The sequence below is a fragment of the Carassius gibelio genome, chromosome B24 (genome assembly GCF_023724105.1).
Source record: "Carassius gibelio isolate Cgi1373 ecotype wild population from Czech Republic chromosome B24, carGib1.2-hapl.c, whole genome shotgun sequence".
In the NCBI taxonomy this organism is placed as follows: domain Eukaryota; kingdom Metazoa; phylum Chordata; class Actinopteri; order Cypriniformes; family Cyprinidae; genus Carassius; species Carassius gibelio.
This window is the reverse complement of record NC_068419.1, coordinates 13,247,884-13,301,737: the sequence shown is the minus strand read 5'-3', so window position 1 is coordinate 13,301,737 and position 53,854 is coordinate 13,247,884. Positions and strand designations below refer to the sequence as shown.

Below are 53,854 nucleotides of genomic sequence, written 5' to 3'. Positions count from 1 at the left end.
ATTTCCATAGAATGACCCATCACTTTATGTTTTCTGCATGGGTGTGTGCAATTTGCATTATAGAGCAAAATTTCAAGCATCATCAAGGTGTTTACATTATTTTACTTATTAATTGAAAAACCCCATTATAAAATATAGGAAAATCTTGAGGGAAGCAGTGGAGAATTAGGGCCTTATCATACACCCGGCACAATGCGGCGATCTCATTTTCCCGTCCTGCACCAAGTTGTTTAAATAGCAAATGCATTTGCGCCCATGGGTGTGCTGGTCTGAAAACAAGTTGTTTTCAGGTGCATTGTTGGTGCGTTGCTATTTTGAGGAATTGGAAATAGACTGCGCCATAAATCAACTCAAACCTGATCTAAAGTCTGGCACACTGTTTTTTCTTTGTTATTTAAAGAGAATGTTAGTATAGGCAGGTCCATATCATGCAACCCATTTAGACAATGCACCTGGGCGCGCAGAACGTTTTCTCATCATTAAACTAGCAACAGTGGATTCGACACGGCCTGCATGCACCTGCACTGTGCACTTTAGACCATATGCTTAGATCGTTAAAATAGGGCCCTTAGTCTTTATTAGTTAAATTAAATTCAATTTAAGTTTATTTGCATAGCACTTTTCACAAAAAAAATTGTTGCAAAGATTTTACAGAAAATTAGGTTCCTACAATATATTTAGCAGTAGCGTATCAGTGGTGAATATGTCAAATTGATGTACATATGGCAAAAATGTATGGTTCAGTTAATGATGTAATCAAACAGATGATAAATGCTATTAACAGCTATGATTATGTGTTGCAATCAAACGTGTATCAAAATTTGGTAGTTCTGTATGTTGTTTCAGGTTTGACATCGTCTGAGGTGTTCTGAGGGGTTGACATCATCTCTTCTCAGGTGTTCATTCATCTCAGGTATTTCTAAGGGCTGGATCCAGACTGAAGCTTTTGTAATTCATAGTTACCACAGGATATTAGTCAGAAACAGAGAAACAAATAGAGACATAATTAGCATAGCTGCTGTTCCAACCAAGTAAATATAATTTGTTCAACCCAAGCTAAGAAATATTTGTGCATTTGATCAGATATAACGACACACACTCACACCCCAAACATTCCTATGTAGTAACATATATTGAAAAATAAACAGTTGTTTCAAAATGAGCGTTTTCTGTATGGGTTTGTTTAATTTGCATTGTAGAGCAAAATGTCAAGCACCGTCAAGGTGTTTATATTATTTTACTCATTAATTGAAAACCCCCATTATAAAATACAGGAAAATCTTGAGGGAAGCAGTGGAGAATTGTTTTTGCTAGTTTCAGCAAACTACTACAGTTCTCATTTTCCCATAGGTAGTCAGTGCAGAGACTGTAAAATTGGGGTAATATTATAAAAAATTTTTTTACCTGATAAGGACTCTAGCCACTGCATTTTGGACATCCTGTAGCTTGTTTATTGAACATGCAGGACAACCACCAAGCAGTGCATTACAATAGTCCAGTTTAGAGATCATGAATGCATGAACTAGCCTTTTCTTTTTTGTCTTTTTCAAAAGACAAGTTGCTGTCTGGGTGTAATATAACACCCAGATTCTTGACTGTAGAGGAAGTAACAGTACATTCATCTAGTTGCAAATTGTAATCCAAGAGATTCTGTGAACTATGTTTTGGTTCAATAGAAATAGGAGAAAATTATTGGTCATCCAGTCTCCAATCTAGAGCTCCCTCAATGAGGAAACTGTATGCCTTGAGGTGGAAACTTGTCAAATCTTGGTGCGGAAACCGCCAACTTTACCCAGTTAACTGACCAGTTGGTACAGTGCTGGAGCTCCTGCAGGCCTGCTTCTCCAGAGGGTTGAACCACTCCACCCTGAAGGTCTACGTGGCAGCTATTGTGGCCTACCACACTCCTATCTGTGGCCAGTCAGTGAGCAGACACCCCCTAGTAAAATTTTTCCCTAAGAGAGGTCTTCCAGCAACTAAACAGACCCTTAGCCGATGGATAGTGGAAGCCATATCTATTGCTTACGAGTCCTCCGATATCCCCTTGCATTTGGGGTCAAGGTTCACTTGACCTGAAGTATGGCGGTCTCAAAGGCCTTTCTAACAGGTGTGTCTATGCAGGACATCTGCAATGCTGCAGGTTGGTCCACGCCCAGTACCCAGGTTTTTCTGCTCTCTTGCCCAAGATACACACATGGGCAGGGATTTGAAAGTCTGGCGGTGTGGGCATTCTCATTCCCAAAGCTCTTAGATGTAGCTCGGGTTCCTGAAGAGGAATGTTTCTGGGTTAAGTATGTAACCAAAGTTCCTCGAAGGAACGAGATGCTGTGTCTCAGTTCCATACTTTTGGCATCCCTGCCAGTGCATGCTTAATTCCAAGAAGCTGACGCCAGCTCCACCACACGTGCTTTTAAACTTCCTGGTCAATTACGTCACCTGCCTGTGACATCTCGCCCTTCCATTGGAATGATTACACTTATGATTCAGAGTGTGGTAATGCAGAGGGCGTTCCCAAAGCACTTCGATTCAGCATCTTGTTCGTTTGAAGAATGTCTTGGTTATGTATGTAACCCTTGTTCCCTGAAGGAAGGAACAGAGACGTCACATTGGTGAGGACCAAGGAATTGGGATCTCACCAGAGAGACCAATCCACTTCAAGTGTAAAATAAATGAGCCAATGCACATTGGCATACAATTATTGCATTCAGCTGCCGCTGATCACAGCGTGAGTATAAGAGGCAGCAGGTGCACAGCATTCATTCATGTTTTTGCTGAGGAGCCGATCCAGTGACCGGCAGCTCAGTGGTGGTACAGCAACTGTGGAGAGGGGCGTTAAGTGACATTTACTCACATGGAGTAACCCTGATCGGCCTTACTGTACATGGAAGTATCTGAGATGGCTCATGGCTGCATCATTTATAGACGGCAGGATGTGGAAAATCAGGGGAAACACGGCCTTAGTCACTGTACCGTGGAAATACACATATGGAATCCCAACCGTGTCACTCATATGGGCACTAGCCTTACACCAGATAAGATGGACTGGGGAACACTAACCAAGCTCCGAGAGACCGTGCCAGAGAAACCAACGGAGCCACCAACGTTCCCATGGTAGGGTGGCATGGTGGAACACAGGTACTCGCCCCGAGGGCTGTGATGGCCTGACCTGTGACGGCAGAGGGCAGAGTAAGGGTGTGAAGTGTAACACTCACCTGATTCCCCTGTATCCAGGAGGAAACACAGGGTCCCGGCTTGAGGCTTGTGACAGCCCGCCAAGTGATGACATGAAGTGGGGACTTGATACTACAGCCCTTACCTGGTTCCATGAATGGACAGGAGGGGTGCTTTTGGTCAACGGTCTATACACAGTAGCCAGAGCAAGAGATAGGAGAGATCTATTTAGCATATCTGACAGTTTTGAATGAGTTAAACTTGTATCATGTTTTCTGAGTAACATTGAGTATATCACTATATTGTTGCAACACTGCCATTACCAGTCTAATACAAAAGCATAATATACTTGTAATACTTGTAATATACTTAAGTAAAAAGTACTGATCAATTCATTATTTTGTATTTTTAACTTCATTCTATATTATATAATCCTACTGTTCAGGGAGGGAGCAATGTCATACACTATCAAAACACTAAATATACTAAAATATAAATTTAGGTTACTGAAGAGGTGGGCAATGTACACAACTATATCACTTGAGTGAAAGTACAGATACTGCTGGTTAAATATGAATCAATATTCAATAATCAATAATCAATATTAATCAACTTATCAATGATAAGTTCTAAAAGTACCAAAATTAAATTTCAGTTTTTATGTCAATGTACTGTTTTATTATTGTTGTATGTATACTTGCAATACCTCTGAAGGAATTTGCAATGCATTATGCCTTACTGAATGCACTGACTAGCTTGTAATATCTTTTGAATAAAGGGCTTTTAGAATGTTAAAAACCTATAGAAATGAAACTAGTGAAGTAAAAAAAAATATATTCAAGTATAGTACAGATATGCAAAAAGTAGTACTTGTACTTCATTATTGTCCACCTCTGGGTTACTGCTACTTTCTGTGCAAACAAGTGGAATAAAATAAAATACGAAATATAATGTGCAATATTATAGTATAGTATAGTATAAAAAAGACAAAAAACTAAATGTGTGTTGACAAACAATATACTATAAAAAAGACATCAAATAAGGCTAAATGTATACAATTTCAAGGAGAATGCTAGATTGAAACTTGTTTGAAACAGCTTTAGCAGCGGGGAATATGGACATGCATTAATTGGTTATTAGTAGTGAAGTAAAAGTTTCTAAAATTAAAAAATTTGATGCAGTCAGGAAGTTTCAAATTGTTGAAATAAATTAGTTTAAACTGTTGTTGAAATGAAAAGCTCTGTATCTGAATGTTTAAATAGAACTTTAATGGACTTGGTATTTCTTCGTTTATGTATGTTTAAGGTAGATTTTCTGGCATAAAAAGTTGGCTCTAAAACTATTATTTAGTTTAATTTTATTTTTATACTTAATTTTTTTTTACAGCTTTTGTTTTTCTATATTCCACAGACCCCTGGATCCCCGGCTTGAAAACCACTAACCTATCGAAACATTAATGGCATCAATTACAAACTAAATCAGCTGAAATACTTTACATAACTAGTTTACTTATCAAGTTGTGAATGAGTCGAAAGATATACATCCAAGCAGGTGTGCTGCCATTGATGCATGTTGTATAGAACCACGGTCACCATGAGGTGGCAGTATTGCTATGTAGGTAAGTATTTAGACTGTGAAATTACAGTGACCTTTTGAGTGGAATGAGATAAAGTAAAAGAAATACTGCTTTTACCCATGCCTATACCTCATCTTATTGGACCTGACATCTTGGTACATTTGTTTAAATCTTAGCAGGTGCGTTTCGGTAATTTGGTGAAGTTCTCATCATCTTCTAAAATTTAAAACATTACGACTTTCCATTGAAGCTCTTCAGATATCCAAATCATTTGGTGTCGGGTGTGGTTCTTATAAATATCACAGATGTTGTCATATTAATGTGCCAAATGTAAGATATATCTGGATGATTCACACTTAACAGAGTTCACATTTACATAAAACAAATTAATCCGGAAAATCAGTCTCTTCTATAAATACACAAAGTGTCTTAGCAAGTATTTTATAAGCTCCAGGCTTTGTGCATGCCACTTTTGCTGACATGGTGCGCTTGTTTGAACCATTTCCCATTCTGAGTGTAAATTCCAAGACTAGTTTCATCAACAAAAAGACAACATTGAAATCCAACACCACTTCTTTAGTGTCACAACACAATGACTTGTTTGACCATAATTTGTATGAACTATTGTGTTGCTCACACAACAGTTGCTTTCAAGTAACCATAATACTTGAGGACTATTGAATTAATGTGGGTAAACCAGGTTATATTCTAATCTCTTGAAAATGGCATCATTTTTATGGAACTGGCCTTGTGTGTGATTTATATTCACTGCAGACTGATAAACTTGTAATCGAGGGACTAATGACTTTATAAATAAATCTGAATATGGTTCATATTTGGCCACTTCGACTCATCCAGGACCAATTAGTGCATTTTAAATTTGAGAGGACATCTGTCCTGCTTATCTTTAAGGAGGAGCAAAGCCTCGCCCTTCCCTCAAAGAGAGGAAAACTCTGATCAGACCGACTGTAATAAAACGAAAAAGAACCAAGGAGGAGAAAGGGAGGATTTTGGCCTGGGGTATAAGGTAAATATCATCCCACACAGCTCAATGTGGAGTGGCAGCAATCCCAGTCTTCGAATGGGTGGGGTGGATGGAAACTTTCAATGTGCTTTTTCTCGCCAGTCCATCTTTTGCGGCCCAAGTGTCGTGCAAGAGAAAGACAGACGCTGGAGGAGGGCAGAAAATCCAGTTTCCATGGACACGCGTGATATACACTCCTGAGTGCTTCGCAAGAACCCTAGAAATATTGCCTCATGTGGCTCTGTCTGTTGTCTGTCATTGGCATATGAATATATGCTTGATGCTCTTACCACAGACTCACCATTCAGCAGCCTTCTCTACTGCTATTCTCAGAATATGATGTCAGGGCCCATATTTATCAAGCTTCTCAGAGTGGCATTTTAGTCTTAAGTGTTGAGAATTCATTAAATTTACTCCTACATTCAAACTCAAGTATAAAAGCAAGTTGTCAAATTTCTTAAAGCTAAGAATGAGTCTTACTCTCCCAGTTATTTAAGACAGTTGGAGAGGTCTCTCAAGTGGGTAGGAGTTGCCAGTAGGGGCTTGTGATGGCGCTGAGGAAACAGAGACGTGTGCAAATCTTTCAGGAGAGGAAGAATGTTCTTGAAATGTTTGACGATGAGCAGTTAATCAAACAGTTACATAGCAAAGAATATTTACATTACCAAAGAACATCATAACTGACTTCAGTCTAGCGTGAGTATTATGCTCTTTTAAAACACTCCCGTTATAATCAGTGAAGCTCCCCACACTGTATCATGAATAAGGCTCTTACCCCTTGTTTAACCCTGCACACGTCTGCAGTGCGTTATGGCTCCAAACGGCCACCGGAGCTGATGACGGCTAGTCGCTAGCTGCGTCGCGGCAAGTTGCAGGCAATATCTCTGACTATCATTGATACATGATACTATGGCTACTAGCACTATACCCTAAATTAAAATTTGTGATGATGATTCGTTTCTTTACCATAATTTTCTCTTGTAAACTCTTTATTGTCAAATGTGTTCTGTATGTAACTCCTTTTAGGAATTTAACCATTCAATGTGAATTTATACAATTATATTTTTGTTGTTTTATATTTGAATATGCAATTATATAATTATATATTTAAATTTTATTTAAAATGTTAAATATGTGATTATATATTTTTTTAATTGTAATGTATTTTTACATTTTTAATCTGTGATAAATTATATATTTGTAAATGTTTTGTATTTTACGTGTTAAATATGTGATTCTCTAATTTTTTATTTGTATTGTATTTTTAATTTTTTGTGTGATTATATAATTATATTTTAATTGTTTTTTGTTTTTTTGTTTAATGTGATTATTATGTTTAATTGTTTTAGTTTTTTTACATTTTTAATGCGATTATATAATTATGTTTGATTGTATTGTATTTTTACATTTTAAATATGTGCTTCTTTAATTGTTTAATTGCCATTTATTTTTACATTTTTTATGTGATTATATAATTATATTTTTTATTGTATTTTACTGTGGAATATGTGATTTCTATGAATACGGTCTGTGGCATGGGCCAGTTTTATGGTATTGACTGATTGGGCTGTTTGGACCCCTGGCTTTTGACACGAGTGTTAGAATGCCCCCCCTGCAAGTTTGAACATTGTAACTTCCTGATGAAACCTGCTGCAATCATCCATCTGTTCATGTGCTCCTCAAATGTTTAAACAAGCACTGCATGAATACAAGCACAGTCACCACTGCTGGGTCTCTGCACTGTAAAGCCTACTTTAGCCAAGTTTTAGACTGTTTTAGCCAAGCAAAGCATACCAACTCATTTTACACCCTTAATTAATTTTCTGAATGTGGAGAAATGAACTTGTTGCCTCTACAGCAAAAAGGCACTGCTTCAGTTTGGATAGTATGATCCCGCCTCATTGTTTTAAAATACCAGCTCTCTTCAGTTAAAATTACATGTTATATAAAGCCAATATTTGGGACCACACATCATCGTTGGTAGACATTCAGGCTTTTGTCCTTTGAGTCAAAATTCTTAACATAATTACAGCTTGGAATTAGACATCTTTGGTCCAAACTGTCACAAGCAATGAAATACTACGCATTTTAAATGCCTAGAAATTAAAAATATGAGATCATTACCATAAAACATCTCAAAAAGTGAGAGAGAGTATAACCACATATACTTTACTTGAAATCTTATTTATAGATGTTCAGTTTTGAATTGCTTTTGAACCAATCACCATAAATGCCATAAATGTCATGTGACTAAACACATTTAGCGGCAGGAACATGACCCCCGATGGTGAAGGAACTGCAAGGGTTTGGTTTGTGTAAAAAGGTGTAAAAATATTAGTATAATTCAATTCAATTGAAGTTTATGTATTTGTATAGGGCTTTTTATGATACAAATCATTACAAAGCAACTTTTTACAGAAAATTACGTTTCTACAATATTTAGTAATAGCTTATAAGTGGTGACTGTCAGTTTGTGTGCATATGACAGGATTTTTCAGAAAAATGTATACAAGACGTAGTCAACCAGACAATAAATATTTTAAATAGCAATTATTATATGATGCAATCACACTTGTAGCAATATTTGTTAGTTCTGTTTGTTGATTCAGGGGTAGCATCATCTGAGGTCCTCTGAGGCATCATCTCTTCTCAGATGTTCTGGATCCCGACTAGAGCTTGTATATATCCTAGTTACCAAAGGATGTAAATCCCGTGGCAAAACAGAGAAACAAATAGAGACATAATTAGCATAGAGGCTGTTCCAACAAAGTAAAATTAATTAGTTTAATCCAAGCTAAAGAATAAGAATACACATTTGGCCTACTTGAGCATTGTTTCTGACCATGTCCATCCCTTAATGACCACCATGTTCCCATCCTTTGATGGCTACTTCCGGCAGGATAATGCACCATGTCACAAAGCTTAAATCATTTCATATTGGTTTCTTGAACATGACAATGAGTTCACTGTAGTAAATGGGCCCAACAGTCAACAGATCTCAACCCAATAGAGCATATTTGGGATGTGGTGGAACGGGAGCTTCGTGCCCTGGATGTGCATCCCCCAAATCTCCATCAACTGCAAGATGCTATCCAATCAATATCGGCCAACATTTCTATAGAATACTTTCATGACCTTGTTGAATCAATGCCACGTAGAATTAAGGCGGTTCTGAAGGTGAAAGGGGGTCAAACACAGTATTAGTATGGTGTTCCTAATAATCCTTTGGATGAGTGTATGTAAATAATGATAATTGGTAACTGATACAGAACTTAATAGGTAGCCAGTGCAGAGACTGTAAAATTGGGGTAATAAGATCATATTTTCTTGACCTGGTAAGGACTCTAGCCGCTGCATTTTGGACTAATCTACAAGATTCTGTGTACTGTTTCTTGGTCCAATAATTAATATCTCTGTCTAATCCGAATTTAATAGGAGAACATTTTTGGTCATCCAATCTTTTGGAATCTTTTAACACACTCTGTTAGCTTCGATAATTTAGAAGTTTCATCTGGTCTCGTTGAAATATATAGCTGAGTATCATCAACATAAAAGTGGAAACTAAACCCGTATTTTCTAATAATATTACCAAGGAGCAACATGTATATTGAAAATAGAAGGGGACCTAGGACGGATCCTTGAGTCACTCCATATTTTACTGGTGATGAATGAGATGAATTCTCATTTACATAAACAAAATGGTAGCGATCGGACAGGTAGGATCTAAACCATCTTAGAGCATGCCCTTGAATACCGGTATAGTTGTGTAATCTATCTATGAGTATGTAATGATCTATGGTGTCGAACGCAGATTTAAGATCAAGTAAAACTAGCAATGAGATGCAGCCTTGAGCTGACGCAAGAAGCAGATCATTTGTAATTTTTAACAAGTGCCGTTTGGGTGCGATGGATGAAACTGAGGTATTAGACACTGCAGAATCTACATTCGCTAGTGCCCATGTTGCCAGTCATTTTGTCTAGTTCATGTGCATTTTTGGGTACAAATAGCAGTTGAGATAAATCAGGCAGGTTATTTGCAAATCTGTCTTTGTGTGGCTGGAACAATAGTTCTGCCCAGACAGTAACGCTGAGCCATATAGTTAATATCAGTGATACGCAGCATGTACGATACAATAAAATGGTCTGTAACATCATCACTTTGAGGTACGATATCTATATCAGTAAGATCGATTCCATGCTATATAATTAAATCTAGTGTATGATTAAAATGATGAGTGGGCCCGCTGACATTTTACTTGACTCCAAAATAGTTTATTAGGTCAGTAAACGTGTGTCCTAATGCATCATTTGTATTATCAACGTGAATATTAAAATCTCCCATGATTAGCGCTTTATCAACTGTAACCAGAAGGTCTGAGAGGAAATCTGCAAATTCTTTTAGGAATTCTGTATAAGGCCCTGGTGGTCTATACACAGTAGCCAGAGCACGAGATACATTAGATTTCTTTTGCATATCTGACAGTGTAACATTAAGCAGAAGTATTTTGAATGAGTTAAACCTGTATCCTGTTTTCTGGGTAACATTGATAATATCACTGTATATTGGTGTGACACCTCCGACACGACCAGTCTGACGGGGCTCATGCTTATAACAATTTGGTGGAGTAGACTCATTTAGATCAAAATAATCATTTGGTTTTAGCCAGGTTTCAGTCAAGCAGAGTACATCAAAACTATTATCTGTGATCATTTCATTTACAATAACTGCTTTGGGTGTGATTGATCTAATATTTATGAGCCCAAACTTAAAAATTGTTTTTGTTCATTTACTTTACATTTTTCTGGTTTAATCACGATAAGATTTTCTCTAGATCCTACATTAAATTTATGTTTTGACCTCACTATTCAGGGAACAGACACAGTCTTAATAGATTGGACAGCACAAGTACTTCTATTATTTGAGCGTGTAGAACAAAATTCATCATAATAGTTATTTGAGAATTGGCTTTCTAGTCATATGGAGCGAAGTGTCCTGGAGATGATGTCAGAGAGCAAATCTGCTCCGACTCTGCTGGGGTGCAGGCCATCAGCGCGAAAAAGCCTAGGACGCTCCCAGAAAAAATTCAGATTATTAACAAATAGCAGTTTATGTTCTTTACACCATGACAACAAGCATTAATTTAAAGCAAGTCTACTGAACCTTCGTGTCCTCGTCGATACGTGGGCAAATGGTCCTGACACGATGATCGTCGCCGTGGGCATCGTGCTGCAAACCGTCTCGATCAGGCTCCTGAAGTCCCTCTTCAGCGTCTCCGTCTGCCGCAGCATGGTGTCGTTAACCCCAGCGTGAAGCACGACCGCTCTGGGTCTCTCGTCGGCCTTCAGGATCGCGGATATCTGCGCAGAAACATTGAGAACGAGGGAAACAGTGAGTGTGCACTTTACCTTCGGGAAACGTAGCATGGACGTGTTGGACGATGGAGTCTCCGATTATCACAGTGTCGTGTCCCGTATCACGGAGGGGAGCGAAGTGGTTCCGGGTGGAGATAATTAATATTATATTATATTCTCATATATAAACATTCATATTCCTACAAACTTCATTGTATTTCAAAAGGTTCGCATTACTTAAAACAATGCATGTCAAATTTGTCACATTTAGATGACAGAAAGTTTGATATTTACTGGATTAAAGGATTTGCAAGTTATAGTCTTATTTGAAAGGCCAGTATTTGTCTGGTATGATGGACATTCTTCTCTCAAATGCTCTCCAATCTGTGTATTGTGTGGCTGCTTTGAGCCAAGCCAGCGCTTCTGGTCGGGTCTCTGTGTCTCCTCTCACCAGCCTGCGAATACTCATGTGTTTGCTACACAAATATGCCAAGACCATCAGTGTCCAACAGCTTTGATCTATAGCGGCTCAGGCCATCACAGGCCCTGGGTAGATACTTAAACATGCAAATGTGAACACAGCATCTAAATGAATGCAAAGGCTTTTCATAATGACTCCAATTAATACACAAGAGTTGGCTTTAAAGTACAATCATATACTCATATACAAATTTTGCCCTGAAATGTCAATATCAAATGTTTAATGTAAATAGAAACTGGGTTTTCATTTTCTGTGACATCCTGTGCCATGACCTTACAGAATGAACCTTTGATTCCATCCCAAATGCTGCCAAGGTCATCACATTCGAGTCCACACTTTGGGAATTTAATGTTGTGTAGAGCTACTATCAGTGTGACCTTGGCAAAATGACAGATAGCAAGTGCACATGAGCACCTTTCAAAATCATAAAATGATAAATGAAACACGCTTTTGGACTTCACAGACATGTGTAAGCAAGGGTCATTGCAACTCTGGAAGATAGAGAGTTCACATAATGTCAACCATTTGGGACAGGACCTTTGAAAAGGAGGTTACATGATTGTTAAATACACTTTAGGTTTACAGTGTGACAGTGTTATGTTAGTATTATTTCTATACTATTATAGAACTATAAATGTATAATATTATATAATATCTGAATTAAGGCATGGTCACATAGAGGAAGATAATTACAATGGAAAAGATACATATATATATTTAAATCATTCTAGTTTTGTGAAAACAGTGATTCACACCAAAATGGTAACAATAAAGACACAAAGAAACAGTATTGGTGGAATCACTTTCAGAACGATTTTTCTTTCCAGCTGATGAATGATAAAAACATTGACGATAAACAATAAAGCCAATCAAACAATAAATCCAATCAAAATCCACCCGACTTAGAAAAAAGCAGCAATGACAAAAAAGTGCATGCACTTATAATAAACAAAATATTATTGTGTGGATGCAGGATGCTAATATAGTAAATGTTATAGCTATCTTTAATCAATCTTTGTGTGAATGAGTCTTTAGATTTATTTTACATTTTCAGTTTTAATTCAAATTTAATTTAGTTATGTGCTTTTGTAGCCCCACATAAGACATGTAAAAGAGCATGTGCTCTTGTATTATTAGATTGTGCACACAACTTTCTAACTCGTTAAATTGTGTGCATGATATAATTGTTCGCTTTATTTGATTCAAATAAAACGTGGCCACAGTTTAGCAATGTTGTGCATACAATTTACTTAAAATGATGGAACAAATTATGTAGTGCGCACAATTGAGTAAAAATGAGGGAATGAATTATGTAGTGTGCACGGTTTAGTAAAACAAGGGGAAAATTATTATACTGTGCACACAACTAACATTTTTTTCACCTGCATGTCATAAGCAGGGCTCCATACTTTTGTAATTTTTGTTAGTTTATTTATTTATTATTACCTTTCATTTATTTATATTTCAGTAATTTTCTATTTTTATTTCAATTAGTTCCACTGCAGCTTTTCAAATTTGTAGTAAATGTTTTATAGTAAAAACAATTCATTTAATAATTGTATTGTATTTTGATTTAAATTAAAACTTTTGATTTTAATTTAAATGAACGCTAACAAGTTTAATAGATTTAGTTAGTAAACAAAAACAATTATTGTAATTTCTAGGTCACTACTGGCACCAGAATTGCAAAAATAATGATTATAATAATTCAAAAAAACTTTTATGAAAGTTGGTCGTACAAACAGATAGCACCAGCTTTAACTCATGCCATTGGTTCAGCCAATGTTTCCGTGTCAGACTGAAAGCGTTGATTTTCTGACCCAAGTCATCCATAAAGGGAAAAATATTTGAGGTAAAAGCTATGAACCGTGAAACCTATTTTGGCTCAGAAAATCTGCTAATACTGTCTGTGAGTGTAATATTCCGTTTTAAAATTGCTATTCATCACAGGTATAAATGTAATGTCCTGAATGTAAAGGTAATCCAGAGGGCTCACGGTTTGCATTGATACAGCAGCGACAAAGCTAGACTGAATTATAAATCAATACATTTGCCATTATTCTCTCAAGGATTTACTTTTTTTGCAAAGCCAAGTGTTAGTAGACTGCACATGAGATAATATAAAAGTATCCTGCTACAAATATCTGGGGGTCAAGGGTCATTTCAAATAGGAAAGTAGAGTTTATAAGATGTGTTCCCATGATCCCCATTATCATATACAGATACACATATGAACAGAGACTTGTGTTCAGCCTCAAAAAGATGGGGAAGTATACACTGCTGTCACAACACAGTAAATCACAGCATTAAAAACATGCATTTCTCATGGGACTCAAAGAGTTGAACCGCAGTGCTAGGTAGAATTCAGCCAGACCCAGTGCTGTTTGCATTCTGACAGCCGAGCTCAAACACAGGCAAGTGTTAAAACAAGCCACCCAGGTGTCTGTGGTGTGGTAAACATGGTAACATTCTGCTGTTTTTTAAACATAAGCATTTTGGATTCCAGAAAACCCTAAAAGATTATAGAGTAAATGGTCCAAACTGACGAAAAAAAAAGAAAGAAGAAAAAAAAAAAAACAGTGGTACAGTATGGTAACAGTGCATTTACAGTTGAATACATTCTGGAGGGTTTTAGAGAAGAAATTTGCAAGGAATTAACAGGAATTAATTTTGAAATTTAAAACATTTTAAAAGTCATTTCGAAAAAAATAAAAATAAAAATAAAAAATAAAAACTAAAGAAAAATGATAAAATAAAATATGATATCCAATAAAGGATACAAAGATATATGGAGTATAAAGTATGTATTAATATATTAAGATATATAAAGTATATATTTATAAAATATACATTTTACACATATTAATAATATTTTATGTGCTGTTTGGTGCTCAATTATTACAGATTATTTTCATTATTATCATTGTTAATAACACAAAGTTAAAAGTTCAAAAGAAAATTATATCTACTGTAACTGTATAAATGTCTTGACTGTCACTTTTGACAAATTTAATTCATGATTTCCAGACTTTAAGTCTGAACAAGTTTTGTTCTTTAAATATTTTCAGACATAAAAAAATAATAATAAAATTGTGTGTTTAGGTGAATGCAGTCCGCTGGATGTATTCCTGGAAAAGTGACCCTCCTGTCAGAGCTTTTCAAGAAACACATTTTAATTAGTAAACAATACCTGGTAATAAGGCCAGCTGACTTTTTTGGATAATTGCAGATTTTGTCCTGTTTGAGGTCCTCTTTGGTCTGAAAAGACAAATACAGTTTGATCGGGCCACGGCCAAAGATAACAGCATGGTTTCTTGGCCAACCTGTGCTTGTGTGCTTGGCTCACTGCTGCATTTGGCAGGAGACCACTGGCTTTCATGGGTCTATTACTATGATCTCTATCAGCCACTAATAATGCTAATGACCATGAGGGGGCCTGCTTCACATCAAACACACACAGTCATGTAAATAGGCCAAGAGGGAAGCTTGTAAACATGCTGAACCAGAATCAGTGTTAGTGATCCATCAATATACATATACATACTGTATACAGAGACATCATTAATAATAAAAAAAAAATATCTATCTATCTATCTATCTATCTATCTATCTATCTATCTATCTATCTATCTATCTATCTATATATATATATATATATATATATATTTTTTTTTTTTTTTAATTACAATGACTTCAACTATTCATGAGGGCTGCATCTTGATATTTGCAAAAATATATAAATAAATAAAGCATCAAAAATCATATTTAATATTCTGATACTAATATCATGTAATACTATATATCACATCACATCACATCACATCAATATCATTGTTCAGTTATAATATTTTTCAGCAAAATAATTTCTCTCCCTCTCTCTCTCTCTCTCTCTCTCTCATACACACACACACATCGCCTATTGGTGTAACCTTGAACCAGTGGTATCAGTTTGGGGTGGGACCATACGTGTGTCCAACCACTTTACCTTTAAACTATTTGGTATATTCCTTTGGGGAACAAGAAATAACAATAATTCATTGTAATACACATCTATTAAATGAGATGGCAGTAAAGTTTATTGACATAAAGAATTCACTGAGGATCTCTGTTTTCTCAGCAAGGGCCAAAACCGTTGCTTTGGCAATCTCAAAACCAAGCTATTTCCCACTGTTTAATTTCCAGTGTTTAATTCTTAAACTAAACTCTAACAAGCAGCACTCATCAGCTCCAAGTCTTCTCGATATTAACTCAACTGTTTCAGCAGCTTTCACTGTCCCTCACATGTCAACAGTGCCTGTGTCATTTACCTTTACATGTACAGTATTTTCTTGGCAAGTGCTTTCTTACCAAAAACAAGAATATTTGGTTTGTGAATACTTTTGTTACTACCTATGAATAAAAATCAGGCACAATCTACATAGTTCACATTATAATACAGCAGCAATCATGGTGATGCTTTAGTTTTTTTCAGAAGAATCAAACTTTTGAGGTTCTACTGTATACTTCTATTATATTTTTTACTTTGTGTTTTGAAGATGAACAAAGGTCTTACTGGTTTGGAATGATATGAGGGTGAATAAATAACGAGAGAATTAACATTTTTGGGTGAACTATTTCTTTAAAATCACATACACTTATAAACATATACACTCACACACACACACACACACACACACACATATATATAAGTTAAAATAAAGTTCAAGGAAGTTCACCAAACAATGGAAAACTGCTTAAAATTTAATCAACCTTGGGACACCCAAGATGTAGATGACTTTCTTTCCTTCATCAGAATTGATTTAATTTAGCATAGCATCACTTGCTCACCAGTACCACTGCTAACCTCTGCAGTGAATGGGTGCCATCAGAAAGAGAGACTCCAGTCCATCTGTTACCATCTTAGAAGTGGCAAGTGAAAAGCTGCGTGATTGTAAAAAACAAATACATTTTAAATGATAATTCATAATAATTCTTCCTCCTGTCACGGATCATGGTGCCTTTTTGCTCCCCTCTGCTGTCTGTGTTGTCATGTCTTTTTTGGCGGCTCATGACTGGTGGGGCTGCGAAGATCACAAGCTTCTTCCATTCCACCTGTCGCTCATTACCCATTCCTTTATATTCTCTTCTGACTAGTCCTTGTTGTGAGTAGATTTTTTTCATGTTTGGTGTGTTTGTTGTTCAGTGTTCTGCTTTGCACTTACCTCTGTATTTACCTGTCTTGGGAAGTGATCAGTCTGTTTTGTCTGCATCATTTTGCCGACCAAAGCTGCATTACCCCATAGACTTGTTCGCTGTTTTGGTTACAGTTTTATTTTTGTTCACCTTTGAAAATAAACCATGTTTGCATCTGATCCTCTGCATTTGTTGCCCTTGTCTACGCACCACTTATCATGGACACAGCAAAGGAGGATGAAGTGCACTGAGCTCTTATGCAGCAGGGCGCTCTTGGGGCACTTCTGGGTTGGCAATAGGAGGAAATCGCAGCTTCTCACTATGCTCACACTGAGATCTCTCTCTAGCATAACCAGCTGGCAGAATGGCTTGATCAGATGCACACCAGCCCTCCTGCGGCTGAGGTGGTAGCCCCTCCTTCCGATCCCGATGTAGTGTCAGTCGCGGCTCAATCTTCCTGCTCCTCACTCGGATGAGCCTGACACATGTCGCTTCTTCATGTCCCAGTCCTCTCTGATTTTCTCGCTGCATCCTTTATGTTTTTAGCAGTCCAAAGTAACCTTCACTCACCATCACACTCTTGGTGGGTCAAGCGAGAAAGAAGGGAATGGCCAAAGTGTGGGATAACGAGCAGAACTGCTGCTCCTCTTTTGAGAATTTCTCTGAGGAATTATGCAAGGTGTTTAATCGCTCAGCTCAAGGTACTGAGGTCGCATGAGCCTCTCTGTCATGGCAGGGAGAACAGTCAGTATCCAGTTACTCATTCGGGTTTCACAGGCTTGCGGCGTCCTGTGGCTGGAACGAAAATGCACTTTGGGACCACTTCCTCCATGGTCTATTCGGGCATATTAAGGATGAAATCTATTCTCTCGAATTAGCATGGATGGACTTACTGACCTCACCATCCAGTTGAATATCCGGATTTCCATCTGTTCTCGACATCAGAGAAACATGTTTCCCCTGAGCCCGTCACTAGCACTGCGTCAGGAGCGGCGAGTCATATGCCTCTCTAGGGTCTTGTTTTTCCAGAGCAGGAGTCGGGAGAGCACGGTTGATGATAAGAGAGTACAGTTAAAGCCTGGACAACAACTATGTCTCTACTGTGGGGAAGCAGATCACGTGACAGCTTCGTGCCCGGCAGTGAGGCAGTGCTCACCGCAACAGTGAGCGCCAATAGTACTCAACTGCACTGTGGTGGTCATTGTGAAATCCAAGCCTCGTTACTGTTCAATGGGGGAGCTTATCAGGTTTCTGCATTGATCAGCTCGGGAGCGAAGGGCGACTTCTTGGATTCCATGCTGGCCATACTTACAGGTTGCCCTGGCTGAGCCTATATCAGCTAGAACACTTTGTGGCACCCTTCTCACCAGTATTACCCATGCCACTAAATTTGTCAAACTTACTCTTTCTGGCGATCACGCTGAGGAGATTTGTTTCCTCATCCATTCGCCCACTGCTCCAGTGGTTTTGGGACACACCTGAAAAGTAATTTGAATCCCACTTTCATGATGGCTACACATCATGTCACGTAACACATTTGCATAATTCGTGCCTATGTTCTACATTGACAAGCCGCAAACAACTTGACCTTGCCACACACACACACGTCATTCTACTTCTCTAATCTCAGGAGTTCAACATGGGATTCACAAAAGGCTTGCTGTTGAAACTGTTGCTGTTGATTGTAGGAGACTCCCAATACAAATTATGTAAAAATGGCATAATGGGGCACTTTAAGGTTTAACTTTATGTTGGCTTGGAGTACTTTGTGTTTAGCTCAATGTTTGGGTGCTGCATTTTCCCCTGTAATGTCTTGTTCTGTGTTGCAGGAGGAGCCGGTGAATCTGGTGGATGTACCCGAACCTTACCATGTCTTGAGAGCTGTTTTCAGTAAGTCCAAATTTTCATTTCTGCCTCTGCACAACACATACGACTGTACAAAAGACCTGTTGTCTGGCACTTGCCTAAGGGGGGCCTTTACTCTCTGTCCAGACCTGAGATGGAGGCCATGGAGAGGTATATTCATGATTCTCAGGTAGCATGCATCATCAGACCCTCTTTCTCTCCGGCTGGGGTGGGGTTCTTCTTTGTGGATAAGAGGGATGGTTCGCTGTGCCCCTGCATAAACTATCGAGGGTTGAATAACATCACAGTTAAAAACTCACTATCCTTTGCCATTGATATCATCCACCTTTGAGTGCTTTCAGGGGGCAACCATCTTCACAAAGTTGGACTTCACGAAGTTGCAATGCTTATCTCTAAATTCAGATTAGGGAGAGGGATGAATGGAAAACTGCCTTTAACACCCCTACAGGGCACTTTGAATATCTGGTCATGCCATTTTGACTTTTTAACACCCTGGTGGTCTTCCAGGCACTAGTCAATGACTTGCTCAGAGACATGGTCGACAAGTTTGTCTTTGTTTATCTTGATCTTCTCGCAAAATGAGCATGACCATGTCCAGCATGTCAGGCTTGTGGTCCAGCGGCTACTTGAGAATTGTTTATTATAGTCATAGAGCATTCCAGCGATTTCTGGGGTTTGCCAATTTTTACACGCAATTCATTCTGAAAGTTTAGTCAGGTCGCTCTCATCTGACTGATCACACCTCCAGAAATAAGTGTTACTGTTAATACCTGGTAGACTGGGAGGGTTATGGTCTGTGGGAATGATGCTGGGTTCCGGCTCGTGACATTCTGGATCGCCCTCTCATCAACCAGTTACATCGGCATCATGTGGATCCTCCGGGGATGTCAGGAGGCATATGTTTTTATCAGTTGTTTGGACTCTCATTCTTATGGCACCCATTCACTGGAGGATCCTCTAGTGAGCATGTAATGAAATACTAAATTTCTCGAAATCTGTTTTTAATGAAAAAACAAACTCATCTTGGATGGCTTGAGTATGAGTACATTTTCTGCAAATTAAAATTTTGGGGTGAACTGTTCCTTAAAATGTCTTTGTTTTAGAGAATGTGGATTATTCCCAATCAGAAGAAACTCTTTGCAAACATCACGGTGATAAAGCACTACAGACATCTCAGCCGTGCACGTGCATTTAAATCACGCTGATAAGATGCAGTCCAAGAGAAAAAGTCTCACCAGACGTATCAGCTTCACGGGTCACTGCAGAAAATGGAAATTTAACAAAGGTGTTTAATAGATGTTTGGCTTGACTATACAGTATGCAGCGTCCTGGGGTTTATTAGATAATGCAGGTGAGTGGAGGGCTGGCATAGCCCTTGATAGCTCTCACCCTGCCGAGCTTGAGTGTAATCAGGATAAACTTCTCGGCAGAGTCGGTGTGAACAGTCACTGTGGTCATGAAAACCCAGTTTTACATTATATTACTGGCTCTCAATGCAGCTGTTTATTGTCTTAACTTCAGATGTCTTAACTCATGATTCATATTGGTTTCCCAAGAATGAAATGTCCACTGTGGTGACCTCTTACCAGAACATCTTGGATACGGTTCAGTCTTCTCTTAATTTATGTTAGTTTAGTAAAAGTTTAGTGTTTTTTCCTCATTTATTTTGTACTCTAAAGTGCCCTCGTCATTTCTCTTACCTTTCTACTCCAGCTGAAATCTCTTGAAACCATATATCAGAACAAATACTGTCTCCACTCTCCCATCTGGCATGGAGTGGTATGGAACCGAGGGATTCCTGCACAAATAAAATGACAAGACACAGAGGATTCATAGAGGATGAATTGCAGCCTCATTGTGATACTGTGGTCATGCATTCTTGCAGGCACATTGTGGGCATGTGCTCTGATAGCCTCATATAAACTGTCACCATATACCATAGAAACAGTACATTCTGCACCATAATACACATCATCAGCCAATCCAGAGAGATATTGAGCATGAAATGTGCCTCGGATGGGGTGAGATGTGTTAACAGTGAGATTTTTTCAGTTTTCACGACCAAATTCTTCTGCCAAAATCAGAGCTCAGGCATTTGCTGCTAGCAATGCAAATTAAAAAATGTACTTATTTACATAATCAAAAACTAGATCAATGCTTATTCTTTATATACAAGTATGGCAGTTTCTGAAAAGTCAATGATACACTGTAAAATAAACTAAAAACACTCTAAGCCAGGGATCCTCAAATCTGTCCCACAAGATCAACTTTTCTGCAGAGTTTAGCTCTAACCCTAATCAAACACACCTAAGCATGCTAATCGACGTCTTCAGGATCATAAGAAAACAATTAGAGTCTGATCAGGGTTGGACCTAAGCTCTGCAGCAGGTTGGCCCTTCAGGGCAAGATTTGAGGAACCCTGCTCTAAGCTATTAGCTATAATTGGGAAATTATTTAATTTGGTTGCAGAACATCACAGTCATATTTAAATGTAATACAATTATAGAAACAAGAAGTTTAAATCATTACTTTTCAAAGTTGACCAACAAAAATAGTTTGAGAAGAAGCCATGAAGATTTGCTTGTAGCTAAACACTCGGATTGGACTGAAATGCAGCAACAGTTAATATTCTTCAAGTTCAAAGTTGCGGTTCTCGTGCCATGTTTTCCATTTTCCGTTCTCTGCACATGGCCTTCAAGTGGAGTTGGAAATATTGTATTTACAGTTTCAAGTTAATGAATGACCAAGCTAAATCATTTTAACAAGTGAATAACCTGGAAATCTGAATGACAACCTTAATGAGTGTGACATCAGAAGGGGGAGTATAAAAAAAAAAAGCCGGCAATCAAACCTGAATCAAAAATGAACGATTTTGCAGAATATGTAGTTATGTCTGTATGTATTTAGCTTAGGTGTTACTTACAAAATAGCTTGTGAACAAATGTTAATCAATCACCTTATTATGTTTTACAGAAAGTGCAGGTGGTGCATTTTTAAAGGTCATCTATTTAGAATAGGATTCCATATCTTCCATAAAATCAGTTGACAAAGAACATTATGTCTCGAATTAAAAAATCTATCAGTTCTTTGGTTAAAAGAAAAAAAAGAAAAAAGAAAAAAAATTAGAACATCTTCCACTCAAATTGCCACTCTCATGTCTTGTGACACTTGGTTAGAAAAATAAATTTAATTCACAGTGGGAAAATACATGAACTCAATACCCCATGTTTATTTACAGCTTTAAGGTTTTAGTGTTTACACTTCCCAACTCCAATAAACAAGGACCACAGCCACATTGTCATGCATCTGGCTCAAGTACTCACAGCCAAAGCCAAAAATTAGATTTGAGTCTGTGAATAGCCTTTTCATTCTCTCCACTTGTGCAGGGATTTGACATTTTATGAAGTAGGAAATGCAGCCTAAACTCTCATCATGCAATGCTAGGAGTATTATTTGTTCGTAATGTTTATCATAGCTAATTGAGAAAGTTTTTATCAAGAAATTGACCAGAAATAGCATCCGAAGCATCATATTGTCAATTGCTTTTGGCCTAGTAAAACTTTGACAAGAAAATTGGTCTACTGAGACTTGTTAATCACCTTTTTCAGATACAAAGATAATGTCCAGGCTTTTCTTTTGGTTAGCACATTAATCATAACCAGCAGAACATAATCTTGGAAAAAAGCTAAATGGCTTGATAATGGATAATAAAATAAACTCTTCCCCAAAGGAACAGTTCAAAAGTATTCAAAGTCCACAGAAAATAACATGCTACTGCCCACAAGACTTTAGACAGTTATTATTCCTTACAAAATACTTGACTGTGGGTTGTGAAAATTAATGGATATCTGTAGGGCATGATAAGGATTGCACCGTTCAATCCAAACAAAAGAAATTACTCTTATTAATTAGGTTAATATTATCAAAAAAGGACAAAGTGGGAATGCTCTGAGAAAAATCTTGTATATGTTGAGTATATAAGATTTTAAGAAGTGTTTTTCAAAATATCTTTTTTTGTATTTCACTATGACATTCAGATCACTATTAACTGTACTTAGGCTTTTGGTGCACTGAAGATATGCAGATAACAGAGATGTTTGTAGGCTGGAAGGACAGAATAAAATTGAGAAATAAGCCCTGGATGACCATTTAGTCTGGCGTTTACTTAAGAAATCTCGTTAATCAAACAACATCAGTCCATTTATCATTAGGACCTACTTGCATTTGTAAGAAAAACTCCCCAAAAATCAACAGTGGGAGTGTGACCTAATTTTTTATTATTGAACATTTTAACTGGGGGTTTTGGAAATGTACTGAGAGGATGTGTATTTGTGTAACTGCATGAATGAAACCAAAATGTTATGCTTCATCCATTTTTGAGCCTACGTCTTTGTGGCAGCTTGCGTCACTGTGCCACAGGCTCCCCAAGAAAAACAGATACATTGCATTTTGGGATTAATGTCAATCAGTACCATTGTTATTGTTGTTGTTGTTGTTTTTGGTAAATGTTACCATTGTGAAATCATCTTACCAGCTATAAGTGCTTGCTGATTACCTACAAAGATAAATTCATGTTCTATAGAATTTGCATTCTATCACTGCTTTATATTAATTCTACTCTGAGAATTAGCCTTAAACCTTTAGATTCAGCTGTTTTGAGTATCATTACAGTATGATTCACTATAGTAAAAGACAATAAGGGCATTTGCCAACTTTTACAGTACAGTATATCGTTTAAAAGTTTTGGGGTCAGTAACTTTGTTATAAGAAAGTAATACTTTTATTCAGTAAGGATGGATTCAATTGTTTAAAAGTGACTGGATAAACATTTACAAAGTTACAAAATAATTCTGTTGGAAATAAATGTCGTTCTTTTGATTTCTATTCATCAAAGAATCCCAGAAAAAAAAAACTATCACAGTTTCCCCCAAATATTGAACAACTGCTTTCAACATTTATAATAATAGAAACTGTTACATGAGCAGCAAATCAGCATATTAGAATGATTCTGAAGGATCATGTGACACTGAAGACTGAAATAATGGCTGCTGATGATTCAGCTTTGCCACCAGGAATAAATTTCATAAAAAAAAATATTTAAAACATTTATTTTAAATTGTAATAACTGTTTTCTCTATTTTTGATCAAATAAGTGCAAACTTTATGAGCATACAGTAAGAGACCTTTTTCAAAAACATTTAAAAATCGTACAAGCTTGTATACGTTTAATTACATGTAAAATACAAACTGTAAAACGGAAACAATAGTTTTATTTGAAAACATTTATATTATTATGTTTATGTTCCTGTCCATTTAAGAATTTACCCGACACACATTAAGACTGTTAAAGTCTACTTTTTGTATGTTAATACGGGTTTAGCTACAACTGGTTTTCTCATCATCTGTAGCTGGAGAGGCTCCCCGTTGGGTGAGAACAAGCCTCATACTTATGTCTTGGAGAAAATAACTTTTTTTTAAATCAATGACTTTACCACAGCCACAAGAAGATGCCCATTCTGGAGACAAGTTTAGTAAATAAACAACCTCAAAAAGCATTTTTTCACATGTTTGCATTCATAATGGTAATATTTATCCAATAATCCTCGTCATTGACCCCACAGATGTTGGTCACTCGTGTCAGCTGATGAAAGTGGTCTTGAATGAATGGAATGTTTTTTTGGGGAGGTTAATAGAATGTCCTTTCAGCGTTTTACGTCACTACCACCCACAGTTTCCCTCAACATATGGACGGGTAATATAAGTGTTTCCCTGTCTGCCTCTTGATGACAAGGGTCAATTCATAGACACTCACTTCTTAAAAATCACATGACTAGATCCCAAACAATGGCGTAGCCTTGCAATAACAACACTGGACCAAAAAAATAGTTGCTGAGTCTAGCATGCTGACATTAAATTGAATTTGACTGGGCAAGGTAAAAGTTTGATTTGGCGAGATGGGAAACTAATTGTTGATTTGGAAGAATGCACAATGTTACATGAGCAGTTGTAGAGTAGACATACTTACTTTTTCTTTCTTTCTTTCTTTCTTTCTTTCTTTCTTTTTTTTTTTTAAATTGGCTTGAAATAAGATACTATATTGATATTTTATCATGGCTAAAGACTGACCTTTTCTATATTGCCCTAACATTCTTTCTCTGCTCCTGTCAGTGGAAGTAGACTAATGGATGTGCGCTCTATGCATGATAAAATCACAAGCCAAATTTTGGAAATATCCAGTATTAAGAAATATGAAACGATCAGAGTATACATAAATCCTCCCATACTATTCAATTTCAGTTGTTAATTGTGGGAAAAGAAAAGTAAGCTTTATTGGATAATCTGTTTTACATATGATATCCATTGCTGTTAGAAGTAAAGCAGTCCTGCTGAGCAGTTCATCAAACAAGCACAAGTCTCCATCACCAGGTGCCAGTAAAAATAAAGACTTGTCAGGCAATATAGACTATGTTAAATGCCACTAAGGCAGTAGAAGCATGTTCTTATGCATTTATCTCAGAGTTAAAGCAGAGCTGCATTACTTTAATTTTTCAAAATCATAATTTATGGTATACTGCCAATTAAAAGTTTGATTACCTGACTAAATTTATCCTTCTCAAATTGATAAAAAGATCATAGGTCTATGCTAAAATGCCTTAATAAGTTTTAATGGCAATGTAAACTGTCAATAAACAGTACTAATAAACTATTATATATATACTATCACAATATTATTTATAAATATTTTGAACTAGCATTCATTTTTACACTTTAAGTTTATTATTTAAATTTTTGTTTAAATTTCAGTAGTTTTATTGTATGCTGTCCTTTTATTCTTTTTATTTATATATTTAACAGTATTAGTTTTAGTTAACAATAACAACACTGGCATATGGCACTTTATACAGTTTTCCTATACAGGATTACTACTTGAAGGCCAACTGGTTGTCAACAGGTCTGTATGATTTCACTTTATTGTATTTTCTTCCGATAAGAAAGCTTTTCCACTGTGCAAAGTGAATGTGTCATCTGACACCATGCAAAAAAGAAAAAAAGATATTATAAATTAAATAAACACCTAACAGCAGTCTTTTCAAAATGGCTAGTTATCAAAAAGAGAGCAGCAAGAAAATTCGTCACACTACCATTGTGAATTCAAATGATTTAAGCAGTTATTTTTAAAAGGAAATTCTTCAAAAACTTTGCAACGGATTAGAGTTTTCCAACCTAAACGCCAATCTCATGTGCCATTTTCAACAAGACCTGCTTTATAAAGTGATCATTGGTATATCTGATATATTGCACATTCAACTAAACATTCCACTAAAGTTGTCTTTTTATGTTAAATTTATATGCGTGGACCACAACCTGGAAAAATATATCTGCAAAACAATGGCAAAGACAAATACCAAAGGTGCCATTAGTACATGAAGTACTGTAGTATGACAAGCATGTGCCATCTTTCTTTTTATACAACTTACAGGTGCACTAATTCATTAGTTCCATTTAAAACTGTTTTACACAGAATGGACTGTCCTTGTTCTTTTGACAAATATGTTTACAAATGCATGGTGGCTAACATGTAGAGATCACATGACCGGTCAAACACACTTTCAGTTGTTGAATCAATTCATTATGGGTACAGATGTACATCTGCAAATGGTGTGTGTCAAGGGCTGCATTCCACCTTTTTATGCCCTTTGTTCACTAACTTCCCTCTGTCTCATTGACTCAGATGTACATCATTGATTATGTTGCACAAGTGCCCAATACTAATTTCTAATTGGAACACCCTAAATCCTTGATCACTTGGAATCTGCTATAACGTTTACAGATTTGTTTGATGCAGCATTCTATAGAGGCATGCTTGTGCTATTCTAAATATCTTACAAATAAATTCACACATCATAGTGTTGCACTGTGGTACAAACCCGATTCCAAAAAAGTTGGGACACTGTACAAATTGTGAGTAAAAGAGGAATGGAATAATTTACAAATCTCATAAACTTATATTTTATTCACCATACAATATAGATAACATATCAAATGTTGAAAGTGAGACATTTTGAAATGTCATGCCAAATATAGGCTTTCATGAGAGCTACACATTCCAAAAAAGAGGCCGGAAAAGTTAAATGTACATATAAGGAACAGCTGGAGGACCAATTTGCAACTTATTAGGTTAATTGGCAACATGATTGGGTATAAAAAGAGCCTCTCAGAGTGGCAGTGTCTGAAGTCAAGATGGGAAGAGGATCACCAATTCCCCCAATGCTGCGGCAAAAAATAGTGGAGCAATATCAGAAAGGAGTTTTTCAGAGAAAAATTACAAAGAGTTTGAAGTTATCATCATTTACAGTGCATAATATCATCCAAAGATTCAGAGAATCTGGAACAATCTCTGTGCGTAAGGGTCAAGGTCGGAAAACCATACTGGATGCCCATGATCTTCGGGACCTTAGACAGCACTGCATTACATACAGGAATGCTGCTGTAAGGCTAAAACTCTATAGGTCAAAAAAGAAGCCATATCTAAACATGATCCAGAAGCACAGGTGTTTTCTCTGGGCCAAGGCTCATTTAAAATGGACTATAGCCAGGTGGAAAACTGTTCTGTGGTCAGACTAATCGGAAGTTCTTTATGGAAAACTGGGACACAATGTCATCCGGACTGAAGAGGACAAGGACAACCCAAGTTGTTATCAGCGCTCAGTTCAGAAGCCTGCATCTCTGATGGTATGGGGTTGCATGAGTGCATGTGGCATGGGCGGCTTACACATCTGAAAAGGTACCATCAATGCTGAAAAGCATATCCAAGTTCTAGAACAACATATACTCCCATCCAGATGTCGTCTCTTTCAGGGAAGACCTTGCATTTTCCAACATGACAATGCCAGACAACATGATGTGTCAATTACAACATCAAGGCTTCGTAGAAGAAGGATCCGGGTACTGAAATGGCCAGCCTGCAGACCAGCTCTTTCACCCATAGAAAACATTATTTTAATAAACATATTAGACAAGAATGGAACAACATTCCTATTCCTAAATTTGAGCAACTTGTCTCCTCAGTCCCCAGATGTTTGCCGACTGTTATAAAAATAATAAGGGATGGCACACAGTGATAAACATGGTCTTGTCTCAACTTTTTGGACACTTCCAGATCATTGCATTCTGTTTTTATTTTTTACAATTGTACAGTGTCCCAACTTTTGGAATTGGGTTTGTATATTGAGCTGCCTGAAGTGTATGTCCACTTATAATATAAGTGGGGATTCCCCTGAGGGGAAGTGTTTATTAAAGTTTTGTGTGTGTCTAAAAAAAAAGTGGAACACAGGCCAAATCTGCTTTGGTAACATTTTACTGCAGGAAACAGAAACATAACCAAATAAGTGCATAAGGAAACACAAGGGTGAACTAAGACATGGGCAGCACATAGACAGTAAACAAAAACAAAACAGGAACATAAGTCTGACATTGCTCGTCACTCCTGGACGGCGCATGCTTGCTCCCCACAGCATCCAATGGGGAGGGGAGGGTGGACGCACTGTAAACCCACCATCCTGTGCTTCTGAGCTATATCAGTTCGGGTGCCATGGCCAAGCAGGCATCTCGTGGTGCCATGGCTGATCAGACAGTCCAGTAGACCATGGCGGACTAGAGAGTCCAGGAGGCCTTGGCAGAGTAGGGAACTCAGGAGATTCCGGCGCATCAGACAGTCCACAAGCAGAGATGTATAAAGTACTAGAGACCCATACTTGAGTAAAAGTACAAGTGCTCTATCAAAAAAGTGACTTGAGTAGAAGTTGAAGTGCTCTTTAAGCACCACACTTAAGTAGAAGTACTAAAGTATTCAACATTTTTTGTACTTAAGTATTGCAAGTAGTCTATTTTAAAATTTACTACTCAAGTACTGAAAGTAAAAGTAGAAGTATTGTGTTATGTAGCTATTAAAGAAAGTAGTCAAAAGTTTGAACATATTCTTTTTACTATTTCAAATGATTAACCTAAAGGACAATCACAATTCCTTTGACTGTAACTTCTTGTAAACAAAAAACGGTTACTAGGGTTATTTAGCCCAATTTGCAAAATGATGTCATTAATAACTTACCTTCATGTTGTTTCAAACCCGTAAGACATCAGAGGGTCATTTAGAATTTTTTGAAGCATCGAAAATACATTTTGGTCCAAAAATAGCAAAAACTACGACTTTATTCAGCATTGTGTTCTCTTCCGTGTTTGTTGTAAGACAGTTTGTGCAGTTTGTGTTATCTGGTTCGCGAACGAATCATTCGATGTAACCGGATCTTTTTGAAACAGTCCACCAAATCGAATTGAATCGTTTTAAACAGTTCGCGTCTCCAATACGCATTAATCCACAGATGAATTAAGCTGTTAACTTTTTTAATGTGTCTGACACTCCCTCTGAGTTAAAACAAACCAATATCCCGGAGTAATTCATTGACTCAAACAGTACACTGACTGAACTGCTGTGAAGAGAGAACTGAAGATGAACACCGAGCCGAGCCAGATAATGACTCGTTCACGAGTCAAGAATCGTTTCTGTCAGACGCGTCTGATTCGTGAACCGATGAGCTGATGATACTGCGCATGTGTGATTTAGCGTCAAGCAAACCGACACACAGAGCGTCTGAACCGAACTGATTCTTTTGGTGATTGATTCTGAACTGATTCTGTGTTAATGTTATGAGCCCAGGTGCAGTAAACGCCAATGACGCCATTGCATCGAGCGCAAAATAATCGGTGAACTGTTTTCTTCAACTGGTTTATTGAATCGAACTGTCAGAAAGAACTAACGTTACTGGTCATCCGAGAACCGATGCAACCGGTTCTTGACTCGTGAATGAGTCATTATCTGGCTCGGCTCGGTGTTCATTTCTCTCTTCACAGCAGTTCAGTCAGCACGCGCAGTCTTCTTAATCGCTTGTTTAGCTCAAGGATGTGCCAGCTTCATCAAATCTGCCATCTACAGTTCTGGCAGTGGTTTGTAATGGAATGATTCGTAACATTATTATAATTGTAACGAGTAACAATGCAGCACATAAAAAAAATATCGGAGTAAAAGTATTAAACTCAGCGAAAATATGTACCGAAGTAAAAGTGGAAGTAGGAGAAAAAAATAATACTCCAGTAAAGTACAGATACCGCCTTTTAGTACTTAAGTACAGTAGTGAAGTAGTTCTACTTCGTTACTATACATCTCTGTCCACAAGGTCATGGCAGAACAGACTCCGAGGCCCCCTCCCCTCCTCTACAACTAAAGAGGTTTACAAGCATCTTGGCAGGAACAGGATCCTGAGTGTGTTGAGGAGGAGCGGGTACTAGTGGGCACTCTTGAAGCCATGGAACAGGAGTGCACTCTGGACTGAATACAGGTACTGGAGCCCTCCTTGGGCTAAACTTTGGGACAGGAGCCCTCACTGGGCTAAACTCGGGAACAGGAGCTCTCCAAGAGCTAAACTAGGGAACAGGAGCCCTCCGTGGGCAACACACAGGAACAGGAGCCCTCCTTGGGCTAGGCTCGGAATCTGAGGCCCTCTCTGGGCATGATATGAGTACAACAGCCCTCCTTGGGCTGGACATAGTGTCAGGGGCCCTTTTAGGGTTAAACTCAGGAACTGCTTCCCTAGAGGCAACAAGTGGCTTGGGAATGGCCTCTGTGGCCATGACAAGAGAAGGTGCCTGCCCCAGACGAGCCTCCATGAACAAGACAAGACTGACTGGAAATTTTCCAATGGACAAGACAAGACTTTCCAACATAACTTCAGGGGACATGACTTGACACTGGTCAGGGGCTAGAGCCATCTCTTGACTCTGGAGCTGATACTGGAGTGAACTCTGGGGCTGGAGCCGACACTGGAGCGAGCTCTGGGCCGGAGCCGACACTGGAGCGAGCTCTGGGACCAGAGCCAACACTGGAGCAAGCTCTGGTGCTGGACCCGACACTGGAGAGAGCTCTGGGGGGCACTCTCGGGCAAGGAAGAGGGCCATGAGCCATCCATTTCTCCTCATCCTCCTCTTCTGGTTTCAGGTGAATAGGGCAGCCAGCTTCGACGTTCAATAACTGACGCTAGACTGGAAACAACACAGTGTTTAAGTAATAGGGAGTAAACTAGCTCACGAGTTTGCACTAACATATAATATGGTAGAGCAATTAGTATCATATTTGGCGTGCTGTCCGAAGGGCATACTAATCCAATTGTAATAGGACTAGAAACACAACCAGAATAAAAAGTCACATGTATACACATCAATCAGACTGAATCTGCCAGATCCGATTCTGAAAATTTAGATCAGATTGTAAGGTGCGGTTTATTCCTTTTGTAATCCGAGCGAGAGAACATGTAAACACTTGATCTGATTGAAAACTGAAACTGGAAAATACTCTGCATGTGCAGTGACATAAAATTAGCATAGACGTATGACGAGCGAAACAAGCTGTTCTTCCTGATGAATAATGTGCCATAAATTAGTATTTAACCACCATAAATTAGTATTTAATCATCATAAAACTCCCCTTTCACTCAGCGTCTCAACATATCAACCCGATCACTTTGTTTAGTTTTCATGTAAACACTATGTTCGAATTCGTCAAATCAGAATTAATTAATTCCGATGGAAGCAAAAAGTGTCCAAATAAATGTACCTACCATATAAGGGCATAAGGAAACACGAGAGTGAACTAAGATATTGGCAGCACATAGACAGAAAACAACAACAAAACCGGAACACAAGTCTGACACATGTTAGCCATTTTACTTTGGTTACAATGATTATTGATGTGCATTAGGGGATTGAACAAGTGCACTTAATTATGTAAATTATTGTTTAAGACACTTACAATTGTCTGTCCCCTAAGAATGGTGCACTATATAATACATTCTTATCCCTAACAATAATAAATGGCATGCAATTTTCAAATACCATCTCTAAATAATTTGTGTAAGAATATGTGTAATTAAGGATCTCCATGATAAATTAACTAAACCCCTTTAGCTCTCCCACTATATAAATTACATAGCTGCTAATGCAGTTAGGCTATTGGAGATGCTTGCTGTTTATTAAATCTCTGTTTGTTTATGTAATGTCCAAAAGTTTCAAAAAATGATTTTGTTCATCATTATGTAGTTGGTCATCACAACGTGAACCCTCATACAACCAATTACAGCGAAAGTCACAGCAGAGGTTTCCCAAACTATGACAGAGTTTTCTTATCTTTGTTAACTGATTAAATGTTTTGCTTTACTTCTATTTTTACCATGTTTGGAACCTTGGAGTCTGCTTTTCCTGGCTCCAACTCCAGATTACTACAGTTACTGAGGTTTTTTTGACGATGGGAATGAGTTCAGAGAGATCTCTCCCCAGACTGTTCTGTTTGTGTTAATGTCATTGAGGGAAATGGCTTCTCCAGTGCATTTAAAGTTATGTTAGGTAGGTTTTCTCTCAGTTACCTCAGTCCTGAGGTATGCATATGTGTTAATGTTTTTTAATATTATATTTTGTTTTATTTCAACTTTATTTCAATGAACAAAAAATATAGCACAGCAGTCTGAGTCATCAAGTTATCAAAAAAAAAAAAAAGAAAACCTTTGTGATTTTAAATGATTTAACTGTTTCTAGGATTAATTCACCCTTGTTGTTTTTCATATATCCTTATTCATAAATCCTTATTATAACATGCAGGTTCATGACAAAACAAGCCATTAACTGTGACTTTCTGTGTATTTATTTTTTGTGTGGTTCCATCTTGATTTACTATAGTAGTGTGTGATGTTCAGGGTCATAGGTCAGCTAAAGGTTTGTCATTCTAACACCACAAAGGGTCCCAGCTTTCTGGAAGGGAGAAAAAATACACAAGGAGGAAAAGGTTACCTAACAGAGACATCAACATTTAAAACCTACTATGTAACAAGTAGTAAAATATTGATACAATACATTTATATGTCAATAGTGCCAAATGCTAACATATTTTTGGTTTATGGCCCTGACCACTAAAAACTAACTTCAGAGACTGCAGAGACCTATTTATTTTATGATAACTGGTAGATACCACTGGCTCAACTGTGTGGCGGAGCCAACATCAATAGCAGATCATACATTTTAACTCTGTGCATTTTCACTATATTCAGAACACCTGTATAATACACACCTATATCTATAACCAACTCATCTGGCATTATCTGAAATGATTGACTGTAATATGACAGAACTGTGATTGTCAGATGCATGCTGGAAACTGCTGGAAACTGCTAAAGAAATTAATTGTGAGGGAGGCATCAGTGGCCACATGGCTACTATTTGTGGAAAATCACGTGAAGTGAAGAAGTGAAAAGATGAGCCCAGCAAGCAACTGAAAGCATTTTCATTACAGTGACGCACTATTGATTTTCAGTCAAATGTAATGAAAAATGAATATTCTGGTTAAGTGCTTTGGCGAGACCTAAACACCATGCAGATGTGGTAAAACATGATGTCATGGTTTTACTCTTCGGGGTGTTGGAAGTCAAAACTTATCTGGGGCTGTAACTGCTTAGACACACCTTGCATAAATTCATAAACAGAGAGTAAAAGTAATTTACATTTTCCAGCCACTTTATTTCCAGGAAACAAGCTCATGTCTATGTTGTGCTAAAAAAAATAAAATGGCTTGCTATGGGAATGTAAGCCAAAGGAAAAATTGTGGGTGAAACTGACCAATGGTAGAGCCGCAGTCAAAACAAAGACTGAGGTGATGCAGATTTGTGTGTCTGCTTGCGTCCAAACACGAAAAAGTTGGACTCCAACAGCACAACGTCTAACTAATTATACTTATGGGTGTCCAGTGACGTATTTTGCACTTGGAGAGGCTACGTTTGTTTGGTCTGCTCAAAGCTAAAACAGCAAAGTCGAAAATAAAATAATAAATGAATCCAGAAACATCAAATAGTAATTCTAGTACACAATTATTGCAATAAGGCAGTGTTTTTAAAACATGCATGACTGTTAAATTCAACTTACAGATAAGGAGAGATGTGATTTGACAAACAGACGTCAGTCTTGTTTCCCCCCAAAGAATAAGCGTATTTGTGCGAGTTTCTTTACATCATCATGTGAGGTCAACGTTTGGTATACAGTGATGGGAATAAACCCCAAACTAGTCTAAAACAACATTCTCATGGTCATCTCTGGGTGAGCTAGCTAGGTAGCCAAGTTTTCACTGTCTCATTAAACAAGACAGTATCACAGATTTGTTTGAAATTAGAGAAAGACCTCAAAGTGAACCACCCTATTTAATATTTGATAAAAGCTGATACGCCCTTGCAGAAAGCTTTTTCTAAATCAAGACCTGCTGAGCATGTATATGCAGCAGGCCAGAGGGCCGAACGTGAAAACTGGGAGTGTGATACTCTTTGTTTTTGGAGACAATGAGGTCATGCGGCACAGTTTCATTTAGAATGATGGGTGACGGATTTAAAGACACAGAAATCATTAAATTGTAATGGATTCTTTGTTGAGTATGCCAAACAAAAGCACAAAAATTATGATGGATTTTCAATCACCATCACTGCTGCCAACATGCCCTAAAAAGACTCTGAATAGAAAAGGCCAAAATGGTCAATTAAGGGGACACAGTTTAGCACTGGAAATCTTTCATTACCAGCTTTAAATGCTTAGATCAACCTCTTTTTGAAGGATTGAGTACAATTTGACATTAAACCCTGTAGTGTACAGTTTCTATTATCTATCTAGTATCTTGTTACCTTGGAAGTTGCATTGAGGACATTTTGAAACTATTAGTCATAGCAACCAGAATCAGGACTCTTTTTGACAATACAAAGAGATGTCATCCCTTATGTTGAAAATAATATAAAACATGCCCATCTCCGTGACATTTGGATCAAGCGAATCACATGTTATTATGTACAGTAAATTAATCTACTTTTAACATAATTTTGTCAGTATTTATGTGTATTTGCATTAATACAAAGTTTTTTTATTTTGGAAAATTTGGTATTAAGGTTAAATCATGTCAGCAAAAACTGACTGTTTTGTTTGAAGTGTACAGCATTTAGGAGTGCATGTTTCTCACCAGAGGCTTTGTTCCGATACCTGCAGTTCACACGGCTCGCATGCTGTGGGTGTGTAGTGAAAAGCATGCGCATTCAGCTCTCGAGGGAGTTGGATGCGCTCTGCTGCGCTCATTGTGATGCATTTGCGGGACTACTGAGGGGGATGTGATTATTTCATCATATACCCGAATTTATAGACTGCATTTGCATGAGTGTGTTCGCCTCTCGCGGGAATAGCGATGCATTCACGGCAGCAGTTTCGCTTGCACTTGGTTTCTGTGGTAATCTACAGAAGTGGTTGGGCGGAGTGTGTTTAGCTCCCGCGGGAGCTGAATGCATGCTGTGCATTGCTTCACCTTTGGGGGGTTTAACATCTGCCTTATCTTACCCTTCACTTCTATATATTAATGTGCTGGATGGTTATGTGTGTATAATCCTTCTGTGAGATGGACTCTTTGCAGTGTTTTTCTGGGACCTGTAGGTTTCTATCCTTTATAGATAGGTCCTCTTTGAGCACCCCACTTGGCTGGATTCAGAAACCAGGTGCTAGCAGTTTTATTTCACTCGTCGATATTGTGTCTTCCTGGATCATGCGTCCAGGTCATAGGCTTCTGCAGGAGCCTCCTTGATCATCAGGAGCTTTCTTGATAATTTTCTGAAATCCATATGGTGGTAAGTGTGCACGTTGAACACTTTGAACGCTTTCTGAAATCCTGTATGGTAAGGGTTACGTGTATTAGCTTCGTTCCCTTTCTCTGAGTTGGTTAGACCCTGGTACCTTGGGCTCCACTCAACCAGTGTGTCTATGAACACTAATCTGTGAACAGATTCTTGGGAAGCTTTAAGTACACACGCTAAGCTCTGTGTACTTTCTGAAATCCTGTACGGTAAGGGTTACACGTATTAGCTTCGTTCCCTTTCTCTGAATTGGACAGACCCCGGTACCTTGGGCTCCACTCAACCAGTGTGTGTCTATTAACACACTTTGAAGCATCGCTCCCCTCAGCATTGAAGGTTATTGTGAGCATGGTGCTTCCTTTCGGGCGCTCAAGTTTTCTCCCCTTCTGAGGAGTTGAATTCCTTGCTCTGTGGGCTGTTCCCATGGTAGTTTAGCAGCACTCACCTTTACCAAAAAGGGTTGCCTATGAGCATGCTACTCCCTTTCTGAATTCGGAGTTCTCCTCTCACGTGAGAGTTGATTTCTCTGTTTTTCCAGAGCACCTGGAACCAGCAGCATCAGGTGAACTAGGCCCTTCATCTGCCTCTCTGATGCGCTGAATTTTTGGCTAGCTTGCAGTACGCTTATGCTTCTGATTTTAACGATCATGCTGTTGGTCGAGCCCCTTCACTCGTTGAGAGCTGGGTTTATGCTCCATCAGCTAGGTAACCTACTACTAGCAGTTCCAGCATTGGAACATGCTGTAGGTTGAGCTCCCCTCTCATTTCAGTGCTGGGTGTTTGCCCCTCCCTTCAGCTAGATATTTACTGCTAGCCATGCCAGCAATATACTATAGGCCGAGTTGATGACTCTCAAACATATTGGTTTTAGGATGTACCACTACCTCACCGGTGGTGACGTCATGGGCTGTCACCCGCCAACATGTTGTTGGTGTTTTTCAATGTATGCTTCAGACACTGGTCACGACAAGGGATTTTTCATAGCGACCCCTAGAGGACGCAGTGTCCGGTCCCCTTCACAGGAAACCATGATTACACAAGTAACCTGAAACCTTTTTTTCAAATCAGATTTAAACTACATATGGTTAAGGTTGCTTGAAATGCAATTCCAAATCTGATTTATGCAGATGCATCTTAAATTGGATATTAAAGAGCATTATTCTTAACGCAACGCACAACATTAACATCATAACCAATGACCAGGAATGCTGGAAGACACTGCACCCCTCGGTACACTGTGAAGTCGTTGGAGAGTTGGACTCGCAATCGAAGGGTTGTGATTTCGAGTCTCAGGCTGGCAGGTATTGTAGAGGGGAGGAGTGCATTTACAGTGCTCCCTCGATACCATGACTGAGGTGCCCTTGAGCAAGGCACCGAACCCCCAACTGCTCCCTGGGCACCAGACATCCCTAGTCTATAACAACAAGCCTCAGACGTCACACCCACAAACCGTGGGCTGGATGTCTGATACATATGGCACACAAAATTGGAAACACTTTCGTAGTTTCAAAGTCGTCATCGAATTGAATTAATTGAAAATGTGAGTGTAACGTTCTTTAAAGTTCACTTGGAAACAATGATGCTGTAATGCCAAACCCCCTCATGAAAGAAAGCCACCATGTTTACAACTATGACAATGAGTCTCAGCATAGACTCCTAACATATACGTCCAAGAGTTTACACAACAGTCTATCATAGTGGGGACATTTCCACGCCCCTAAACATGATGCGTCACAAAACAAAACTCGATTGGTTGCCTTTCCAGCTAGTCATATGGCCTCTTGGGCAGTCCTTGCCATTCAAAGCAGCCAAGGTTCCCAGACCTTCCGCCTTTAGTCTGAAGGTCTGGCTACGGGACACTAATAGCAACAGACGATAAAAAATACTTTTGAAAGTTATTCCAATTTTATAGTTCCTCTATGTTAGTATGATTAGTAGTTGTGTAAGGATTTTGCTTTTAAAATTAGAATGATTATATAACATTATAGTTATCATTGAAGTTATCATTCACTGTGTGAACGGGCCAGAGGTTTTCACTCATCCATTTGTCCTGTTGTCAGAAGTAGGACAAGTTCATTGAGTATCTTATGTCAAAAATAGAACAACGTATGGTCTACTATTCTAGGCAATGTTCTTTTGGTTTTTCACACAACACTGCAACTCTAAACTATTTTCTTTATTTGGTGGATTGCATTTAAATATGCTGTCTGTGGTATCTACAGCATAAATATGATCAATTAAAACAAACAAAAAAATCATTATTGTTATTATTATAATAAATAGAATTATTTGGCAAATAAATACAAAAATTCTGTCATTACAGAACAGCATTTTTGAAAGCCTACTAAAAATAGGCTTACATATTTTAAAATGAATTGTCTGCACCAAATGTCCCTTCTTTTATGAAGGTACATTCTTAGAAAAACACCATTATCATTTACAAACTGTTCTGTACATGCCAAATCAGGAATTTTAAAACAACCTGCTTATATCCCTGTACAGTTTTGCAGAAGTTGCATGATGAAAAACACAGTGGGGGAATAAATCTCCAAAAACATTTTGATTATGGGGAAAGGATTTATGATAGTTAAGATTTTAAAGACAAAGGCCAACTGAAAGAAGTATCTGCATCTATCTGCTCTACCACTTACTACATTTACTGATTTCCAGATGTACTGATGAAAGCACAGTATATGTACAAGTTTATCCTCCTGCACAAAAAGGGTGTTTCTTAGCAGTCAAGCATATAAGCAGATTGAACACTTCTTCAAATCCAGTTCCCATACAGGAAAACGGTTATCTCTTTTGCAGAAATTTCTCTTTGAAAAATAGCCCAGCCCTTTGAATCCTCTCTGAGTTAAACAAAGCTTGGAAACTTGAATTAGAAAGTGTTGTAATCTTGACAAAGACAGGGGTGTATAAAACACACTATTTCTTTCTTAATCCCTTAAATTGCTTTGGATGTACTGTACAATGTTTTCTGAAGTCAGTTCAGATATTTTTATCCACAAGAAAAGAGACACAAACAAAAAAGAAAGAAAGCAGCAGCATGTGATTTGGATGTACATATGACATACAACATTAAGTTAGAATTGCACATATGCAGTGTGGTTTGGATACATGCTCTTGAATTAGACAGGTAGAAAACCTTGGCTAGTCAATAAGGCTGAAACCGCCAGCTGCCAAAGCTGCAAGTCATCTTTCATCTGCTGTCTAGACAGCCCTCAGGCCTTCTTTAGTCACGGCCAATCGGCTTGCTCATTTTCACAACCAAGGGTGATCTGTAAGACCACGCTGGACACATTTATTCCCACCACAGCCAGACCAGAGATGTGCTCCAAAGCCACTATAAACAGGTAAAATGTCAGAGCATTCTGTCTGTTCTCCAAAATACACCATCTTTATGCACCATCCATAGTACAATGGCAGTTCCAAAGAAGTGATAATGCACCCAAAAACAAAAACTGAATCTGTTTGGAATCTGTATGACTTATGTTTTACCTTGAATGTACAAAAACAGCTAAAATATTCTCCAAAACATTTGTGTTCCGCAGAAGGAAATCATACAAGTTTGGGATGACAATTTAAAGTTTTGCTAAAATTATAAGCAAGCTTTTTATTATGAACTAAAACCAAAAACATGTTAAAATATAATGACAAAAATATAGTTGAAACAAATTAGCAACTAGCACAAATAGGTTTAAGCTGAAGCAGTAAAATGGCTGGAAATAAATAAAAACTAATACTGAAATGTAAATAAATTATGCCTAAATAGTAATATTAAATAATAATAATAATAATAATAATAATAATGAAAATGGTTAAAACACAAAATGAATACTGAAAAAAGGTATTTGAAATATTATTAAAAACTACAATAGAATATAAATAATACTAAAATAACATCATATACAACTTTAGTTTGGTGAAATACAGTGAATTTTCTCTAGGAAAAAAATGTAATTATATATTTGTATTTGTGCTTGATGTTGTATTCATGTACAACTTCATTCTCAGAAAAAAACGAAAAAAAAAAAACCACTGGCTAAGTTTAGACCTGTGGAGCATTTTGTGTTTACTCATGCCTTCGGCGTTTACATCAGAACCTCTTGTGAAATGTCTGAGGATGGCCACAAGTCAACTGCACCCACGCTTATAAGGTCCTGTCATCAAAGATGTCCATAAATGTCTTATATATGAGTGAGAATATTTTGGCTGTGCAGGAATGTAGTATGTTAAAAATAGCTACAGTAGCATGGAGATGCATAATCATGTTCCCACATCTCAGCTTTATTTACTGTGTGCAAGACAAGGTTCACACTCCTAATGTGCAGGTGTTGTTTCTTATATCTGCAGAAGACGTTTAACCTGTGGCTTATTGTAGTGTCTAGATTAGGATTCCTCTAACTGCACCAAGGTTGCAGCTGGACCTGGCTTTGTGCAACACTGTTTACACTTGATTTCGGGTTTAAGAGCTCACTTTTGTATGTGCACTTGTCAATCCTGACCATAATATGTTTGAAAACCTTTAAAGGACCCCATGAAAGCCTGTATCTAGACAACGTGGTGTGAAAACAGACCAACACTTTCAATTCCAGACCAACTCCTCATCTAATCATCAAAAATAGTAGTTGGTTTCAATCAAGAACATCTATAATACCTGATGATGTTTAAATGGTGATGTGAAAGGACTTTATTACACCACTTTTGATAATTATGCAGAAATATAAATATATTTCTGTCAACTCTGAGAGTTTAGCATGGTAACGTACACAAAAATGTGTTTGGTCTTGGCAGAATAGATCTGATGCGCAGCTGCAGCTGTGTTAGAGCAAGTACCAAGACTAACTTCTACTGCCACAGACAAAATGTTCATTTTGTTCATGTATGAAATACTGCTGCTGTACATATAAAATGAAACAACCTCCTTGTAAAACATACATGAAATCACCCCATAGCAGATCTATACAGGTGGAGCTGGGGAAGGTGGAGGGTTTCTGAAGCGTGCTGCAACTGCTTCAGATGAGTATTTTAATGTCGAGCAGCAAGCTCATTGGCTGCTCATGTGAAAACAAACCAGTCAGCTGCGCAGTGTGAGTATTGATGTAATTATATCAGGTTGAGTTAGAAGCCATTGGCCTGTGCCATCTACAGTGTTGGGAAGGTTACTTTGGAAATGTAATAGGTTACAGATTACAACTTATCCTATTTGAAATGTAATAAGTAGTGCAACTTTTCAATTACTTTATTAAAGTAATGCAACTGATTACATTTGATTATTCTTTTTAAATTTCTAATGTTTTCAACTGTTAAACATTTTCAAACATGTTAAGATTATAATATTTCAAAGGAGACATTGACAGCGATTGGCTGTTTTATTGAGAAGGCTGGACTTCCTTTGATAGAGCGGCCATATTGAGTGCTGAATTTTTCCCCATTCAGAACTATACGAGTGACACATGGGCATTCTATAGTGGTATTGGTGGTGTATATACACGACAAGAGGGCACTGATAAATTATGTAATATTTAGAAATATGAATATTTATATTTTTTATTAAATGGGCATACCAAATTTGAATACTGATAAAAAGGTTAAAAAAATATTTTTTTTTATTTTTCCTTCCATCAAGTCATTGGCAAAAATGCCAAAAAGCCAAAAATGTCTTTTTTTGTTTTTACAGTGAGCAGAATAATTACCAAAAATCAACGGCTGTGCCTTCGACATAAGCTAGGTGACATATCAGAATGCTAGTTTGTAAGTCAAATCTGAAGCAGGACGACTGAAACCCATAGCAATTCTCTATGGCAACAATGTCTCAAACTGACTCATGTGACTGATAAGTGTTGAAAAGGTTACTTTTGATTAATATTGAAAGAGGGTAGGGCTTTGAACCAGTGCTTTATTTTTCATATCATATGCACTGCATGTGACAGCACTGACCACAAAGCTCCAATATGGCTTCAGCAGTGTACTCTAACTTGAGGGGAAATTTTACAATGCACTGTGAAATATCGAACAAGATTAGCCTTTTAAAAACAATGGTATTAATTCCATGCAGTAAGATCAAGACAAAGGTTGAACTTGGCCAAGTAACAATGTGAAACATTTGGACATATCATAATACACGGATATGACGTGGATAAGCCACTATTGACACTCCACCTCATGTTTATGTCTATATATCATCTCAATAAGAACTAGATGTGCCAATTTCTAAGCACAAAACATACTAATGATTTCCACACTGGAAAAAGATCCCTGAAAGTCTGTGCCTTTTAATGACTACAAACAAAAACAAATTCTCAGTGACTGTTCGAATCAAATAACAACTGCAGCGTAGCCCTTAAATTTGACCCCTGAGGGCAGACTCTGGTTTTGCTAGCCTGGATGCAGCGGTGTTTTAGTTTCATTCACACATCGATGACTGCTAAGTGATTTTCCTAGACAAGCTGTTTTCTGCCAGAGAAGAAACTAAAGCCTTCGGGTGGAGTTCACAGCTGTGAGTCTGTGTCTGAACGCATGGGCCGAAAGCACACTGGTGAACTCCATCAGAGCAGCAGAGCTTTCGCGAGGCCACTGAGAGGGAGCGTGAGGGGAAACTTGGAACGAGGAAATAAGTAAATAAATGTTCTGTCTGAAAAGAGTGGGCTTCTCCATAACAGTCGTCTACTCTTAGACTATCCCCCACAAACGAGAAGTGATTGCTTGTTTCACTGTGTGATCATTAAACGTGGTCTAATTACCTGTGGCAGTGGTGACTGTTGATGTTATAGATTAACATTTATATTCCAGAGACCCGAAAGAATTGAAATAACACAGGGAGACCACATTTTTTGATGGCTAATAGATACCCCTTGTCTTACAACAATGCAAGGAATGAATCTTTGGTCGAGTAAGGAGACGACAGATATCTTTTCCATTAAATGAGATGGCCGAAGCATCTGTCCAGCATGCATCAGTAAAATGAGGGCAGGTGCAGTAAGGTCATAGTAAAGGCTGTCTATTAGTATGTTCACAATTGAATTTGGATTGGCCTTCTGATGGAGTTTGTTGTTTTGACACAGGGGCAGGGTGAATTTGACTTGACTGTCAATGTTACTTGACACAAGTGACATTTCTTTTTAAATCGTGTACAAATCTAGACATATGGGGTAGATCTAACACTATGATTTTCCCACGGGGAGCACAGACTGTCTGATAAAAAACAACAGCTTTCACAATGTAGCTGTATGTCGGTGCCATTTCTCACAATTCTAGGCTTTAAAGACTATCAATTCCAAGAAAGTTTTGAAACCACTGCCATTTGTGTGGAGGATGGGGCTGCTTCTGCGTCACGTTGCTTTAATTTGTCCTCCGGCTGCCAAAGAAAATGATTCAACTGCTGAGGGGGTTTTGCTCTTGGCTCACTAACTGCTATGGCTCACTGGATTGGCTTGATTCCGACGCTGAACAAGTGCAATCTGTACAGTCTAATGAATTATTATAAATAAGACAAAGGAAAATAAAGTGGAGAGCAATTGCCCTAAAGTATAAAACTGCTGGACTTCCCCAAGTTATTCTTGAATGTCCTAATTACTGACCATTTAAGCCAGTATAAGACTATTGTTGTATTGTAACTATAGACTTTATGGTGCAGCTTAACAGACAGACCTTTAAACCAGTTTATAGTCTTTAAAAACAAATTCAGTTGAAGTGATTGATTAACAAGAGTATAACCCTGCATATGGATGCTAGGCATAATATGGTATAGGAGACCCACATTACTTGAGTTGTATTGTCTGACAGTTTTCAAATCGAATTGTTAGAGAAGCACTCCAAGAGTGCAGATATAAAAGTACAACAGCACTGGGACTTTTCACTGTTTATATCACTTTACTTGTCTGTGTTTGTTCCAGGCAGACATAGTTTGTGAAATGGTGATGGGGATTTTTTTTATGTTACACCAGTAGGTGGCGGCTTAATGAGTGATTCTTTAATTTCTTTTTTTAAATATAAATATATATATTTGGAATTGTATGCCTTTATTGAGATAGGACAGGTAGGCAGGAAACAAAGTAGGAAAGAGAGGGGGATGGGATTGGGAAGGTTGGGGGTTCAGGAGGCGGTGTGTGTGTTCACTGCTGAGTGTGTGCACTTTGGATGGGTTAAATGCAGAGCAGGAATTCTGAGTATGGGTCACCATACTTGGCTGAATGTCACGTCACTTTCACTTTTCTTTTTTAATGAGGCGAAGCCAGAGAAGTGGAGTCCAGAGGCAGTGGATGGTCGACAACTGACCAAGGCATAGCCTGAGGGACGAGGGAGCGCAGTGGAGCTATTGGGATGACGGACCATGGTGGAGACAAGGGAGCCAGAAGCCAAGGTGGAGCCGATGGGTCAGAGGACCGAGGTGGAGTCCAGGTCTTGAAGGTTGGAGACGGAGACAGGGGATCCTCCAACCCCAACGTAACTGGTGACAGGAAGTCCCGAAGCACAACTGACCCACTAGAAATGGCATGCTGAGTGTGAGCTGAGGGGCTGACAGGCACCAGCGGAGATGGAGCTGAGGAACTGGCAGGTATAAGAGGAGGCAGGAGAGGGAGGCTGGGGGAGAACACTGGAGGACAGGAGCTGGGCGGAACCAGCGGAGACGCAGGAGTTTCAAAGCTGGACGAAACCAGCAGAGACGCAGGAGAACTGGATAATGCCTCCCCAAACCAGCCTTTTGATCTATTTTAAAACAGTTCATTAGTTCCTCATAATGTGGTCCAGAGTGTGGCCGGGGCTTCCCTCCAAGCTCTTGATTTCCACCAAACTCCCTCGGGAATGGAAGATTTTGCCGGCTCACCCACTTGGTCAAATGATGACTGAGGTCAATGCTCTGCTAGGTCACAACGGGCTCAGGCTCTCCGTCTGCAGTGTAACTCCGCTCAGGCAGTAACTCCATGCAACGTGCTGGCTGGTCTCTGGTTCGTGAGTGGGGCTGGAGATGACCTCCTCGGCAGGGCATACGGAGAAATACAGTCCATTTTTCTCCAGCACCCACTCCACAAAATGCAAGAGTCATGAAACAAGTGAAAAACAAATTGAATAGTTCCCTAAATTGATTTGTTAAAAGTTCCCCATTATGGGGGAACTTTAGAATATTACCTTTCATGCGGTGTGTCATGCGGTGTGTCATGTATGTGAACATAAACTATCTGCAAAGTTGTAAAGCCGACAGTGCACAATAAATAAAGTCATTGTATATAAAAAAAAAAAATAAATAGTCAGCTTGCAATTGTCTAAACGAGTCATTAGAGATTTGAATCTTATTGTGTTACGGCTCTATATCATGAAGTAACACATTTGCATAATGTCCACGCACGTTTTGCATCACCAGCTTGCCTGCCCAGAAACAAAGTAACATTTTTGTGACGCGTGGTTAACATCATGTTGAGAAAACGCTTTATTCTACACTGTGAGAGTAAATTCGTTTTATCACATCTTTTAATTACCAAACTTGTCAACACCTGTCAACACACTCCAGTTGTGCTTGCAAATCAGTCTCTTCTTGATCAGCCACTTCAACCGTTTCATCATCATACTTCAGCTTGATTTGGTAAGGTACAATTTATACCGTTTTTTCTATGTATTGACAAGTCTCCAGGGCTGTCATTCCGTCATGGTAATGGATGTTTCGTTTTTAATACGCACCGTACGCAGTACACCAATTCAGAGACAATCTCTACGGCTCTGGACCAATCACAAAGGACTGCGCCATCTGACCAATCACAGCAGTGAGGACTCATGGAATGGAGGGGTTTAAAGAGACTGATTAGTTGAACTGCTTGGGACGAGTTGTTTATAAATCATTTTTAAAATGAGGTAAAATTAATTGCATGCATGTAAACCTGTTTTAGGAGACTCATAAAACAATATTAGCAACCTTAAAAATTGCATAATAAGGGCACCTTAAAAAAAAACACTGAATAATTTAGGAATCAAACAATTGATCATTAAATCATTAAATAATTCATTCAACACTGAATCTATCCAGAATGAACAGCTCTTTTGTGATTTGCAGTTGTTAGTTTGGAACAACCTTTTTTGGTGTAAAAAAGAAGAAACTGAGAATAAATGTGTCTAAATTATTCTGTTTTACATAATTTTTTATTTAAGTATTATATCACACACTGCCTCCTAGTTATTCCAGTAGGTTTGTGAATCTGTGGCTTAATAAAGTCCTAGTTCACTACACAAAAGAGGACCATCTTTTCTTATTTTTTTTTTCTTTCTTTAAAAGAGTACATAAGGTTTTTAAGTTTTACAACCAGTTTGCAAGAGCACTCTTCATGCTTTTTTGTACTATAATTTTTTTTCACAGTTATAGATAAATTGTGTTATTTCAACATAATACCTTAATTTTAAGTAAATAAGATATCGGACCATTATATTAGCCTAATATATGAGACACCCTGTACTAAAAAACAGTTAAAGGCATTTAAACAAATTAGTTACAAAACTCCTTGCTTTATTAATACTCATATATTTGTTAATTTGGAGCTTCTTAAATATCCATCGCAATGGACTAAGCTACATCTAGGGGTCAAGGATTCACTTGCTTATCTTATGTTTTCTTTTCTACTCACGCCAGCTGTGCAAACTAAAAGCAGATGTTTTGATTAAGCCTGCTTGGATCTGCCAGGAAATGGATAAAAGAGACGCAGTATTACGTCTCAGATGATGTCACGCTTCAGGTGACGGATGGGGTGGATCCCAGTGCACCTTCAAAGCCAGAATACTTCCTGAACCGGTACCTCAGCCATATATAAACCCTCAGTGCTTCTCAGCAGGGAGAGAGGGAGAGAGAAATAACTCTCGAGTTCACAGTGAGTCAAAGAAAAGCTGCTGCTGGACAGACTCCGGCAATAAGGAGACGTGTTTATATCCACAGGCTGCTCTAGCATCTCTGAGAAGGTAGGAACATTTTTGTGCTCGAGAAATCTTTATACTTAGATTGTATGTTGGTAAACTGATGCATGGATTCTAGAGGCAAATGTGTGTAGAGATAAATATTGAATGACCAGCTGAATTTCATGTTAGTTGTTTTAAGGAATACGTTTTTTATTTCTATAAATGTCAAACCCTTTAGCAAAAATCAATAAAAATTCATATTAATTTTCAGTCAGCTTTTACATTTTTTTTTAAGTGTGTGTGTGTGTGTGTGTGTGTGTGTATGTGTGTGTTTGTCATTTTTTATGACACTTATGGCTAATGTTGACAGTAATATTGAAAACTTTTATTTGCTGCTTTATTTTGAAAAGTGGTGTAAAAGTTAAAACCTGCATTCATAAGTTCATTGCAATTTTACAATCAATATGAATTTAATTACTGAACTCATACAATTGAGTAGAAATGGTATAAAGTATTCTGAAAAAAAAAATATTGAAAGCAAAGATGTAATAATGATAAAAAATGTATTTATATTGTTGGTTTTATGGTACAGGAAGGGTCAAATGACATAATACAGTTTATTGCATTCTCTAATGAATGGGAATCATTTGTGTTTCACATGCAGATTGTGCAAAAGGAATAGAAACCTCTCGCCACATCCCAGCCATCAATCATGAATGAAAACCACTTGGCTATCGACATTCTGCTCTTGTGTATATCCTGTGGAACAAGTGCACTGGCAGCCTTCAATCCCACTGCCTCTTCATCTCTTCCAGCAACCAATTTCACTGATATTGGCTCTGCGCCTCCAAAATATCTCACTGAAGCCGCAAACCTTCCCAAAACCAGACGGAAACGTTATATTTCCCAGAACGATATGCTTGCGATACTTGATTACCATAATAAAGTAAGAGGGAAAGTTTTCCCTCCAGCCTCAAACATGGAATATATGGTAAGTTACTTACAATAATTACCATTTTTGAAATAAGTAGCATATGATATAATCAGGAACAGTTTGGACTTGCTTGTTTGAACTTTTGCTCTACACCCTCATTGCAGTTCACTGGGTTCAGTTGTTTTATTTATTTCATTGTATAATTAGCTGGCACTTTGCCTGGAAAGCGCATTGCTGCTGTTGTAGTTGGACACGTGAGTGTTGCACAAGTAACGCGCTCATCGCAGGATGCAGAAACGACATACTTCTCTGTGTCCATTTGGCACCAGCAGCTGTTGAGCAGATTTAATTGGCTCGGACCACCAAAGTTGATCCTCTGCAGCATAGATCAATGTGCTTAGACTAAAGCTAAGCACTGAAATACTTCCAAAAGTGCACAGCCATGGGAAATGCTGTAGTGTATCAGATATGTTTCAGTAGATCCAAATGTTAAATTTTCTTTAATAATTCTCTGATTTGACCAAGATTAAAGGGGTAAAGCTTATTGAATGATCCCTTAATCTAATTATGCAATTAATACATGTATTTATTTTAGTGGACTGATAAAAGTGTATTACATATCTCAGGTCTGGGATGACACTCTTGCAAAGACGGCTGAACAGTGGGCATCCACGTGTATTTGGGAGCACGGTCCTCGCAATCTTCTTCGATTTCTGGGTCAGAACCTTTCAGTCCGAACTGGAAGGTATGCATCTTCACCACCATCATTCCCAGTTTATGATCAGTGATGTTTCCTATGGTTATTTTCCACTATACCCAAGGGCATTTGAGCCTGAAAGAGCAAGGAAAGCATTTCATCACACCATAATAAGATTTGGTACTATGTTTGGATCGTTTACAGATACAGGTCCATTTTGCAGCTTGTAAAGCCCTGGTATGATGAAGTGAAGGACTATTCTTTTCCCTATCCTCGAGACTGCAACCCCAGATGTCCCCTTAAGTGCTACGGGCCTATGTGCACTCATTATACACAAGTGAGTTGATTATGATGATGTTTGTGTAACTAATTTCTTCAGGTACACAACCATTCAAAAGTTTGGGTTGAGTTATATATGTATTTTATTATTTATATGCATGTGGGGTTTTTTTTATGAATACTTTTATTTAGCAAATTATCATTACATTGTTCAAAAGTGACCGTAAGACCATAAAAATATATAAAGATATATATATATTTCATCAAAGAATTCTGGAAAAAAAGATATCACAGTTTTTGCAAAAAAAATATTAAGCATCACAACCATTTTCATCATTGATAATAAGAAATGTTTCACCAAATCAGCACGTAAGAATGATTTCTGAAGGACCATGAGACACTGAAAACTGGAGTAAAGGCTGCTGAGAATTCCGCTTTGCCATCACAGGAATACATTACTTTTTTAACTATATTAAAATAGAACATAGTTATTTTAAATTAGAATGATATTTCAGAATATTCCGAAAATAAATGGAACTTTGGTGAGCATAGTATACTTTTCGAACGGTGGTAAATATCATTAAAACTTGACCGTTGCTCACTTTTTGCCTCTGTTGTTACCAGATGGTGTGGGCAACCTCAAATAAAGTAGGATGTGCCATCAACACATGCCATAATATGAATGTTTGGGGCTCAGTATGGAAGAGGGCAACATACTTGGTGTGCAACTATTCTCCAAAGTAAGTACAGTATATGTTTTCTTGTGCTTTAGCTAAGCTAAACTGCTAAACCCAAGAGTGAAACTCTTTAGTAACATAATTAGGCTAAGCTAGCAACCTGACACGTCTCTGTTAAAACATTCTTGACGTGGACATCCATGGGGCATTCTGGTTCAAAGACCTAGACGACCTCTTGCATTCCTGCCACATGTGGAATTTTAGTGGAATTCTACCTCTAATTCAAGAATCAAAGCACCGTAATCTTGTGTGGCTGGTGACTTGTTACTGACTTGTGACCTCCTTTTTCAGTCTTCTGAGGCGGCGCACTTCAGAAAAGTCTTAGGCTACTGCAGAGCATGCTATTTATAAACACTAGTTAGGACCCGACTTGCTAACTGAGAGCTAGTTAAAGTAGATCCAGATTGATTTAAAGCTTGTCTTCTTAATATAGAAGCACTGTTAGAAATGGAAATGTACAGTCTAGTTAATACATTTATGTCCTTATCAAACTTCATCTGACACCTCATGAAGCACAATTTTAAATATAAATACATGTGGTTAACTTTGTCCATTGGTGTGTAATTGATAGTTGTTGCTATTGTTGTTTACAGGGGGAACTGGATAGGTGAGGCCCCGTATAAAGTAGGTGTTCCTTGCTCCACATGCCCTCCGAGCTATGGAGGTTCATGCAGTAACAACATGTGCTTTCCTGCTGTGAACTCAAATTACCTGCACTGGTTTAAATAAACACAGACAGAATGCACATGCCCCATCACAGAGACACTGTCCCTCATGGGAATTTGCACAACATTCCTGTATCACCCTGTTTTTTTTTTTTTTTCTTTAATATATGGGCCATATAGGACCATGGGTTGCAAGGCAGCATTATTTTTTAAAGATATGTAAATAACTTATTTTTCAATGTTTATATCATGTATTATATTGCTTTGAGTATAAACCCAATGGTTTATTTCCTGAGAGGGACTCTACTGTGATCTGTCAAGACATGATTGGTGCTTACAGTATTCAACTGTAAAGGCCCATTCACACCAAGGATGATAACTATAAAGATAACGATAACGATATAGTTCTAAAAATCATTAAAGAATAGAAGAGTCCATACCACAGCTATAATTCTTGGAATAACTTTTTTCACAATTTTTTACAAACACTGACACCCAGTCAGAATCCATCTTGCTATAATGAGCTGGAGAATTTAAAGCGGCAGAGGTGCGTGCACTTAATTTTTGTAATCTTTATAGTTATCGTTCTTGCTGTGAACCGGTCTTAACTGTACTCTGAGAACACAAGGTGCAATTGCCAAAACTCCCATCAGGCTTTGTTGGCAAGTCTAATGTTGCAAATTGTCTGTAGTGCCAGACTAGTCTCAATAGTTTAAAAGGCTAGTTCACCCAAAATGAAAATTCTGTGATTTACTCATTCTGAACTCGTATGACTTTCTTTCATCTGTTGAAGAAAAACTAAGATATTTTGTAGAACTAGATGAGTTTCAGCTGTTTTTGTGTACATTATGAAATCAGAAAAGTCATATGAAATCCTTTCAAACCTCATTTATGTCCTTTCTGGAGTTTGAAAGTTTTGGAACCAGTTGTCTTTAATTGTACACTCAGAAACTGCTGAAACATTCTTGTATATATTTTCTTTTGTGTCCCACAGAAAAAAAGTCTCATTTACTCCTCTTTATGTCATTCCAAACTTGATGCATGAAACATTTACTCATCTTCATGTCGTTTCAAATGACCTCTATGACAATAGAAGTCAATATGAAGTATAACTATTTGGTAACCAGCACTCTTCAAAGTGTGTTCTTTTATGTTCATGCAAGTTTGGAACAACATTCAACATATCTCGTAAATAATGACAGAATTTAAATTTTTCAGTGAACTATCCATTTAAATCAATGCAATCAATTCACTTTAGTTTGTGCAGCTTGTTTTGTGTGATGTCATATCTATTAACCCTGGAGGTTGGCTTTTGGTGCTTCAGTTCAAATGTTAAGCTAGCTCTTCTTGAAGTGATCTGGAAACAACAGTACTTCGCTGGCTTGAATACACTCCCTTGCATTCTTAGTAATGCTTTGCTTTGGGTCTTCCTTTTTGGAAGGTTTCCACATGCTTAAAGCCTACTTCTTTGGGCTTCGAAATCATGGAATGAAAAAAACTCTGAATTTGCAACCCCAGAAAGAGCATTTAGTGAGATGGCTAATCATGCTGCAACCTCATTAAATGTTGAGGCGGATTAGCATGGAAATATGTTTGATGTGTAAATGCACCTTAAAATTTTTTTTTATTTTTTTTTTTTATTGTTTTTATTTAGAAAGCTGTCATTTACGGTGATTTTTTACATTTTATATAAAAAAAATATCATTTGTACATACATTTTATTATGATTTCAGCAGTATATTCTCTACAGTGCATGCATAACAGTGGCACACAATTGCATTGTATTGCATTGTGTAGATTTCACTCTTTGAACGGCATCACACAAGCACTTAGGAAATCTACCCGGCAGTACTCTGCTGTAATCGGAACATGGAGGAGGGGGTATAAAGAGCTATTTATCCCTTTCCCTCCATAGATTCAGCTTGGTCAACATGACTTCATTTTATTTTGACTTCAACATGATTTTCATCTGTTAAATTCTGTTCTGTAAAATATTATTTGTCATAGACTGCATTTCTCACTGTGTTAATATGTCTTTGCAGACCTCAAATCTTTTTTTTTTTTTTTTTTAAATGTGCTAAACAAGTTATGGTGCTAGTTTTAATGAGCATAATGTTAAATGTGTGTATTTCCACCTATTGTTAACACATCATATACAGTACATAATGCCACCTGTATTTCAGTAACACTCTATTTATCATTTGAAATAAGCTGTACATAGCCCTTTTATACAAATCTATCTATCTATCTATACAATTTGTTATTTAAACTTGTCGTTTTGTTCCTCATTGCAGACTACACTGTTCAAAAGTTTGGGGTCAGAGATATTTTAAGAAATGAATACTTTTATTCAGCAAATTGATCAAAAGTGACAGTAAATTAATTTATGGTGTCACAGATTTCAATTTAAAATAAATGCTGTTCATTTGAACTTTCTATTCATAAAATAATCAAAAACTCCTGACAAAAAATAATAAGCAGGTTTTTTTTTTTTTATAAACTGATAATAACAAGAAATGTTTCTTAGGCACCAACTCAGTATAATAGAATGGTTTCTGAAGGATCATGTGGCATGATAATGGCTAGGGGAAGACTAGGGTAATGGCTGCTGAATAAATTCTATTTTAAAATATATGTAGAAAAGTTTTTTTTTTTTCTTTAGACAGAATTATTATTTAACACTACTCTCTTTTTTATTATTGATAAAAAAATAAAAAATAAATCAAATAAATGTGACCTTTGTTAGCAACTTTGATTTTTCAAAGATTTTAACGACCCCAAACTTTTGATTTCTTTCAAATAACAGCCATCAGCAACAAATATTTTTTGGTGAGAGTTTTGGATCAAGACTGGTTGTTGAAAGAGAAATCATCAGTGCAGGTCGACGGCTGAAACTATTTTGGCCTTCGGCCTGCAAACAAAAACAAATGCAATGAGAAACCTAATTATTATTTGAAGTATATGTGTTTTATAGACGTTTAAACAATACCACCACCCTTGCTGATTATTTAAATGAATGTTGTATTTATACTTTTTAATCAGACTGCTTGCTGACATATTTTGTATTGTTGAATAAAGCTGAAAACCATTTTGCTTCACAGTTAGTTTTTCTTCAAATGTGTTCAAAACGTGTATAGTCCCTCCTTTTTCTCTGTCCACCCATCCCCTTCTCTTGTTTTCTCTCCCCTCTCTCTTTACACAGAAACAGACAGAGCTGATAGTAATTATGGGATCTTCTGAGAAACTCTTCCTCATCCCTGCTCTTTTGATGCTGTGTTTACAATTTCACTTAAGCTTTGTCATTTTAAGACCACTTCCTTGATATGAAAACTGGTTACAATTATACCTTGATAAGAAAACGTTGACTTTGGCCCAGGCGTTACCCATCTACATAAACAATAATATGTATATGGTCTTCCGAGAGGGACCCTTGGGTCTGCAACGGAGCGAATGAAACTGATGAACTCTGTGAAAGCTACAGGCTCCGCCTCGTGCAGGCAGACAGACTCTCACCGCTACCAAATTCAGCCGATTTGGGAGAAGTATGCAGATTTCGCAGGGAAATATGATGCCATAAATGTTTTGATCTATTGGACAGACACAGCTGTTCTTCTACAGACTTCCAGCTGTGAAAAGAGGCAGATTCCTGCCAATGGCGTACAAAGAATAACAGGTCATTGTACCCTTTTCTAAACCTTATGGTATGCGGTAGCCGTGTAGAAAATATGCCAAAACATTAAAAAGGTAGTGTTTCACAGGAAGGATGAAGTGGGTGTACAGTAATTCTGAATGGGCAGGCTACGCCATGCACCAAAATTTGACCATTTACTAGCTTTTATACTGGTCTTAATGTGCACAATTCATTCAAATTGTTTTAAGTAAAAAAAATGTTAGTCTTAATAATCTTTAATCAAAATGTAATAATGCACTTCCTCTCAAAAGACTTTCCTTTCCCGCTAACGTCAAGCTGATGGAACTGATAGGGAAAATAGCCAAACATGCCATCTGATTCTCTCCAACTGTGTAGCAAACAGAAAGGGCGACAAACTCTATTTTCATCTGCTTCTGTCCCGAAACTCTGATTGATCCCCATCCTCAGACAAACATCATTACTGCCCTACCAAAAGCAGATGTGCAGAGCTTGTCATACTATACCCAAAAGCACTTAAGGCTTTAAAGCACTATCTGAAGGTGTTTTAACTAAGTACAGAGATAAGGGTGTAAATACTTATGATATAAATATGTAAAGTTGTCAGAAATATATTGTTTGCTTTGTC

At 37.7% G+C, this 53,854-nt stretch overlaps 1 protein-coding gene across 1 annotated transcript; it reads left to right on the top strand.

Moving 5' to 3' along the window:
• The first annotated feature begins 46,168 nt into the window (after window positions 1-46,168).
• Window positions 46,169-52,665, top strand: LOC128012943 (peptidase inhibitor 15-A). The gene is made up of 6 exons (XM_052595550.1): window positions 46,169-46,328; window positions 46,930-47,256; window positions 47,826-47,944; window positions 48,101-48,233; window positions 48,800-48,915; window positions 49,506-52,665. The coding sequence occupies exons 2-6, from the start codon at window positions 46,978-46,980 to the stop codon at window positions 49,639-49,641; spliced, it is 783 nt and encodes a 260-aa protein (XP_052451510.1). The 5' UTR covers window positions 46,169-46,328; window positions 46,930-46,977; the 3' UTR covers window positions 49,642-52,665.
• The last annotated feature ends 1,189 nt before the right edge of the window (window positions 52,666-53,854 follow it).

Excerpts from the sequence above, each read along its gene's own strand:
- LOC128012943 (XM_052595550.1), top strand. The coding sequence starts at position 46,978 with ATGAATGAAAACCACTTGGCTATCGACATTCTGCTCTTGTGTATATCC. Across the intron at positions 47,257-47,825 it reads CCTCAAACATGGAATATATG|GTCTGGGATGACACTCTTGC; the intron begins GTAAGTTACTTA and ends TACATATCTCAG. Across the intron at positions 48,234-48,799 it reads TGTGCACTCATTATACACAA|ATGGTGTGGGCAACCTCAAA; the intron begins GTGAGTTGATTA and ends TGTTGTTACCAG.